The 59,167-nt window shown below is 26.8% G+C and overlaps 4 protein-coding genes and 1 pseudogene across 4 annotated transcripts; 2 read left to right on the plus strand and 3 right to left on the minus strand.

Moving 5' to 3' along the window:
- The first annotated feature begins 9,956 nt into the window (after positions 1-9,956).
- On the plus strand, positions 9,957-25,229 carry LOC145837111 (GDP-mannose 4,6 dehydratase-like). The gene is made up of 7 exons (XM_082944878.1): positions 9,957-10,045; positions 11,065-11,273; positions 12,895-13,080; positions 13,443-13,665; positions 13,848-13,941; positions 19,752-19,866; positions 24,519-25,229. The coding sequence occupies exons 1-7, from the start codon at positions 9,994-9,996 to the stop codon at positions 24,720-24,722; spliced, it is 1,083 nt and encodes a 360-aa protein (XP_082801004.1). The 5' UTR covers positions 9,957-9,993; the 3' UTR covers positions 24,723-25,229.
- A 9,218-nt stretch (positions 25,230-34,447) lies between these two features.
- LOC145835453 (decapping and exoribonuclease protein-like) lies at positions 34,448-36,083 on the minus strand. Its single transcript, XM_082943048.1, has one exon. The coding sequence runs from the start codon at positions 36,050-36,052 to the stop codon at positions 34,925-34,927; it is 1,128 nt and encodes a 375-aa protein (XP_082799174.1). The 5' UTR covers positions 36,053-36,083; the 3' UTR covers positions 34,448-34,924.
- Positions 36,084-36,264: 181 nt separating this feature from the next.
- On the minus strand, positions 36,265-36,969 carry LOC145835454 (26S proteasome non-ATPase regulatory subunit 9-like). Its single transcript, XM_082943049.1, has one exon. It carries the CDS (start codon positions 36,898-36,900, stop codon positions 36,319-36,321), a length of 582 nt encoding a protein of 193 aa, XP_082799175.1. The 5' UTR covers positions 36,901-36,969; the 3' UTR covers positions 36,265-36,318.
- Positions 36,970-37,984: 1,015 nt separating this feature from the next.
- On the minus strand, positions 37,985-41,129 carry LOC145835567 (GATOR2 complex protein WDR59-like). Its single transcript, XM_082943223.1, has one exon. The coding sequence runs from the start codon at positions 41,127-41,129 to the stop codon at positions 38,208-38,210; it is 2,922 nt and encodes a 973-aa protein (XP_082799349.1). The 3' UTR covers positions 37,985-38,207.
- Positions 41,130-44,520: 3,391 nt separating this feature from the next.
- LOC145836980 (uncharacterized) lies at positions 44,521-44,988 on the plus strand (annotated as a pseudogene).
- Positions 44,989-59,167: the final 14,179 nt, after the last annotated feature.

Here is a 59,167-nt window from a genome sequence, read left to right on the forward strand (position 1 = left end):
ACTCGAGAATAAAAAAATTTAATAAAATTTCTGGGGGGCAATTTTTTTCAAATTTCTGAAAAGGTGGCGATTTGGTAAATGAGTTTGGGAAACACTGATTTAGATATTATATGTAAAAACAACAATGTTAGAAAATTACGTATAAACTAAACTTTAACTAACTAAAATATTAAATAAAAAGTGGTTTAAAATATGAGCATCCTTTTAAGTTGGTGTGCATAGAAACTAATTTAAAGTGCAAAGAAAACTTTTAAAAAATTAAAATGTGTCAAAACAAAAATCAAATAAACCTTATTTCTTATTACTATGTTATGTTAAATGTTTTTACACTAAAATGTAACAATTACAAATAAAAAATCTATAAAGGAAACTTAGGTATAAAAAATATTGAAAATGAATATCTAAGCTACAAAGAAATGACACTTCAGTTAATTACTGTGCATTACTTTTGTACAAAATAAAAACATTTGCATTTAGTTTATTTAATAAATAGGTATTATATATCTAACTTATTAAATCCAAGCACTCTTTACACTCTTTTTTTCAAATAATTACTTGCTGTTGTAAAAAAGAAGTTATTATGAAACTGAGAAAAATATCCTACTAGAATGCTAATCTGTTCTTTCACATTTTTAAACAAAAGCAGTAATTTATTCTAATTATTTTTAAATATTATACAGAGACTTAAAACCGAACTAATAAAATTAAATCAAATTACCGAAAAAATTCAACTTGAACTATATTTTACTTAGCGGGCCACATTTACATACTTGCGGGCCACACAATTTTCTTTCGCGGGCCGCATTCCATTCAAAAAAATAACGTGCTCGCGGGCCGAAGATTTACCCTTCGCGGGCCGCAATTGGCCCGCGGGCCGCAGTTTGCCGACCCCTGCTCTAGAACCTTGTTCCATGTGCGTAGAACTACGTCATCAAATAAAAATTAACTTTCTACTATAAAAAATAAAATAGTTATGGTAAGCCGAAAAATATCGAATTTATTATTAAAAAAATAGAAGAAGCTTAGTAAACAATGTTTAAAACCGCTCATACTTACATTAGAACAATGAAACTCTAGAACCTTGTTCCATGTGCGTAGAACTACGTCATCAAATAAGTAAATTAACTTTCTACTATAAAAAATAAAATAGTTATGGTACGCCGAAAAATATCGAATTTATTATTAAAAAAATAGAAGAAGCTTAGTAAACATTCGTTAAAACCGCTCGTACTTACATTAGAACAATGAAACTCTAGAACCTTGTTCCATGTGCGTAGAACTACGTCATCAAATAAAAATTAACTTTCTACTATAAAAAATTAAATAGTTATGGTACACCGAAAAATATCGAATTTATTATTAAAAAAATAGAAGAAGCTTAGTAAACATTCTTTAAAACCGCTCGTACTTACATTAGAACAATGAAACTCTAGAACCTTGTTCCATGTGCGTAGAACTACGTAATCAAAAAAAAATTAACTTTCTACTATAAAAAATAAAATATTTATGGTACGCCGAAAAATATCGAATTTATTATTAAAAAAATAGAAGAAGCTTAATAAACATTGTTTAAAACCGCTCTTACTTACATTAGAACAATGAAACTCTAGAACCTTGTTCCATGTGCGTAGAACTACGTCATCAACTAAGTAAATTAACTTTTTACTAATAAAAATAAAATATTTATGGTACGCCGAAAAATATCGAATTTATTATTAAAAAAATAGAAGAAGCTTAGTAAACAATGTTTAAAACCGCTCATAATTACATTAGAACAATGAAACTCTAGAACCTTGTTCCATGTGCGTAGAACTACGTCATCAAATAAAAATTAACTTTCTACTATAAAAAATAAAATAGTTATGGTACGCCGAAAAATATCGAACTTATTATTAAAAAAATAGAAGAAGCTTAGTAAACATTCTTTAAAACCGCTCGTACTTACATTAGAACAATGAAACTCTAGAACCTTGTTCCATGTGCGTAGAACTACGTCATCAAATAAAAATTAACTTTCTACTATAAAAAATAAAATAGTTATGGTACGCCGAAAAATATCGAATTTATTATTAAAAAAATAGAAGAAGCTTAGTAAACAATGTTTAAAACCGTTCATACTTACATTAAAACAATGAAACTCTAGAACCTTGTTCGATGTGCGTAGAACTACGTAATCAAAAAAAAACTAACTTTTTACTATAAAAAATTAAATATTTATGGTACGCCGAAAAATATCGAATTTATTATTAAAAAAATAGAAGAAGCTTAGTAAACAATGTTTAAAACCGCTCATACTTACATTAGAACAATGAAACTCTAGAACCTTGTTCCATGTGCGTAGAACTACGTCATCAAAAAACAATTAACTTTCTACTATAAAAAATTAAATAGTTATGGTACGCCGAAAAATATCGAATTTATTATTAAAAAAATAGAAGAAGCTTAGTAAACATTCTTTAAAACCGCTCGTACTTACATTAGAACAATGAAACTCTAGAACCTTGTTCCATGTGCGTAGAACTACGTCATCAAAAAAAAATTAACTTTCTACTATAAAAAAAAAAATAGTTATGGTAAGCCGAAAAATATCGAATTTATTATTAAAAAAAAAAGAAGAAGCTTAGTAAACATTGTTTAAAACCGCTCATACTTACATTAGAACAATGAAACTCTAGAACCTTGTTCCATGTGCGTAGAACTACGTCATCAACTAAGTAAATTAACTTTCTACTATAAAAAATAAAATAGTTATGGTACGCCGAAAAATATCGAATTTATTATTAAAAAAATAGAAGAAGCTTAGTAAACATTGTTTAAAACCGCTCATACTTACATTAGAACAATGAAACTCTAGAACCTTGTTCCATGTGCGTAGAACTACGTCATCAAATAAAAATTAACTTTCTACTATAAAAAATAAAATAGTTATGGTACGCCAAAAAATATCGAATTTATTATTAAAAAAATAGAAGAAGCTTAGTAAACATTGTTTAAAACCGTTCATACTTACATTTGAACAATGAAACTCTAGAACCTTGTTCCATGTGCGTAGAACTACGTCATCAAAAAAAATTAACTTTTTACTATAAAAAACAAAATAGTTATGGTACGCCGAAAAATATCGAATTTATTATTGAAAATATAGAAGAAGCTTAGTAAACATTCTTTAAAACCGCTCGTACTTACATTAGAACAATGAAACTCTAGAACCTTGTTCCATGTGCGTAGAACTACGTCATCGCCTGGAGAGACTATCTCAGAAATGTTATTGGAGAGAAAAACCGTTATTGCGTTTTAAAATTTGGTTATATTCATGCTAAGAAGGTAGATTCGAAGAAGAAAATAGCTCTGCGTTTAAAATAAATGCGGAGTGTAAATTTCCTAGTTAGTTTGCTAGTTTAGTTTATGTTATAATAAAAAATACATTAAGTATACGCAACTAATGTCCTTTTGTTTGATGAACATCAATTACTGTTATGTTTTTTATTTATAAAAAAAAGCACTTCTTACAGTTGTATAAACTTTATGCTAATTAATCTTATTATATGAGTTGTACAAAAAAATATTTTTTAGGTTGTCAAGCGAAGTACACTATAATTGGAAATTTTCAAACCAAACCTACACATAGTTTTTTTTTGAAAATTGTTTTGATACGTAAAGACTTAATAACGCACAAAGAAGGAGAACAAGTTAAGACTCAATTAAGAGGTGCTAAACGTAGTAAACTAGTTAATCGAATGTTGAAAGAAAAGCTAACTGCGCACGAAGTACATACTGAGTCAATATACAAGTAAGTCCTATAAATAAATCTAACTATAAACTTAAGAATTGAATCGATTATTGTATGGTTTAAGGATTCCAGACGATAATCGCTATGCGGGCAATTTAGAAAATCTTTTTTCGGAAGATGTCATTATTAAGACGATGTCAGAGTACCGAAATAAAAATAGAAAAGATTGGTTTACGGAAATAAGAACAGTGAAAAAAGTTTTGAAATCCGTTGATGACCCTAGCAAAAAGTATCCCGGGTTTGTCCACTTAAAGTTCTTATTTATAATTTTCAGTCCATAAAACTAAATTAAAGTTAAGCTTTATAAATTATTCTCACAGATTTGACCACCTAACTTTATCAAATTTATAGGTACATTAGGCAGTTGAATTATGACGCTTTCAGTTGTACAATGTTCACGGATAATAGCTTCAAAATCCTACAAAACCACTTAAAAAAATATAATAATGTTTCATTGTTCCTTGATGCAACTGGAAGTGTTATACGAAAAATGGATGGCATGCGTAAACAGCCATACTATTATGCACTTAGTTTAGGAGGTAAGTTATATTTTTAAAAGCTATAACAGTTTATTAATTATTTTTTATTTCAGGTAACGGAAAGGGTAAACCTCCTTTGCCGGTTGCAGAGTTTATAACAACAGCTCATAGTACCCTACACGTTGAAACGATTTTAAAGCTAGTTTTGAGCGGTTTTAAAGATAGTTTACTAAGCTTCGTCTATTTTTTCAATAATAAATTCGATATTTTTCAAGGTACCATAAATATTTTATTTTTATTAGTAAAAAGTTAATTTACTTAGTTGATGACGTAGTTCTACGCACATGGAACAAGGTTCTAGAGTTTTATTGTTCTAATGTAAGTATGAGCGGTTTTAAAGAATGGTTACTAAGCTTCTTCTATTTTTTTAATAATAAATTCGATATTTTTCAGCTTACCATTAATATTTTATTTTTATTTGTAAAAAGTTAATTTACTTAGTTGATGACGTAGTTCTACGCACATGGAACAAGGTTCTAGAGTTTCATTGTTCTAATGTAAGTATGAGCGGTTTTAAACAATGTTTACTAAGCTTCTTCTATTTTTTCAATAATAAATTCGATATTTTTCGGCGTACCATAAATATTTTATTTTTATTAGTAAAAAGTTAATTTACTTAGTTGATGACGTAGTTCTACGCACATGGAACAAGGTTCTAGAGTTTCATTGTTCTAATGTAAGTATGAACGGTTTTAAACATTGTTTACTAAGCTTCTTCTATTTTTTTAATAATAAATTCGATATTTTTCGGCGTACCATAAATATTTTATTTTTTATAGTAGAAAGTTAATTTTTATTTGATGACGTAGTTCTACGCACATGGAACAAGGTTCTAGAGTTTCATTGTTCTAATGTAAGTATGAGCGGTTTTAAACAATGTTTACTAAGCTTCTTCTATTTTTTCAATAATAAATTCGATATTTTCGGCGTACCATAAATATTTTATTTTTATTAGTAAAAATTTAATTTACTTAGTTGATGACGTAGTTCTACGCACATGGAACAAGGTTCTAGAGTTTCATTGTTCTAATGTAAGTACGAGCGGTTTTAAAGAATGGTTACTAAGCTTCTTCTATTTTTTTAATAATAAATTCGATATTTTTCGGCGTACCATAAATATTTTATTTTTATTAGTAAAAAGTTAATTTACTTAGTTGATGACGTAGTTCTACGCACATGGAACAAGGTTCTAGAGTTTCATTGTTCTAATGTAAGTATGAACGGTTTTAAACATTGTTTACTAAGCTTATTCTATTTTTTTAATAATAAATTCGATATTTTTCGGCGTACCATAACTATTTTATTTTTTATAGTAGAAAGTTAATTTTTTTTTGATGACGTAGTTCTACGCACATGGAACAAGGTTCTAGAGTTTCATTGTTCTAATGTAAGTATGAGCGGTTTTAAACATTGTTTACTAAGCTTCTTCTATTTTTTTGTTAATAAATTCGATATTTTTCGGAGTACCATAACTATTTTATTTTTATTAGTAAAAAGTTAATTTACTTAGTTGATGACGTAGTTCTACGCACATGGAACAAGGTTCTAGAGTTTCATTGTTCTAATGTAAGTATGAGCGGTTTTAAACAATGTTTACTAAGCTTCTTCTATTTTTTCAATAATAAATTCGATATTTTCGGCGTACCATAAATATTTTATTTTTATTAGTAAAAAGTTAATTTACTTAGTTGATGACGTAGTTCTACGCACATGGAACAAGGTTCTAGAGTTTTATTGTTCTAATGTAAGTATGAGCGGTTTTAAAGAATGTTTACTAAGCTTCTTCTATTTTTTTAATAATAAATTCGATATTTTTCGGCGTACCATAACTATTTTGTTTTTTATAGTAGAAAGTTAATTTTTTTTTGATGACGTAGTTCTACGCACATGGAACAAGGTTCTAGAGTTTCATTGTTCTAATGTAAGTATGAGCGGTTTTAAACAGTGTTTACTAAGCTTCTTCTTTTTTTTTTAATAATAAATTCGATATTTTTCGGCTTACCATAACTATTTCATTTTTTATATTAGAAAGTTAATTTTTTTTTGATGACGTAGTTCTACGCACATGGAACAAGGTTCTAGAGTTTCATTGTTCTAATGTAATTATGACCGGTTTTAAACAATGTTTACTAAGCTTCTTCTATTTTTTTAATAATAAATTCGATATTTTTCGGCGTACCTTAACTATTTTATTTTTTATAGTAGAAAGTAAATTTTTTTTTGATGACGTAGTTCTACGCACATCGAACAAGGTTCTAGAGTTTCATTGTTCTAATGTAAGTACGAGCGGTTTTAAAGAATGTTTACTAAGCTTCTTCTATTTTTTCAATAATAAATTCGATATTTTTCGGCTTACCATAACTATTTTATTTTTTATAGTAGAAAGTTAATTTTTTTTTGATGACGTAGTTCTACGCACATGGAACAATGTTCTAGAGTTTCATTGTTTTAATGTAAGTATGAGCGGTTTTAAACAATGTTTACTAAGCTTCTTCTATTTTTTTAATAATAAATTCGATATTTTTCGGCGTACCATAAATATTTTATTTTTATTAGTAAAAAGTTAATTTACTTAGTTGATGACGTAGTTCTACGCACATGGAACAAGGTTCTAGAGTTTCATTGTTCTAATGTAAGTAAGAGCGGTATTAAAGTGCGGTAATTACTGTAAGTAAAAATTTTGAATGTGTTAAAAATCTTATATTTAAATGTCTATCAAACTTCAGCATCGTGTCCTGGACATGACATTTAACTGTATCCTGGTGTATGACTTGATAACCAAAATGTTTCTTCGTTAACCAGGTCCTTGGACCAATGAGCGTGTTTGTTAGTTTAACCTAAGGAGGACTGTTTGAATTTGTCATTATTATATATTCCAGTGAACTTGCCAGGATCTTTATTAGCAAACAATTAATTTTAATTTTGAATAGTTCTATCTTGTTTAAAAGAAATTTTTATTGTGATCATTGTTTTTGCATGAAACATAGTGAAAACTAATAAATTCTTAGTATTAAATTGATGTATATACTATCTACTTGAAAGTATATTAATAGCCAGTAGAGATCTGATAAAATAATAACTAGCTGTAATTAAAAAAAAAATAAATATAAAATACTTTTTTATTTTATTAATTTATTAGTATGATCTTTTCAGTTAAAAAGTACATTGCATTTCAAATGTTTTTGATTTGCTGGCAGTTTGCCAACTTCTGGTGTAGAACAATACCAACTTTTTTGTAAATAATAAATATAAATTTTGAAATGAGTGTTTAAAATTTCTAAGTGTTTATTTTCTTCTTGTTTAGAGTAGTATATTTGTTTATAGTTGTAGGAAGAAAGTTTTGAAACTGGTACTGTTTTACAATTTAAAAAGGTTTGTACTAAACCTCAAGAAAAATTGGTACATTTTTTGTACTGTTGAGCTCAAGAGAGTATTTAGAGCTTGTTACGGTTGCATGCACAAGCCAATGAGAATCCTCTGACAAAATGTTAACTCCAAACAAGCCAATGAGAATCAAGGCTCATGATGCAATGAAACATCAAAACATGACAATACAGTTTCATGTGAGTAGTTAGCCATTAAGTTTAGTGTGCAGCTGGAAGCATCAACTTATCTTGAACTTATTTGTGAATGTTTATTGTAAGTATTGTTTTGTTTTAAACTTAATATTTCAACTGGTGTTTGAATGCTTAAATATTTGAGCCAGGTTTACAAGTTTAATAGTTAATTAAACCTTTCACAGTTCATTGCAACCTAAAGTTTTGTTTAATTTTTAGTTTATTGTTTTAAGTCTTTTGATATAGATTTAAATAGCTATCAATTCTAATAGTGTTTATAATAGTAATTTATAATTTTAATTTATGCTTGTATTTCTTGTTGTTCTTTAAATAATAGATTCATCACTCCAAACTGTCATGTCTGATTATATAAAGTAGCCTAGAATAGCATTAAGTATTTTATAGATAGAATCCACTGATAATTTACAAGTTAGCAGTTATAATTAGTTTATAGTTATTATGTCCAACTTAAGTAATATAAATGAGAAGTTGCCTGCAACGGGTCCTGAACATAAGCCTGTTAGAAGGTCGCCCCGCCTGCAGGAAAAGTATGAACAAAAGGTCAGGTTGATAATCTACCCATAGAAAGTCAACCTGACCCAACTAAGGCTTTGGATGTTGGCCCACCAACATCCATAGCTCATAATTTGTCAACCTTTGGGCATAATCTTACAATTTTTAATTAGAGAGTTTTCAAAGCTGTCATCAGGATCCCTACTCCATCAGGCCACATTATTTTTTTTATATAAATCTTTGATATTTACTTTAACCCTTATTGTTTTATTAAAGTAACATTTTTTTAAGTTATTTGATAGAAGTCAGTTAATCTATTTTAATTAAGTTATTTTTGGATATATAGCTAAGTGTAAAATTTTGAAGCTTGTAAACAAGTTAGTTTATATAAAGTAAAAAACATCAGTATACACTCTTTCCTATACAAAGTCAAATAATTTAAAAGTTCAAGCAAGCAAGTTAGTTGAGTATAATTTTACTTGCAGCTTGATAATTAAGTCTTCTTATAAAAAATTGTCATTGTCTACTAAGTGTGGCCTAATGGTAGTTTTGAAAACTTTCTGAGTTGAACTTTGCAAGGTCAAAGCCCAGTAGAATATAAAAAAAATAATAACATTTAAAATACAGTCAGTTATGAAAAAAGTTTACAATACAAGGATTATAAATTATTCTTACCTTTTGTTGTCAACTTTCTGAAAACTTAATATAATCCTAGAATATATTATAGAACTAGATATCTCAAATTTTAAGAAAATATTCATTAGGTAGTTATCATATTTCTAGGTTAAACTTTTAAAGTTATTAAAATTAAAAGATAATAAAGAAATTTAAATAGTTCTTTAGTAGAATGATTTTTATATTTCTAATAAACTTACTTTAAAAGTTGAAAGGAGAGGTAAATATATAGTTATGTAGTCTTATTTTACCCTCTTTTTTTAACCTATTGAACTCACCAACCTTGATTTGATATATCATAAGTTACTTAGTTTAGCACAATAAATGTTAGTGTTAAAAAAAGTACTTCACATAATAGAAGACAAGTATGTGTTTAAAAAAATCAAGCACATAAGCTCTATGCATGGGTAAACATACTATTAATTAGAACAGTCGTTAACAAAGTTTACTTTGTACAGAGTTATTTTAGTAGTTTTTGTTATTGAAATTCTACATAGAAGATTATATAATAGAAATTAATAGACTTTTTTTTAAACTTGAAAATTTGAAGTTAAAAAAGTCTATCAGTTACTTACCACACAACTTTTCATAATATTTTCTTCATTAAATAATTTTAAGTATTAAAAAAATAATTTTTAAACTCTTAATTGTTTTTGATTAATTTAGTACTGTTCAAGCTGTTGTTATTTGTAGATATTTTCTATGTATTAAACAATGTATAATTATAAACTAAAGTTGTAAAGTTGCTTACGTTTATCTAGATTTATCCTCTCTGTTAGTCCCCTCCATGTAGAATTAAGATTATCACTATATAATTTTTAGTCTCAAATACAATATTGGGTATATTTTTTCATGTCTACAAATTTAACAAATTCTAGAAAATATAAGTATTTGTAAAAAACTAAGCTACCACAATAAAATGGATCAAAACAGAAATATGGAAGTTGATGCTAAAGTTGCTCTAATTACAGGTTTTTCATTATTTAGTTATACTTGAATACATATATTTACACAAAATCCACTTCTGGTTTAGTTTATGTACTTATTATTCAATTATTTTTAATTCTGCTTAGGCTTTGGTTTTAACTATTTTTTGCAAGATTTTTTTTAATGACTTATGCTAATACTATAACCATTTACAGATAATTTTTTATGAAGTTTTAAAGAAAGTTTTACTCAAATAAAAAATCACTAGTTATAAAACTTTTTTTTGTTTATAAAATATTAAATGTTGTTTATGAAAATTTAGCTTTTTTATTTTTTATGATTTCAATATAAAAACTTGATATATATTTTATTAAAAATGTTAAAAAAAGATATATATTAAGTTAGACTGTAAATTTGTTTTTAAAGTATACATTCTTCATTAAAAACATAAAATTGTATGTTTTAAATGTTTAAATATCAGAGAATACTTAAGGTTAAAAAAGAAATTGATATTACTAATGAAAATTCACCAAAAATAAAATTCCTTAAGGGAGGCGCAAACTAAAACTGCAAAAATAGACTGTTTCACTAAAAATCAATCTTCTACTACGTTTTTTGAGATAACTACCTCAAGTTTTCAGGAAATGTTCCTTGCTATGTTTAGAAAATTCTGTTGGAACAAAAACTGTTTTTTTGTTTATTTTTTATATTAAATTTTAATTTTTTTTTAAATCTTTCTGACAGAATTTTTTAAATATATCAATGAACACTTCCTAAATGTTTGAGGTAGTTATCTCAAAAAACGTAGGAGGAGATAGATTTTTAGTGATATCTAGTTATTTGCTGTTTTAGTTTGCGGCTCCCATAAGGATTCTGTTGTTGCCTCTGACTTTGACCGGCTATATCTCAAAAATTATTTTGAATTTCTAAAATCTGTAAAAAGCATCTTGTAGCTTAGTAAAAAATAATATCAAATTAAAAAAAAAGATGTTCAAATAAGTTTCAATTCTAAATTTATAAAATAATTTTCAACTTTTTTTTAAATTTTTGCTACAATTTAAAGGAATAACTGGGCAAGATGGATCTTACTTGGCTGAGATGCTTATAGAAAAGGGTTACTTGGTTCATGGAATAGTTAGAAGAGCTTCAACCATGAACACCGGAAGAATTGAACATTTGTATGCTGACCAGAAAACTCACAAGCATGGAAAGATGATCCTGCACTATGGTGATCTTAGTGATAGCACATGTCTAGTGAAAATAATTCAAAAGGTTTGAGATGGTTTGGTTTACCAAACTAACATAATGTAGCTTGTTTTAGTTTTTGTAGCTTTATAAATTTATTGGACTGATAGTAATATTAGTATAAATGAGTTTAAATTATCAGTTTTGTTGTGTTTATCTTTTTGTTGTTATACAAAAAACGTTTAATTTTTCTACTATGATTATACTTCAAAATGATTTTTTTGTTAATAGTTGTTATCAAATATTTATTTGAAAATGCTAAATATATTTTTATTATATTTATTTTTTTAGATTTGTTTGACTTTAAGTAATTAAAAGACTAGATTTTAATATACTAAGTTAGTAGATTTAATATTACTGTTTAGCATCATTAAAACATACTGTAAAAATATCTATTACTTAAGTTAAGTAGTTTTTATAGCTTGGAAACACTTAGTTATTTGTTTTTGGAGTCTAAATACATTTTTCAAAAGTTGATACCAATTTTTCTATGAATGCTTAAAGTACTATTTTATAAGTTGATTCGGTAGAATATAAAAAGTTCAACTTTTGAAATAAAGTGAATTTTGAAAAAAGTCACTAAACAAATGTATTGTGGGTAAGTTTTCTAACTTCAATTTCGATTGAGAATCTACATATTTTAATGTTTTTTACCAAAGGACATACCTTGAACTTAAAAATATAAGTTTTTTTGCATGATTAACAAAAATTTATAGTTATTTTCCAATAAAAACTATAACATTAAAAAAAGGTCTTATAATAATAGTTTTTTAAGCAAAAAATATTTAAACTACGATTTGGTTTTTATTAAAAAAGATTAGATCAAGAAAGTGTAAGTATAATGGCTAAAACTTGAAAAAACAAAATTTAATGAAATAGTTTTTGCTTTTAGTTTGCTTCTTTCATAAAAGCCTACTAAACTCAACTTTATATCGATAAGTTTCACCTCACAATTATTTAAAATTTTTAAAAACACTTTGATACAACTGATAGGTTTCATTAAAATCTGCCAAAGAATACCGAATTGTAAAACAGTTACCTATTAGTTTTTTACTAAAAATAATATAGATAAAACTTATTGTTTTCTTTATATAATTGTACATTAAGGTTTTAAATATTTTGTGAGTAAGTGCGTAAATGTATTCTTGCACACTTTTAAACATATGATGTACTAAGCATGAATAGAAATATATTAGTGGCTTCATATCATATACAAAACTCAATAAAGTATTCTTATCGACATTTAATTATGACCTTACATGTATAATGCAAAACGTGAAAACTATACATTATTCAACTAAGCAAATTAAATTCATTAAGTTTGTTTTCAGTTTTTCCTTACTGCTGCATTTGTAATTCTTATTTTTTTGCAATTCGAATTTTGTGGATTCGAATATGACACTAAGTTTAAAACAATAATCATTTGAAAATCATTGTCAACTATTAATATATTTCTTGGCAGATGTAATATAATAAGGGTTATCTCAAGTGTTCAGTATATAAAACTTAAACTTTTTTGTTTTATCCAACCAACTCTATGATAAGCAAAGATCTTTTAACTTTTTTAACTTAATCAAAATATATTAACAACTAACTTTAGTATCAAACTGAATTGTTAACAAAAAAAGCAAACAAAAGCACATGACAGGTTCAACCGAACGAAGTGTACAACCTGGGCGCGATGTCCCACGTGAAAGTGTCGTTCGACCAGGCGGAATACACTGCTGACGTTGACGGTGTGGGAGTGCTGAGGCTGCTTGACGCCATCATCACCTGCAACCTGCACAAAAAAGTCAGGTTCTACCAGGCTTCCACCAGCGAAATGTATGGCAAAGTTGGTTTAGAACTTTATTTATTTATGCTTGTTTTGTAAGTACATAGAAGTTTTTGTATGATAAGAGGTGTTAAAGGACTAACCATTATGACTCATTGGCTTTGTTTGTATCATTCAATAACTTACTATTATATTGTTATATACTTAATTTATTAGTAATAAAATAACTTACTGAATATATATATATTTTTTAATTTAAAATTATAAAACAATTTTCAAACCATGTTCATGCAACTGGTGATTAGTTATACTTTTAAGTAAGCTAAAAGTTAGTCTAAAATAAGTTAAAATTACTTGTTGTGACAGCTTACATAAATAAAGAACACACACTAATTTCAATTAAATTCATTAAAACAACGCAGGTTCAAGAAGTGCCTCAGAGCGAACTGACCCCGTTCTACCCCCGATCGCCGTACGCTTGCGCCAAAGTGTACGCCTACTGGATAGTTGTAAACTACAGGGAGGCGTACGGCATGCACGCATCCAACGGGATCCTCTTCAACCACGAGTCTCCGAGGAGGGGAAACACCTTTGTCACCCGCAAGATCACCAGGAGCGTTGCCAAGATACACCTCGGCCTTCAAGGTATTTCGATTTTTTTTATAAATTGAGGTTTTTTATGGGTTAGTTGTAAATATGCTTTTTATTTTCTTGATGATTAACTTGTTTAATGTTCTTTTTAATTTTGATGAGAAAAAAAAGTTTTTGTTTTCTAACTTTTAAACAATGCTTTAAAATAACTTATTTAGCGTTGAATGTGTTTACAGAGTACGTCACACTGGGAAACTTGGATTCAAAGCGTGATTGGGGACACGCGAAAGATTACGTGGAAGGAATGTGGATGATGATGCAACAGGATGAGTTTGTTACTAAATTTTTTTTAAATTTAATCCTAAAAAATTGAAATCATCCTATTGTTATACTGATTGCTTTTTAAAGCAAGTTTACTTTAAGTTTATGGTAATTGAGACTTCTATTCGGTTTTTAACGCTTAGTTATGACATACTATTTAGCTAAACTAATGTGAATATTATTTATTTAAAGATGTATTTTAAATTTTAATAGTGTAATAAAGTTAGTCAAAATATCTATATCCTATTTAGAAGAGATGCAGAAAGCATTGAAACTAAGTAAACGAATTGAAAATTAGTTGTTTTTTATATTATAAATATATCCTATTTATTTATTTTTTGAGACTCCGTAGATCTGTTCTTAAATTATTTGAGAGCATTGGAACGCCTTTAGTCGGAATAAAGTTTTGACACAAAAACATCTGTGGTATATCGTATTTGTGTATTTTAAGAAGTCTAAACTTGTATTGAAAAAATATAAGGCTTGGTAAAAAATTTGTAGTAAACTAGATTTTAAAATATAGCCATGAATTTTATCTTATTTTGATTTCAATGTTGTTGTTTAAATTATTTTTTACACAGATTAAATTATAAAAAGCAATGCAAAACATAAAGTATTAAAAATTTTGTATAACGTAATAAAATACTTTTACATGATACAGCTAGTGAGCAAAAACAATTTATTAGTTTGTAGAGATTTGGGAGGAGCTTTTTATTTCAAAAGTTCTACGGTAGTAAAAAATACTTCTGAGTGAACTAAACATTTTATTAAGATAATAATCTTACTATAGTTATTTTTTTGATGGCCATGCTTTGAGTTTTTTTTGGTCTTTTGTTTTTATAATTTAGCTAATGCTAAACCAGAACTAAAGTAAACCTGTTGTAAACATTTTGATAATAGTATTTTTAATTTTTTTTTATTGAAGAACCAAGACATTTCAATAACAACTTACAATTAGTTTTTTACAACAATCTAAGTAAAACTGTTCAGTTTTTGTACTCAACTCAAAATTTTCTACGTTTTGTTTATGTTTTAATGTAACCTACGCATTACTCAATTCAAAAACGTTGACTAATTTCACTGATTTCAACGTTGACTAAAACGTTTGTTGTTAGGTAACTGAAATAACCTTAAGTCTTCTAGGCTCCGCTTATGCTTATAGAATTTATTAGACACGCTAGTTCAGGGTTGCCAAAAAATCTGGAACCCTGGAATTTAACAATTTAGGTTAAAAAAAACTTGAAACACCCGGAATTCTAAACAACTTTTACACGTTAAGTAGTAAAATTTAGATTTGACACAAAAAATCTATTATGTAAATAAAAAAAATTGTAGTCATCAAAAGTTTTTTTATTAAAAAACATATTTAAATGAGCTTAAAGATATCTTTTCAATGTTATTATACTATTTAATACATTTTTTTTACCTTAAACTTAATTTTAAACTGAAAATAGACCCTAAAGTGTGTAATTTTAAAAACCTTGTAGAAATTTTAAAACCTGGAAAAACTTGCCAAAAACAATTGACAACCCTCCTAGTTGCAGGCAACTATCTAAACCAGGAGTGCTCGCACCCCTTGGGGGTGCGAGGCAACATTCCAGGGGGTGCGAGATGGTTTTTATTTTTTGTATGACTAATAAGGAGATTTTCACTCTCTGATCAAGTTTATAAAGTTAAAAAGAGCATTTTGTTATAAAAATAGTTGGCGCTAATTTTCTGAATAAATTAATTTTATTAATACGTCATAGAGCAAGAGCGAATTTCTAGAAGTAAATTATTTTAACTAATTTCATTTATTAGCTGTTAGTTAGAATTAACATTTCAGTAAAGCTTTCTTAGAGTTTTACACCTGTGAATTTTAATCATCTATTCTTTAAATATTTTATTTTCTTAACTGGCCATTAATTCTTTAAAACAGTTAATGAGCTAGCATCTATTTTAATTGAAATACTTACATAACAATTAAGATCTTTAGCAGGTTTTTTATTAGCTGTTAAGAACAGGTTCTTTTAAGTCTATTACATTTATAATGTCATCTTTTATAAAGCTTAGTTGTGCAGAAAGTGGTGCTCAAAGATTTAACATCAATAAATTGTAAAGTTCACAGCAACTACTGTATGTTATACCATTTTAGAAAACTTGTCTTTAGCTTTACTGAAACCAATTTTTATAGATCAGCAAAAGTATTCAATGCATCAACTTTATTTCTATTCATACCTTTTTTGAACTTAAACCGTTTACCTTTTTCAATCTACTTTTTTCTAATTATATTGTAAGCATACAAACTTTTTTTTGTATTTGCTTTTATACCTATCTTTTGACAATTTAAGACTAAAATCTTTTAACTTTAAAAAATCAAAACACAAAGCTTTTTTTTATTTTGAAACCCCCTAGCTGCAAATAGTTTTGAAAATAAAACATTACATAAGCTTAACTTAGAACAGCTGATTTTTACATTTTAAGAAGTACATATATTCATAACAAAATGTATAAAAAGTTTAGTTTTAAGTTTAAGCCTAATATTTATTACTTTTCTAGACGAAGTCATAGGCTTAAGTATTGTTTCAGTATAAATTTTATGACAAAAAATGTCATAGTAATTGACTTTTTTATTTTTTACAATACAGTTTATTTAATTAGTACTCAATCATGTCAAAGATAAGGAAGTTGAATGAAAGTTGTGTTCAGTTTGGTTTTACTTGCACTGAAACAGTTGAAGGCCTGCAAAACCGCAATGCATGTTATGTAACATTGTATTTTCGTACTCAAATTTGAAGCCATCTAAATTGCAAGAACATTTTAACTAACGACATGGTGGAGCAGATATTTCAGGTAATGATTTTGAGTCATTGAAATCTAAAAGGATCCGCTATGAATTACGAGGAACACTTCCAAAGTTCGGTTTTGTATCTGCTGGCAAACCTCTTTTATTGGCTTCTTACCATGTGGCGTATAACGTAGCTAAATTCAAAAAGCCTCATACAATTGCTGAAGAGTTGATAAAGCCATGTGTGTTACAAATGACAGAAGATGTTCTTGGAAAAGAAGTTTCAAAAAAGCTTAAGTAAGTGCCGCTATCTAATAATATTATTCAAAGTCGAATTAAAGATTTAAGTTCGGATGTTTTGGATCAAGTCATTGCTGAAATCAAAGCTAGTTCTTTAAAAATCTCTCTCCAGTTGGACGAATCAACCGATGTTGAAAATTGCAGTCAATTGATTGTACTACTGAGATATGTGCATGATGGTTCGATAAAAGAAGATTTCTTATTTTGTGAAGATCTGAAAAGAACTACAAAAGCAAAAGACATCTTTCGATGTGTCAAGAATTTTTTGCAAAACATGACTTAGACATGCAAGTTATTTGTTCTGTATGTACTGACGTGCCCCTGCTATGTTGGGAAATAAATCTGGTTTTTTGCTTTGTTAAAACAGGATATTCCGCACTTGCAGAGTATTCACTGTTTTCTTCATCGACATGCCTTGGCATCAAAAACATTGCCCTCGAAATCTAAAAATGTCCTTGATATTTGTGTGAGGACAATCAACTGGATTAGAGGTCGTGCTCTTAATCACCGTCTTTTTAAGTCCTTGTGTCAAGATTATGGTAGTAAACATTCAGTTTTACTTTTCCATACGGAGGTCCGCTAGCTATCACGTGGAAGAGCTTTAACGCGCTTTTTTGAATTGAGGAAAGAAGTGAAAGCTTTTCTTAAGGAACGTGACTATGACCATTTCAAAGAAATGGAGTCAAAAGAGTTTATTCAAATACTAGCTTACTTAAGTGACATTTTCAGCCGCTTGAATGACATGAGTGTTTCCATGCAAGGGAGAAATGTAAATATTTTAAAATGTCGTGAAATAATAAATGTTTTTAAAAAAAGTTAAATCTCTGGTGTCGACGAGTTGAAAGAGGAAATTTATCAAACTTTCCATTACTCGACGAAGTGACTGATGAAGATGAGTGTTTCGTTCCAAGTGTGCGTCAAGAAATTATGAACCATTTGGAAATACTATCCAAGTCTTTTGACGGATATTTTAAAATAGGAGAACTGGAAATTTCTGAAGAATGGATAATAAATCCATATTCTTTTAATTTGAATCTCATGTCCGATGATGAATCGTTTAAAGATGAACTTATTGAATTATGCATGAACCGTTTTATCAAAATGCAGTTTGAAAGCAAAACTCTTGAGCAATATTGGTGTTGTTCAATGAATATGTTTCCAAAACTTAGTGAAAAAGCACTAAGTACTCTCATTCCATTCGCGACGATTACTTGTGTGAGTCTGGATTTAGTCCTCTTTTGTCTACAAAAACTAAATCAAGAAACCGCTTGAATGCACAGGCAGACATGCGAATTGCCATCAGCAACAAAATGCCACATTTTCAGAAAGTTTTGTACAATAAACAGGAACAAAAAAGTCATTAACTTTAGAGTAGATTTAAAATTAAGTTCTTAATCTTTTCAAAATAATATTGCATGAATAGTATTTTAATAATTTGTTAAATACCTTGTGAGGATAACGAGGTGTCATTTAGGATTTTTTATTAAATATATAAGATTAGTTTAGTTTTTTGTTAATGTTAGTTGAAAAAAAAAAGTTTTTTTATAAAGATAGATTAGTTTTTTTTCGTTTAACTAAAAAGTAATTAATTTTTTTAGTTTGTTTCAAAATGAGCAGGTAGAATTACAAGTGATGAGCTCCAAACTCACTTGCTTGACCTTCATAAAACGTTTATCGTTGCGAAGGGAAGAGTGAGTTCTGATGTTTTCTACCTTATAAAAGATAGGTAAAACTTGTTCGAATATAGTTTGTTATGTTTTTAAATTTCCAAGTGTTTTATTTTTGTTAATATAGTACACTATCATAAAAATTAAAGTACAAATTATTAATTCATGAAATCAATGAAGTTATAATAAAATTATAAATAAATAATTAAGCATATAGTGTTAGGGGTGCGAGATCAAATTAAGAGATTTTAGGGGTGCGAGGCATCAAAAAGGTTGGGAACCACTGATCTAAACCCAAATCGAACCATTATTGACATTACTTAAGCTGTGTATTATAGTCATATCGATACTTACATGTTGTTTTTAGCCATGTATCTCAACTTGGTATACTGAAAGTTTTATTTGTTTTAAGTAGCTTGACTAAGGTTTTTACAAAGAAAATAATTCAGGCCTAGTGCACTGGGGAAGTATTTAATTCAGACTTATTTTAAAACATTATATAATAACTAAGTAATAAAATACTGAAAGATAGTTAAATTAGTTTTAATGTTAACTGAAAAGAGTAGAAGTTTAGATTCAAACAAAATTAAGAACTGAAACAATATTATTCAAGTTTTAGAATACTACCACTAACTACTTGTTAGAGTTTTTGAAAAGTAGGTAGTGCTTCAATATTTTTTTAAATTTTAACTGAACTTTAGTAAGCCTGTCTTTTGTTAATGCTGATGTTTTAAAGAGGGTAAATAAATTAAAGCATAATTTAGTGTAATTTTACGATTATAAAAATTGAACAAAGCTCAAAATATTCTACCAATAAACTTTAAAGTAAAACAGTTTACATATGAAAATGTATAAAATGGTATTATATTAAAAACTAAAAAGTTGTACTTATACAATAAAAAAACTATTTGCCCATTTTTTAGTTTATTTAAAAATATATGTGATACAGCTTAATTTAACATCAAAGAGTTAAATGAAGTCATTTTATAATAGTTTTTCACATACGCTTTATTACTTTCTCTCAAAAAGAATACAATACAAATTATTTCTTATTCTTTTAAAGTTAAAACTATTGTGTTGAACAGGCCATCTGATTACGTGCTGGCGACAAATGAAACGCACAGTGTTAGAGAATTTGTCGAAAAAGCTTTCGCTCACATCAACGTCACAATTAGGTGGGAAGGCAAAGGCGTCGACGAAGTTTGTTGTGTTAAAATATATTTATATTTTATAACACATATGTATATACTTGAGAAAGTTTAGAAAGTATCCGTTGTGTTCTAAAAAGATATACAGCACTTTAAATGCACATAAACATAACAGTATTTTTTATATTCTAGCTTCATTAGAAAGCTATTTGTTCATTTTAAAAAGTTATTTTTTTACGAATCATAATAAACTAATTTTTATTCAACAAATACTGTATATAAACTGAAAAATATATTTAATTTTTTTTCAATTTGCTATGTCTTATATATTCTCTATGTATATAAAGGGTTGATAAAAAATCTTTAAACCTGGAAAAACCTGGAATTTGACATTTTAGGCTAAAAACCTGGAATTTTAAACAATTTTAACATGTTAATTAGTAAAATTTTGATTTGATTCAAAAAATCTATCATATAAATAAAAAAATTTTGTCATCATCAAAAATTGTTTTAATTAAAAACAAATTTCAAGTAGCTTTAGAGTATCTTTTGTATGTTTTTATACTATTTAACACAGTTTCTTACCTTAAACTTCACTTCAAACTAAAAATAGATCCAAAAATGTGTACTTTTAAAAACGTGGAACAATTTTTGAAAACCTGGAGAAAATTTTGACAACAATTTTTGGTCAATCCTGTATAAAGTTATTGTAGTCATTTAAACAATTAAGACTTTTTTAAACTCAATTAAGTTGGTCTAATAAAAACAGATATTAGTTTATTCTTATACTTAAAGTTGAATTATTTATATTCAAAATATCTATATAGTTTTTGAAATTTTATTCTATACACCGAATATATATATGTGTTTTTTACTTCTAAATTTTGATGTAGGCACTAGTTAATATTGCCGTGAAATATAAAACTAAATTAACTTAATTCTCAAATATTTATGAGCAAATTACAATGTCAGCTTTTTTTGCAAAAGTTTTTGAAATTTATTATCAACCAAAAAACTTTCAGTTTATGTCATTAAAAAGTAAATATTTTTCAATAAGCAAAATTAAAATAAATTGTGTACACAAAAAATTCTTTTTAAGTTAATTTGTATAGATATAAAAATCACATTTTGTTAAACTAATTTTAGTCAAAACTTCTAGTTTTATTTAATTCAAAGCATGCATTGTTAATTGCTGGTAATTAAAAGTAAGTAATTAGATAAATGGAAGATTTTGAGAAATTAAACCGAAAGTTAAGAAAGCAGTGAAAACAAAATTATCTATAATGAAATACCTTGAACCATATTAATATATTACGATGTGATTTTTTTAATCTACAAAATTTAATTTAGTAATTGCTTTTTATTTATATTGTTTGATTTTTTTAATTTGCTCAAATTTAATTTTAACTTATTTGAAGTACTTGGCTGTTTTATTAATCAGCAGTAAAATTTTATAGATTTAACTTTACTTTGTTAAACCAAATTAACTTCAATTTAAATAAGTCTAGAGTAAACACATATGATAATTAGTTAGCTAAGTATAAGTAATTTAAATTGATGTAAAGACAGCTACCCTGTATGTTGTATGAATTTAAATGTTGTTAAATGAAATAAACATAGCGATAAATAGATTTTAAATAGTAACAAACAACTATTTTTTTAGTTTGCAAAGCAACTAAAGCCTCTTTACTTGGTCTAATATTTAAACTTGGAATTTTTGGTTATTTTCAACACTTCATTGGTCCTCTAATCTCATTAGTTCTGTTATAGATTTCTAAACTTTGTTGTATAAATACTTGTCCTGCATTTATGTTTTTGATTTTTCAGTATTAATGATCTGTAAAATTTACTGTTTAGCGTATTTTTCAGACTATTTTCATAAAATAGTTCAGCATCATTAGATATTTTCAACTTTTGTTGCTTTTATCAATATGGGTAATCTGTATGCTATGTTTAACTATGTAAGTAAATGTGATTAGTAAATTTTTAGAAAAAATTATGCATTCATGACGAAAAAACTTTCATAGTTAGTTTTTCACGCGCAATATTTAGCTTACGTGTCCGTATTAAGAAAATGAATTTTCTTTTTAAACAATACTTTTTTATTTCTATTCATACATTTAAAACCTTTATAAAAAGGCTTGAAAAATAAAAATAAATATCTCTAAGAAAAGCTCAAGTCGATAGCTATTCATTTTCATATAATTTTATTTCTGTAGCAAGTATTTTAATCCAGAGTTCGTCAACCGTTAAAAAAAATTGCCTACGTATTTTATTTTATTTAAGTTTCTTTTGTTACGACAAAGAATAAGATTTTAGGCGTGGCTTTATACGCGTGAACACTTATTCTATATGTGTATCTAAAGGAACAATATCTATTCAAAATGTATCTTTTTTTCTATGCAAAAACAAAAGAGTACGTTACACAGGGCTACCAAAAAACTTGGAAACCTGGAAAAACCTGGAATTTTAAACAATTTTTACATGTTAAGTAGAAAAGCTTTGATTTGACTCAAAAAATCTACCGTATAAATAATTTTTTTTAACACCATGAAAACTTGTTTTTATTAAACAACACATTTAAAGTAGCTTTTCAGTTTCTTTTCAATTTTTTTTTATTCTATTTAACACCGTTTTTTTAGTTGTTTGTTCAAAATTGGATTATGACGTTTAATTAAAATCGCTTCGCTAATCATGGTCTCAAATTTGTTTCTGCATTCTTTTAAAATATCAAACTTTTTATCAGTTATTCTTTCATCTTTACAAATGTTATTACTACTATTGTGGTCAGATACAGCTGTTTTACCTTTTAGATGTTCTTTGACTCTTTCTATCAGTGGTCTTGAATACTCTTTAAACTTAACTTAAAACTAAAGTAGACCCAAAATTGTGTACTTTTAAAATCTGAAGATTAAAATTTAAAACATTCGGCAACCCTGGTTACCTAAAAATGAGAATTATCGTTTTGAAAATACAGAAGGGGATGTTGAAACTTTTAAATACCAATTTAGAGAGATACACATTGTAGATTTATAGTTTATTAAATAATTTTGACACTGTTTCGACTTTTCATTAGTCATTTTCAAATAAAAAGCTGTGCAAAGTAACTAAAAATTAGTGTTAAAACAACTAAATGTACAATAAAACTTAAATAATTAGATATATATCTATCAGTTATATAAAATAGTTAAAAATTACAATACAATTACCGTTTACATAAGTTTTTATAAACTATTAAAAGGAAAATATACATGACTAGTCAAAAATTCTTAGTGTGTGGGTTATACCCGGTTTAGTTATAATTATCGTTTTTGTTTTGTTTTACTTTATTTCCGATTTGATTCATGCTTGTTTCCTTTTAGTTAGAACTAGAAAATGACCAAAAAATTTTAAACGTGTATAGAGCAATTTTTTTTTACAAATTTTCTTTTAACTTTAAAATGGTTCTTTTAGACTTCTTTAAAACAAACAAGCAGTAACTGATTATATTGTATTTTGTATCTTTCATCAATAGCTTATTATTTTTTTAATTTTTGATTTAAACTTTTTCTTAAGGTTGGTTTAAAATATAATGAAGTTTTAACTTTTTAAAGTATTTTATTCGAAGTATTTTTCTTTTTGAAATATAATAATTAAATACTTCTATAAGACAATGTTTTCACAAACTTTATTCAGACTTCTCCAAACCTGAATCATTTTAATTTGATAATTTTATCATATAGGTTTTTCAAGTCTTGTTGTACATGTATTTAACAAATAATTATTTTTTTTTTAAACACGTATTATTTTAAAACTTTGTACATAAAATATGAAGGTTATATTCAAATTCTCAACTAGTTCAAAAACTAAAAATATTAAGATAAACAAAAAATATAAGCATTCAAATAAAGTTATTCAATCAACAAGCACTCCAAACTAATAAACACTAAACAAGCAACATTTTTTGAAAATTTTAATAACCGAATAAAAAACATGAACACTTGTTTACGTTTATGAATAATTATTTAAAATAAAACTAACTGTTTTTGAATGTTGCTGACAGTTGCTTAAATTTTTTTTCATATCAAATAATGTTTATTACCAAAAAAAATGTATAAGTTTTTTTTAGAATAACTAACTGTATGTGAGTCTTTATATACTGTTTATAAATACAGGATTGCCACTTTTCCTGGAAAAACCTGGAATTCGACAATTTAGGCAAAAATAACCTGGAAAAACCTGGAATTTGAGAAATTTTGAAAAAACCTGGAAATTTTAATATTTTTAACATTATCAGTACTAAAATTTCAATTTGACACAAAAAATCTATCATATAAATAAGATTTTTTTGTCATCATCATAAATTTTTTTATTAAAAAGCACATTTAAAGTAACTTTACAGCATCTTTTAAATGTTTTTGTACTGTTTAACACAGTTTCTTTTATAGAAATTAACTTGAAACTAAAAATAGACCCAAAAATGTTTACTTTTAAAAACTTGGAAGAAATTTGGAAAACCTGGAAAAAATTTAGAAAAAAACGAGTGGCAACCCTGTAAATATGAACAGTTTAACAAAAAAGTGTGTAATATTTTTATTTATGTAAAAATTTTGCACCTAAAGTTTTAACTGAGAAATTGTAAAAGTTTTTTAGCACATAACTTTGTTTAAACTTATTTTATGTTTATTAATTTGTAATTTACTTTCATATAAATTTTATTCTCAGGTCGGTTACGACGCTGAAAGCGGATTGCGCCGAATCGTAATCAGCGAGAAGTTCTACCGACCCACCGAAGTGGATCTGTTGCTAGGCGATAGCTCGAAAGCGCACAAGTCACTCGGGTGGAAAGCCAAGGTGAAGTTTGACCAGCTGGTCAGGGAAATGGTGGATTCCGACATCAAACTGATGCGAAGCAACCCCAACGCTTGAATTCTTCAATTTTATTCAACATATAACGTTTTTTTTTGTACGTAGCAATACCAGTACGTTCCATAATACAGTGTAAATTTTCTTCAACTTTTTTTTATCTTCAAAAGTTATAATTTCCATGCTTCTTCAACAGAGAATATTCAATAGCTGTGTTTTTTGTTGAAATATTGCAGAAAGTTAAATTCTATGTCATTTTATTTATACACGTTGTACAGCGAATTTTTATAGAGAGATTTGTCTTTGAAGCTGCGTTTTTTTCGGAAAGCCTTTTGTTTGTATATTGTTGTTTTTGTTCTATGCATGCAAATTTTAAGCAACGGAGAAGCTACTCGGTTTTCAAACTTTATAGTACATTACGAGCACTATTTTTTATATTACATATTTGCACTAATAGTTTAACAAAACCACTTTTTAACTTATTAATTTATCAAACTAATATTTTTATTTAAATAGACTTTTAACTTCTTTATATATCAGTATCGTTTTATTAATAAACCAATCAAGTTTTTGAAAATTGATGTTTTTTTTTGTTCATTATTCGATTCAAATTATCATTACTACTTGTATTAATTATACTATATATTATTTTGTAATATCTATACTTTTTCATAATAATTATAAAATAGTTTAATTATTACAGTAAAAGTTATATGTGTTACTATAATGTGAATCACTTAGCTAAATATTCTAAAAAACTCAGGCTAGTTTAAATTGTTTTTACCAAAGTCCGGTTATTTTGACTTATTTTTTGTAAATATCAGACTTGTGTTGCTTTTCAAAATAAGGTTGTTATTCTTTAGATAAATCAAAGCTCATCACTCAATATTACAAAAATATAATGTTTTGTGGGTTTGAAGCCAAATTTTACGTCAAAGTTTCTACCTTGTTTCTACTTAATTATTTTTTTTTAAATTCTCAAAACCGTTCAACTCAAATAACAGGAGTTGCTAAAAGCTGCTGGACAAATATTGACAAGCATGTTTACTCACTATTCATGAAAGAAAAGCTTATCTTATTGAGTGATTTAAATTTGATACACTTTTTCAAAGTTAAGTATTTTGTTATCTTTGAAGCATATTCTTATACTGTCAGTTGTGCATTAAGTAACTAATTTTTACGAAAGATTTAATAGCAGGGGAGGCATAAATATTCATTTTAGACTATAATTTTTGTTTTGTGAAAATTGATTGTTTGCAATATACAAAACGCTCATAAAACTAAATTTTTTAAATGAATATTTATAAACTCAATAAAAGAATAAACATTGAAAATCGCTACAAAACATAGTCTACTTTAAAATTTAAACATAAACTTAGTGAGTGAGCCGTTCAAAAAACTATTTATTTAATTAAATTAATAAATGTTTGGCTTAAGCAGTTACTCTTTTAGATTGCACTGAAATATGCTTAGAAATTACTTAGTTAAACAGACTTTGGTAAGTAATTAAATTATATATCAATTGCACGAAATTTTTTTAGTTTATTATAGCAAGCCATAACAATACTGCTGAATTTTATACTTAATAATTTGTTCAGTTCAATTTTTAGTGAATATTTGTATAAACTTTTTGGTCTAATATTTTTTTGTTTGAATTTATATAAGCAAGATTTAAACGAAAGTATTAGTATACGAATAACTATTTAAACTTAATTTCCATAAAAGTTCCAATTTTTAAATTTAGTATCAATTATCAACACTATATAAATTTCAATTTAATACTTTTTATAACAAATTTTGTTCAACTGTTTTTTTTTTTGTCTTGGCTAATTTAAACAAAAAATTGGCATTCAAAAGCAATACATCAGGGGTTGGCAACAACATGCTCGCGGGCCACCTGCGGCCGGCGAGCATGTTAATCTGACAAACTGAAAACTAAATTTTAAGTTGATTGAAGTTAAAGTTCTGTCTTTTGACTTATTCCATTTCAACTCCTTAATAATAAGTGTTCTACTAAGTCAGATTGTTTATTTATGAGTATTTATTCACCGCAGAAACATCAGGGTTTTTTTTTATATCTGTAAGTGTTAACTAGTAACTACTATGGGATACTGTTCTATCTTGGTACTTCTTGGATTTTAAAAGTTATTAATTTGATACTTATCGAATAGTTTTTGTCAGTGCATATTTTAGTAGTTTCCAATGTTAACTAGAGCTTTGCAAAGTAAATAACTAAAAAGTTAATTAAAATCTTAATAAGTATTTAGTTAAATAACAAACTTAAATATGACTTTCCAACAATTATACTTTTTTTACTGCATTTTATAGTTTGTTTATGAAAAATCATAAGAATATTGTTAAGGTAAAATGTTGTACTGATGTGAATTCATTTTTACCTCTTTCAAAGTATTTGAGCACAGTAAGTTGTTTTGTTTTCATCCTTTATTTAGGACACTGTTTTAATGTATATTATATACTGATTATTTGTATTTTGTCTTAAAATGGATTTAAACACTGTATGTAAATAAAAAATTGATTTTTTCAATTAAATCATGTTATGTTTACCTTATTGTTGTAATTAAGCAATTTTGTTAGTTTTTTTCAAGCATAACTTATCAAAAAGGTATTATTAATTGCCAAGTATACTAATGGTTTTATTGAAAAAAATTCCTTGGTCAATTGCATTTTGTATAAACTTGTCAAATTTTTAAAAATGTTAGTATCCTGTAAGAATGCCACACATTTATGCTTGCAAAACACTTTGAAACGTCCAGTCTGTTTAAAGTAATTTTGTTTAGTTTTTGTGTCTTAAGCAGTTAAAAAAATTTTAAACTTGTTTTATAACATAATTTTCAAGCTAATCCTGCTATGCAATTAAAAGTTTACTACACACTTCAGTTGCCACACACTCAGGATAAGGACAGAGCAAAATAAAAATTTCTTGACAACTCTGGATAGATCGATATTATAAAAACTAGGTTAACCTAGACAATTATGATGTTTTTATATAAAGTTAAAAGGGCAGTTTTTTAAAAGTCTCAGGCCTATTTTTTTACAGATGTTTTTAAGTGAGATGTGGTTCAATTAGATTTAATATTTTAATTTATTTAAAAAATTATTCAAGAACTCTAGTTTTGTTAATATTGAAGGACAAAAAATTAGTGCTCAAAATATTTAGTCCTAGGACCTGGTGCACAAAAAACCTTTCGGTTATCGAGTTGCACACCATTGATACCTTTTAATGTCTTGTCCAGGACAAAAATAATAAAACTACAAAATATATTTAAAATAAACAAAAAATACTCAGGATAACTAAGGACAGTTTCAAGTCATTCAGAATAGTTTTTGGTTACACAAGACAGTTTTTTAATTCAAAGACTTGCAACCCAGTAGTTTTGTAAACTTTTGTTTATAGAAAAGTAAAGCATTCTTAATTATTAAATTTTAAAACTAAGGGTAGAGGGGTTTAACTTATTTTTTACATATAAGCCTTATTTTATAGAGTTTTATATCTAGGTATTTATAATGCACTCCCTTTATTATTTTTTGGTTTAAGCTATAAATACAATAATCTTTCAGACTATTTTTAAGTTGAAACATTAATATTCAAAAATTTACTGTGTATGTTTTTATTCAAAATTCAAAACTTTAACGAGTATAATTCAAACTGATACAATAAATACTACTTTTAATGGGTTACTAAATATTTTATAACTTAAGTTGAAAATTATAAACATTTTTAAGGCACTATAAAGTCATATCATAAGAAAATATTCATAGCAAAACTGAAAAGGTAATGGAAGAACATGAAAAAGATGATAACAAACCGTTTGAGCTTCATAAAGTTTGTTAAAAAATAAAATTTCTGAAAAGAACTATTATGAAAGCATAAATGATGAGAATTTAGAATTTATTGATGAATTTACAGGTAAAATATTCAAGTAATAAATTCTTTTTTAAAGAAATAGAATAATTGTTTAACACTGTATTATTATTGTTTATTGAACGAAAAAAAAGTGTTCAAATATTTGGTCCTAGGACCTAGTGTACGAAAAAACATTTCGGTTATCGAGTCATATACCAGGATACAGTTTAAAGTCATGTCCAGGATAAAGTAATAAAAATTGAATTTAACTAATTTTTTTAAAGCTAGCTAAAGTTTTAGTTTGCTTAGTTTTACGCACTATTTTAACGTACGAAATATTTTGAGCTAACTTTACTGTATTTAGTTTTTTTTCATCTAGAAAGGGATGTTTTTATACTAATATAAGAAGATACTTACCAAAAGTAGTAATATATGATTTTTTTTTGAAAAAACAAATTATTCCAAAAGAGCTAAATTTTCGTTTTTTTTTATTTAGCTAACTTAGCACAAGAAGACAACAATATTTAAGTAAGTCTTAGAACAAGCAAGGTTTTTATAAATGAAAGATTAAAATTAAGCATTTGCAATTACATGCAAAACAACATGAGTATTGAGAACAATTTACTGTATCACAATATAGCCGATATCTTTAATTTATCCAACATTGATCAACTAAGTATGAAGTATATAAAACTTTGTTTTACTATACTTCTTATACTAACTTAAAATTATTTAGAACTAGATGCTGCTTTAGTTTAGAAAACTTTTCAATCTTAAAATCTGCGTACTACTTCAAAATTGGAGTATTTACTGCAGCAGGTGACTGGATTGGCTATAACTCTGAAAAAAGAAGCAAACTTGCAAAAGATCTCTTACTAACAGTTTGTCTTCCTTTGTTGTCAGATCCTGCTTTTAAGTCTCTTTTGTGTTGAACTTCTTATATTTGTAAACATGATGAGTGTACATCCATAATAAAAAAGGTTTTGCTTAAAAACGAACACCAACTAAGTAAACTACCAACGAATACCTTTGAAATAAGTTTGAAAATATAATGAAAATAAATAGTAAGGACTTTGAAAAAGTTGAGTCTATAATAAAGATGATTAGATTGATTTCGCAAAATAGTTTTGTTATCAAAGAAGTTTTTCAAAAGGTAATATTTACATATCCGAAAGCAGTAAATGGTACAATGTAACAAAAGTCAAAAAATACTCGAACATCTAAAGGTTTGGGAAAATGAGGATGATTTAGATTCTTTTTATCACTTTTGTGTTTGTGCTCTTATTGACAAAATATATATCATCAATAGTTAATTTTGTTAAACTTTATTCTGTATACAAGTTTGAATCATTTTAATTAATCCAACAGTATTGTATCAAAACTTTTTTTACATGTTTAAGATGCATTTAAAGAATAAATACTTTGTACAACGATACTACTTTGAGTTTTAATGATGTTTTTAAATAAAAATACATACTTTTTAGCATTTCTAGCTCCAAATTTAAGTCCTGGACAAGACGTTAAAAGGTATCCTTGGTGTGAGAATTTAAAAACCGAATCGTTCTTCGTGCACCAGGTCATAGGACCAAATACTTTGAGCGTCTTTTTTGTCGTTCAATAAAATATATGTAGTAACTACATGTTAAGAAAAATAATGATCTGAAGAAAACTATTAGTAAAGTAGTTTGGTGTGTTGTAAAAAACTTTTAAATTATGCTATAAAAAGAACTAAAAATTGTTTAACTCAATAGTGTTTATGTTTCTATAGATTTTATCAGTTTATTTAACACGATAAAAAACAACCCTCAAATATTTCGGTCAAAGGACCTGGGTGTATAGAAAGACCTTTTGGTCATCGAGCTACACACCAACTACAGTAACCTCTCGCTTATTTACGCACATCGTGTCCACAGAAAAACTGTGTAAAGATACGAGAGATCGTAAAGATACGAGAGGTACCAAATATACTTAGTATAATGGCTGTTTTTTGATATTGCTTCTTGTTAAAAGCAGATTTGGGACTTTCTCACTTTTTAAAAATTTGTTTAACTTATTTACAAATATGAAAACAAAAGAAAAAATTATACATATATTAAAAAAAGGATTTAAATTTATATAAATTAATAATACTTCTAGAAAATTTATACTAATTTTAATAATAAATTTTTAATAAAAAATTTAATAGTAAATTTTATCTTTATTTATATGTGATTTATTTGATACTAAACATTTATATTCTATTCTACTTATCAAATTCAATTTATAATTAAGCATTTGTGTTAAATGTAAACTCTATATTTATTAAGTATCACTGCTACTTTTTGCTAGGAAGTTTCATAAAATTTCTTTTTTAGATGTTTGTTTATATATAGGGCAAGAGTGCTGTATTATTGGTTTGTGCTTTATACTTTCATTATTTCATTATACTTTCATTATTTAACACAGTCATATTTCTTTCAGAATTTTAACTTAAACTCTTATTGTTAACAAAATTTTTGATATACTGAGGTATAACTAAATGTTTATTATTTAGTTAAGGAACATAAGTTTACAAAGTCTAAAAATATAGTGAAGTGAGTTAGCATTGAAAAACATATTTTACATTAAAAATATAAAATAAACCTAATTTGTGCAATATTAAAAAATATTAAAACTTTTTTTCGAATGTTTTAAAATTCTAAAATGCGTAACTAAACGAGAAGGCGTAACGTCACGAGTGCGTAAAGATGCGAGATGTTACTGTATTTAATTTATCATTTTCGATTATAAAACAAACAAAAATAACAGTTTTTAGCATTAAAATTTTAAAGTTTTATATAAATATAATACATAAGAAGAACAAAAAACATATTAAATGAACATAAACGCATTATGACATTTTACTTGGAACAACTTATCATGAAAATAAATTAACTAAATAAATAAATTAATTAGTATTTTAGTTGTAGAATAAATGTTTCTTAGAACAATAACTATGGCATACTGACTTATTTTAAACTGTTTATAACTAAAATGTTATACCTATACATATATTACAGTATATCATGATAAATTATGCAAGAAAACAACTAAATTACACATTAAAGTTGTTTGCTACAATAAAATCTTGTAGGAAGAGTATAAATACAAAACTGGCTGACGTTTCTTCTTTTTTTAATATTAATTTTGTTGGTAAATCATTAATTAAAAGTTTTTAAAGCAACTTTTTCGAAGACTTTGTAAGTGTACCTATATAAAAGAAATACGAAACTATTTAACCAGGTATAGCTTAAGTATGACAGTACTTGCTACAGTATAAACTAGATAAATGTCATCATAATCAAATTAATTTACTTATTAAGGACTATTTCTAGGTGGAGTAATTATCGATGTTATAAAAACTTAGTATTTAATTTAAAAAAACAGTTGCTTTAGAATGTTGTTTAAGGTAAAAATGTATAAAAAAGTTACACACTTTAAAAAAAAAAAACTGAAATGAAATTATAAGATAAACAATTAAAAATGATATGTTAGTCATACAAAGTTTATAAACTAAAATTTATTGTAGACTCGTATTATAAGAAACAAAACTTGCTTAGAAAATATTCCAGTAATAGAATTTATGTATTTTAAGCAACAAACTTTAAAATTATTAAGTTAAAATCTTTTCAACTGTACTCAACTTGTGAAAAAAATAAGATAAATTATGCTACGAGTTAAATTAAAGCATTAATAGTTGAGATTAATAGGTTGGTATCAGTTGTCATCTTTTTGCTTATATTCTTTTAGATCCCATTCAAGCAGTTCCTTAATTAAAAAACAGTCAGGATCAACTTAAATACAAAGAAAAATTGGATGTTTTTCATACAAGTCGTCTATAAATATAAAAAATAGTGCTACAATATGGTTACCACAAAAATTAGCGAAACGATATAAGGTCTAAGCCAGGGATCGGCAAACTGCCACCCGCAGGACAAATGCAGCCCTAAAAGTCAAAACCTGCGGCCGCGACTTAGTTTTTAGCTTAAAGCATACCTTGTTAAAAAACAATTATAAGAAACGTTTTTGTAGAAAAGCCTTTGGTTTAATAACCACTAATAAATAATGAGCTACTGTTACTTATTTTGATATATGTTTTTTTAAACAGTGTTTTTTTACTGATTATTACCTATACTTAGAAATAACAACATCCTGCCAGCACCTATTCTTAGGAAAATTATCCCGCGATTTATAAAAAGCTGCCGACCATTGCAATACATGTATATTAACGTTTAATGAACTAGTTACAACAATTACTATAGCTTTATCTAACTATCAACAACAAGGTATCTTTTTTAAGTCTAATCAATAAACTTAATTATAGGCAAGAAACGTTTAATTATGTTATTAAAGTATTAATACTCAACTAAGTTTGATGATGCATTGTATTAAGTGATCTACAGGATATACAAAATAGGGTCCTGGATCACATTTTCAAAACAAGTAAGGTCAAACTGATTTTAATGTTGAAAAAAAATTTAATTTTTTCTCGTTCTTTATTACAAACTCAAAATAAACTAATGTAAGTTTAAAGCGCCGCGTATTTACCTTTCGAGGACCGCAGTTTGCCAGCTTATAGCAATTTTTGTAAACATCAATTAAAACTTGCAAAAGTCCCAAGAATGTCTATTAGTATCTTTTTTAAGAATTTTTTGATCTTAATCAAATATTAATAAATTTTCAAGTATAAACGTTATTAAAAAAAAATCTGAAATCTTAATTTAATCCAGCTTTAAACCAAATATTTTTGAAATCAAGATCCGAACAGATCTAGACCATTTCAAAAATGTATGGAAATTATCTTATCTAGAACCTGTAGATCCCTAACTGCTCTAGTATTGTTTATTTCAAAACTTGAATTAAAAGTACACTTTTTTATATGAATTGTAATGAAATCAACATTTCATTTTATAATTTAAAAGCGTGTGAATATATACGGAATTTTCAGTGACAATAAAAAATTCAACAAGCTTTTACAAAACAATTTTCCCAAAACAACATTGTTTAATTATATTAAACATTCGAAGGAGTTAATTTCATTCCGCTGCGTGTATGTAGGCGTTTGTCTTTAAAAAACGTGTTAGTTGTTATAGATATGTACTGCAAGACATTTTAACAAGTTGAGCTCAACATCTAGTTTCGAGAATCAAGAATATCAAATAGTAAGCATTGAAACGTCTACATCGTTAATATTTTATAAAACTTTACGACTGTTAATACTTTTTGTTCGTGTTGTGATTTAAAAGTTTCTTTCGTGAGAATTAATAACTATTTCTTTAAATAAAGTAACTTGCATTAATTTGAAGTGTTTTTTAATCATAACTTAGGAATAAGTTAATTTAAGTTGTGTAACTAAAGTACTGTAAGCTATTCGTAAGTAGAGCAGCTAGTTTACTCGTAAGTACTTGGAGACCACATATTCAAAACCGTGAACATAACCAATACAGTAAATATATCTTTGGGGGTAAAAAATAAGTTTCTAATACTATATTTTAATTAGTAAAATTTTTACATAACATTTATAAAAAACTTTTTAGTTAACAAAAAAATATTTTCAGCTACATTCTAGTTCTAAAATTCTTAAAAATTTATTATGACATATAAAATTAATAAAACATTTAGTACTAATAGATATAATAAAAAAAAAAAGTTGTTATAATGAACTTTCTAAAAAGTCATCACTTAAAATACTCTTAAATTAATAGTGGATTTTAAATAAAAAACTCGTTTTAAACTATTTTTTTAACCTTATGTTATTTTATTACATTCTGTTTTTGAAAGTTACGTAATTAACGATAAAAATTGCACTAACTTTAGTTTTAAAATAGAAACAAATTCACATTTAAAAAACTTATTTAAGATTAGAACACTTTGTATGTATAATTTCTAAAATTATAATGGAATCGTTTTTGAGACTTTGTAAATTGTTCAAGTTTATTGTATTGTATATATTATAACATTGAACAACAAAAAAAAATCGCTTAAAATATTTGGTCTTAGGACCTGGTGTACGAAGAAAGTTTCGGTTATTGAGTCGCACACCATTTAGATACCTTTTAAGGTCTTGTCAAGGACAGACCAAAATTTTGATCAAATTTTAAAACTCCTGTTAGAGTTATTCAGGTATAAGTTTGCGATTTTAATTCTTATTTAAATAAAACTAAAAAGCGAACTGAATTCTATACCTAATTTTTGATCAGCAATGATAAAACTTTGAAAGCGAAAGAATTTTAAAATAACATGAAGCAATTGTTAAAAAATATGTTAGTTGTGCATTTTCTTAAATAAAAAGGTTTTTATTTCGAACGCATATATCGTAAATATTCCAGCTTTTTTTATTAATATTTATATCCAAGTAACCACCACCATCAAATCTTTCAAATTATTTGCCCATTTCTTCAGTGAACCAATCCGGTAAAAACGCGTGCTCACAGTCGCTTACCAGCTTCATTTCAACAAATTCGCTTTTCAGCCGCCAGGTCACTACGCAGCAGGTGTTCAGCTCCTCAACTTGTTCCATCCTCCTCACCACCTCAGCCAAAACGTTTCCCGCCAAGTTGACGCACTTGACGGGCGACCAAGCGTTTCGAATCTCTTTTCGCGCCAATTCCGGAATTGCCCGCACCTCGTAACGCTCCAGCGATTTCACGAAGCCGTTCTGGTCTCGGAAGCCGCACACGAGCGTCGGGGTGCCGCACAGGAAAGACTGCGCCCACCACTTGAGCGCCTTCACGCGGAGAAAATTATGCTTGTGGTGTTTGCAAGTTATTTCGCGGCTGGTCTTCAGCTCGACGTGGCGATGCGGTGCGTCAGAACGATCCATCGCCACGCAGTCGGTTTCCGCCCCGATGACGACGGACAGGTGGTCGCCGAAGCGGGACGCGACCACAGAAAAGTAAGCTTCGTTCGTGTTCACCGTCCTCTCCCGCCTCTCCTTCGCGCTCGCGCCGGTTTGCGGCTCGGTGACGTATTTTTCGAACTTGTGGCCCCAGTACTGCATCCTCAGCAGCCGCTTGTCCGAGTCCAGCCTCTTCTTCAGCTTCAGCTCCGTCTCGACGTCGTTCACGTAAATGACGCCGTTGAACTTTTGCGCCACCAGCATCCAGTCGTCGTGGTTCTCGTAGTTCGTCAGCATTATTTTCGTCACGTACCCGCGGTTGGTGACGATCTTGGGCGGCCTTATGTAGTTGAAATCGCCTTTTTGACTATTTGAAGGGTAAAATTTGTTTTTGTTCGCCAGCATCCAGTTCAGCATGGTCTTCAAGTTGCTCTTCTTGTCCGGGTCTTTTTGAACGTAGTTGGTTCGGTAGCCGTGGTTCAGGTCGAAGGGCTTTTCGAGGTCCATGTGCTTCCAATTTTTGCGTTTTGTCTTCGGCGGGGCAAAGTAGGACATCTGACGGTTGTCATGGTGAAAACTTCGGTTGCCGTCAAGGGAAAATCTACCTATTTCTAATGGCTGCTGGTAATATTGGTTTCCTTTTTTCTTGTTAAGTTCTTTTAAACTAATCATGATTTAAATCTATGTTAATATAAATTTATTAAGGTGTGGTTTATTAATTTGTAGAAAAAAACAAGTTACGTCAAAGCTTAAAAAACATAAAATCTGAATTATAAAAAACTTAGACAATGTTTCGTTGAATAAAAAACTTTTGTCCTATAAAAACAACTATCAATTTTCTAACATAAACACTACAGTGTAATACTAAAAATAATTTATAAATTTTCAAATAAACCAAAATTGAATAAAAACAAAATCAAAATAAAGCAGCGTCAGAGTCACAAAGGCACGATGTTGCAGCCGAGGAGTCCCCTTCCGCTCCACCGCTTTGGAGTCAAAGTGACCACCTCAGTGTCGCTCCCCCTCATCAGCTCCACCCGTATCCCCGCCTGGGAATGCTGCACCACCTCACTCACGCACCCCAACCCCGTGAAGTTGCTCTTCGAAACCGACCCGAACTTCACGATGACGTCGCCAACCTTAAGACCCGCCTCTTCCGCGGGCGATCCCCTCGAAACGATGTCGACCGCGGCAAAACCCGCGACGTCACGCGACGGCGTCGTGACGTCATCCACCTGCATCCTCTCTTCGGACGCGGAGCTCTTTGCGGACTGGTGGAGAGCTTTCAGCGCCTCCTCAATTTCGCCCATGACGGACTTGTGGTCGTTCTGGAGGTGGGCGAGCTTGTTGCGGGCGATGGTCACTTGGTGGACGTCGATGTCGTTTCTAGGGTAACCCTCCTTGTCGACCAGGGGTTCGTTGGTGCCCACTTGCTTGTTGCTGTGGAGGATTTCGTGCCACGCTTTTATTTCGGCTTCGATGTCGTCTTTCTTTTTGATCAGCAGCTTCACTGCGTCCATGCTCGTTTGTTTATCGCTGAAAACTATATAGAAAATTGACTATAGTGTTTTTAGTTTTGTGTGTGTATCTTTTAAATGAAATGCAGGATTGTTTGAATTTTGTAATAGATTAAAAAAACTTTTTATAAATAAAAGAGTATGTTTAGTTTCTATTACACTAAAGTTATAATAACATGATAGTTTGAAAATACTAGACTATATTGAATAAGAAGTTTTTGATTAAGTTTTAAACCAATTAAATACTTATTAGGTATGAGTAATAATAAAATTAGTTATGATAACTAAAAAATCAAACGTTTTTAAAACTACAAAAACGTTTTGTAACAGTAATACGACTTTTTTATAAGGTTTCATATCTAATATTTACACTAAAACAGGTAGACATTGAATATAAAAAATTATAAAATATCTAAAACACTATTTACAAGATTTAAAACTTCCGTAAATATGATTTTAAAAAATGATATTATAAATTTTAATATCTTTATGTACTAAAATACTCAATTATGATTAAAAATATCAACGATTAATATTTTATAACATGAAAGTAGTTAACTAAAAATAATACAGTGCACTGCAAATTCATTACAAATTTGCCAAGTTTTGTGATAATAATTCTTTAAAAAGTTTATTTTCTGATGATGCCCAACTTTTAGCTCAATTGAAACAGTACACGAAAAACATCTAATTTGTCTTAAACAGATTAAGGTAACATACAGATATAAGTTATTACAGTGTAACAATTAATATTTTTTACCCATAAAGTTTATTTTATTGGTAGAAACTTTAATCAAAAAATTTGTGCACAAATAATTTATTTTGACAAGTTTAATAATACTTTTATTTTCTTTACGTCAACATTCATAAAAAACTAACTTCGTATTGTATTAAATATTAAAATTCTGCTCAATAGCTTCTTATAAGATACAAATGTAAAACAAGTCTGTGTAAACAGTGTTAATTTTGATTTTAAATGTTACTAAGAATTATAGGTACAATATTTATTTTTATTGTACTAATATCAACTTAACTTTAAACAAGAAAATAATAAATCTTAGTTTTTATTAGTTAAAATTTATACTCCTACCACAGACTTGTTTTACATTTTTCTCTTGTGACATTTTTATTTTAAGATAAACTTAAAACTTTACTTACCAACGTGTAATTTAGACTAAACAAAAATATAAACAAACTTATTAAAATCAATGCTTGTTTTAATAAATTGCAAACATCTTAGAACTCTAATTAAATATAAAAATCTTGTTTTAACTCAACTATATTTTATACAGAATTGATCTTTGCAGTGGTTACTGACTCTGCAAGCTTTTACAGCAGCAGAGACAGTCAGGAGTGGGGCACTGGTTTTGCGAGATTTTCAGCCATTCCTGCATGCACTTGAAGTGGCCGCCATGACCACACGAGATACAAAACAAGTACAAGCAGTTTCTTATTACAAAGTTGCATATAACACATCTGAGCACTTGTTTGTAATTGTTAGCACCACTGTGATTGTTATCTCCTGAACTGTTTAACTCGTCCTTCAAGTTTAAAGTGTCGCAAACTGACAAGTGCGGACTTGAAAAGTTGTCTTTTATTTCAAGAGCTTTAAAGTTCTTATCTAAGTTTTCTAAATATTGAGAGTACAAGTTTATAGCCGTATCGTACATAGTGACTTTTGGTCTTGCATCGCTACAAAATGAGCCAGACATACTTAAAGTGGACAGTGAGCTCATATTTTGCAGTTCAAAATCATTCTCAGTATATGAGTTATTGAAAGCCCGATTTCCAAACTTGCTGTGTATATTTTTAACACACTCATACGAGTTTTTAAGCATTTGGACAGGTCCACTTACTGTACGCGTGTGACTGATTGTTCGTTGGTGAGGTGTAAAGTTTAGAGATTTAAAACTTACAGGCTTTTCAAAAGTGAAAACTGAGGATTCGTCGGGATAACTGAAAGAATCAATTTCCAAGGACAAACCAGATGCTTTTGCTTGATCATTTACAGCATTTTGACCTAGCGGGGCAAGCAGAGCTTGGGTTTGCACATCTTTCTTCTGACCGTAATGTTTGAAAATTTTTTCAACGAATTGAGCTCCGGCTGGAGAATGCATGAAGTGTGGAACAAGTTCGTTTTCCAGCGGCTTTTTTAAAGACATAGGATCAGGTAAAACACTCATAAAAGACCACAACTTTGACAACTGTGTTGCTCCGGCACATTCTGCATGGTGCTTATTAACTTTGTACATGTCAGAAGAAGTTTGGGTTTGATACTTTTGTGCCAGTTCTTTATTTATTGACAAGCTAGATGACATGTCAAATATATGAACCTTTCTTGGTTTTTTAGTGTTTTTTGTGGACCTTTCATTTACATGAACTTTCTTTACAGAACTAAACACTTTATGCTTTCTTTTGTTAACTGGTGTCATTAAAGCCTTTGGGTTTGTATCTACACAGGAGTATTTATATTTTGAATGACTACCTAAAGGCAAGTAATCTGTTTTTTGACGTTCGACGTATTTATCAAAAGTTTTTGGGTATAACTTTCTACCCTTATCAACAGTTGTTATATACTTATTCATTGAAATCGAATGAAACACAGTGAGTAAACCTGAAGGAGAGAAACTGGCACTGCATGGTCTTGGAAATGGAATTCTTTCTAAAGATTTCATCAACTCTTCATTCTTTTCCTTTGTGTAGTCTTGAGGATGTTCAATCTTGTCTTGAGCAGTAGTTTCCCATAAGGCTTTAAGAACGTATTTAATAAACCCATTTGTTTGCTTTGGGCTTGAATTGTACTCATTTTCAAGACACTTAGTAGCTTCCATTGCAACTCTCAAAAGTATACTGGTCATTTTTTTTGTATTTGCATTTTCTATTGTTTTATCTACACTAAACTTAAAATCCAGTGAGTGTTCCATGTAAGGGTAAAACCTTTTGATGTTTATTTGCAGCCTAATAGTAACTTCCATCCAAAACAAATCAAAAACTATAAACCTTGATTTTGTCTTTTTTGAAAGCTCAATTATTTTTGTCCTCTGAAAACTGCTATTTTCAAGAGCATGAAACTCTGATTCTAAAGAAAATGAGTTTTGCCGAAGGTCAGTTTTGTATTCATTTGTTGGTGTGCTTTTAGGCTGCAATTTTTCAGCATGAACATCTGTTTCGCCTGGTTTGTACTCAAACTTAGATTTGAATCTTCCATGTTCATTTGAATACTGAACTTTGTCTTGAGAAAAATCACAGAGTGGTTGAAGAAATCTAAGACTTTGATCTTTACTCCAAGTTACAAGCTGCCATTTATTTTCTTGCTCGTGTTTTCTCCAGTTCATATTGTGTACAACATCTTTGTGATCTTCGAAATCTACTGTGTTTACAGGTTCTGGTTTATCATTTGATTTCATATCTACATCAAAAAGACCAATTGGGCTTTTCCTAAAACTTTGAAAAGTTTGATATATGAAACTGTTATGATTTGGGTTGAACTGAACTTTCCAAACAGGCAGAGACATTTTGATGGATGTCAGAAGCGAATTATCTTCATTGCAGTCAAAATCCCAGAAAGCAATTGTTTTGTCATGGCTCGAAGAAGCAATGATTTTTTCATTTAAAGGGTGCCAATCTATACTGTAAATTGTAGAGCTATGTCCATGTAAAAAACTAACTGGAAAGTTAGGGTTCCTTAAATCCCAAAGACGTATTGAACCCTCATGAGAGCTAGCTAAATTGAAGTCGTTAATTTTGTTCCACTTTACTTGGCTTGCTCCTGTTTTAGAATTTAAAGTGTGTTTTGGCTTCCTAGTAGTATCACGAACATCCCAAATCAAAATAAATGAATCTAGTGAGCATGTGGCAAAATAATCAGGCTGAATGTGAGACCAATCTGCATCGCTTATTGCTCTAGAATGTTCACTCATTGATGCTACTTTTGTACCTTTAGTATCTTTCCCATATTCAAAAATAGTGCAATCCTGGCTGTATGTAGTCAAAATAAACTTTTGATGTGACTGAGCAGGATTCCACAAAACTTGATTCAGTTCAAACTTACTACCAGTTTTTAAGCGTGACAGCTCTTGAGTGGGATTGTTCAGGTCAATAAAAACTAATTGTCTTTTTGAACCCAACACAGCAACCGATCCAGTTGCATCAACTGACATGGCAGTTGCTTTAACGTTTCTGTGATTCCAGATGACAACATCTTGTTCCCATCTGTCACTACTTTCTTGCATATTACTAATTAATTTCCTGCAAAAATACTATTTAAAAAATATCAATTAAGAAAGACATATTAAAAACATAAATAAAAACACAAACCACAACAATACTTGCTATATCATTTATAAAACTATGTTAATATCGATTTTAAAACTAGTAGGGAAAAACTGTTAAAATACAACTATTTAACTACTTTCACTTCATATTCACTTAAATACTTTTTTTTAAACTTAACTTAACCAGTATTTCCAAAATTTTTTGTTTCCTCAACTTTATTTGATTTTATATGCTTAGTAAATGCTCCGCAAACAGCTCATATATAATTTTGTATTACATGCTTAAAAACAGTAAAGCAATACAAGCCAAAAAACTGATATCAAGTACTAAAAATAAATGTTAATAAAACTCTACAAAAAAACTAAAAAGAAAATTGTAAGTATTAAACAACAATACAAATAAATTACAAAGAAAAAGAAATAGTAAAAAGAACTAAATTAGACAACAGAGAAAATATACAATTCATAAAACTTAATCACATAACATTTATAGATCATAAAAAAGACATTAATATCTACAAACCAATTTCATTAACCCAACAGGGTCAGTAATAGCAAAAACATGCTTGAAAACATGATCAAAAGATTAGAAAAACCAAGTTATTTTATCAATGAACAAACACATATGATTTAATTAACTGTTTCAAATTGAAAAAAAAAATTTTAATAAAATTTGAAGTTTTTAAGTTTTGTCCATCAATTAATGAAAACTTACTTCTAAAAATTTTAGAGTTTTGCATGGGTTGTAAAAAACTTTAAATAAATTTAAAGTTATAACAAATACAGCCAAGTCAATATTACACAATCAAAAACTAAATTGAGAAAAAGTTGGAACAAAAGTTATCTTTGCAGTTAGGAAGGTACAGAACTAAAACATGTGAACTGATTGGTCTATAAACATAAAAACATAGGCATAATTAAGAACAATAGCAATAAAAATCGCAAGTTGACAAGAAATTTAAGAAAAATTAAAAACAACACTGCAACAATCGTCAAAATTAAAGTAAAATTACAAAAAACAAGTATTTGAAGTTAACCTTATAAATCTATGAAATAACTAAAATGTTAAGATACTTATCTTAAAAGAAACCAAACATTATAATGAATTATATACAGAGTTAAAAATTTTGCAATTTTAGACTTAGATTTCCCCTACCTTTGTTGATTAATAACCAGTTTAGCTTTTAAGTAGATGAAACGACATAACCTTTTAGATTAGTTGTAACTGCATGAACAAATAGTAATAAAAATTATAGTACATCTTTGTTCTTTAATTTTCAATTAATTAACTAGAAAAGATTCCTGGAAAATGTCATAAAAGCTATTGTTTTTGAAGTTTTTAATCAATATGTTACTGCTACATTCATATTTAGCATTTTATATTCAGAATGCTATGTCATTTGTTCTTAATTCTAAAAGAAACTTTAACTTGTCAACACTAAAACTTTATAGTACTTCCCTCTTTCCAACCATTCTTTAAAATCTTTAACTGAAAAGTGAAAGGTAAGAAATTCAAAAGTTACTAGTAAGAAAGTAAATTTTATATACAAAAACAGTAAGTAGTTTAAGAAATAAAGAAATTTGGAAGCGTTTATATTTGACATACCTATAAAAAATAGTTTTATATAGAAATAAATTTAAAATTTATTCATATACAATAAAAATACTGATTCAAATTTTTTTTCTTATTTAAAATTTTACAAGAGTTTTAACTAACAAAAACTGATACTTGCCAATTTACTAACAAAACTGATTCACTCCCTGTATATAAAAGTTATCTAACCTCTAATCATAAGCATACAGTTACAGAATCAAATGTACGTATGATTTAAACACAAATAAATACAAACCTAAGCTATAAAATGAGACTTATGCATATTTACATTAAGACTTAATTTTACATTAAGCTCAGCCAATAAAACAATACAGAACTATTAGTCACCACAATTATCAAGTCTTATTTTAGACAACTTTTTTGATCATAACAACTTTTAAATATAACATATCTAGAAACAACATGGTTGCCATACACCCAGGATACTCCATTTAAATATGGACAGATTGAAGTTTTGAAAAAACTCAGAATGATTCAGTACAACTCAGGACTGTTTAAAATTTTTGTAAAACTCAGGATACTTTTAAATATTTTTTTCTAATTGCACTTAAGTTTTTTATAGATATTGAGTGAGATTTAATTGAATTAGTTGAATGTTTTTTTTGTCATTTTATAATAAATTTTGTTCAAGAACTTGACTTGTGTTGGTTAAAGAAATTTAATTTAATTAAAAACTAAGGTCATTCAGGGTAGTTTTTGTTCACTCAGGAAAGTTTTTTAACTCAAAGAGTGGCAATCCTATCTTTAGAAACATTGATCATCTTAAGTTTATACTTTATTAATAAGTATTTGCTTTATATAGTTTTATGCATGATATTTAAACAGGGTTGCCAATTGTTTTTACAGAAATTTTTCCAGGTTATTTTTGCCTAAATTGTCAAATTCAAGGTTTTCCCAGGTTTCCAGGTAAAGTGGCAAACGTGATTTAAACTGCTTGAATATAAGAAACTGATTGTACTATTAAAAAAATAACAAAAAAAAGCAATTTTTAATGAAGACATCGTTATTAACACTCAAACAAAGACAACTTTTTAAGCCCTGCTATAGAACAACAGTATAAAACTCAAAAACTCCTGTGAAATGTTCGAAGTATTGATGGTTTACTGCTGCTTCTCAAACCAACATAAACTAAAAATATGAGTTTAGGAGTACATTACAATGAGTTTAGTTAACAGCAGTATAATTTTCAATTTATATGCTTTATTACAAAAAAAAAACTGTTTTGATGCTCAAACACTCAACCTGTTTCAAAAAAAAGAACAACAGTCAAAAAAAACACAAAGTATTGTTTTAGTGTAAAGTATAAAGAGTATATTTTTATCCAAAGTTTTAGTTTTTACTTCTAGCATTTTGATATTTTTCTAAAGTAGTTTAAAAATTTTTAATGAATACTTTTTTGAAATTTACGTTTTAAGTTTTATGTATGTATTTTTGAGTTAACTTTAACACTTTGTAGTTTTGGTAAAACTCAGACTGACACAGGGTTCTTTGAAGATTTGTGAAAATTCAGGAAAGTTTAATTTTTTTCTAAAATTTTAGCCTAATTAATTTGAGTTTCCTCACAATTAAAAAATATATAAACAATATAAATTACACTCTAGTTTTAATCAGTTTTTATTAAACTCTTTTTTTAGATATAATATCCACTAAGCTTAAATATGATTTTTTGTACTTGCTTAATAAAATTCTATTTAGAAGTCAGTTATTTAAATTTGTAAAACCACAAAACACAAAATGAAGATCTACAAGTGCATCATTACTGGAGATGAGATGACCTCTGACACTTACACCATCACTGATGTTCCTGATCAATCCTGCCACATGAAAGTCACTGGTGCTCTTGCTACCAAAAGTGTTGATGTCATCCAGTTGGAAGGATCAAACGCTTCAGCTGAAGAAGCCACAGAAGATTTAGAAGAAGGTGGGTCATCACAGGTAATTGACATTATTGATGGTTGCCGTCTTCAATCAACCGTAGCTATTCAAGCTAGTAGCTTAAAAGACTTCAGAGCTCAAATGAAGGGTTTCATGAAGGAGGTCTTGAAGAAACTTGAAGCTGATGGTCAAAGAGAAAAAGTAGCTGAATTCAAAGAAAACGCTGCAACTGCACTGAAATATTTTTATAAAAATTTGAAAGATTTTGAACTTTACTCTGGTGAATCTATGAACCCAGATGGAGCTGTTGGATACCTCAACTATTAAAAAGATGGTGTGACTCCATATATGATTTTCTGGAAACACTCAATAGTTGTAGAAAAATTTTTATTCATTGTTGGAATATATTAGGTGGTAGTGTTACATCTGATTTTTTTTTTTGCTGTTATATAATCGCCTAAGATTTTTTATTGCAATAAACTGTAGACTAATTTAAAGCTATTTGATTATAATCCATACCCTTTAATAAACAAGTTAAAAACAGTAGAGAAACTGTTTAAGGTAGAGATATAAAAAATAAATCCACATTTATAGCTTAATGTACAATTTTAAATAGTTAGATTTCTGGTCATTGTAGATTTAAATATTTATATAAAGATTTTTGCTGTGAGTAGGGTTAGTTGCATGTGTGTATTTAACACACTTAAACCTTCAAAATTGTAATAAAAATATGGTAATATCAGGCTTGTTTGCAGTTTTTAGCTTAACTCAGTCTAATAAAGTCTAATTTTTTTCCCAAGTCTCAGGCTAGTATTTATGACTTAAGTTTTTTGTTTATTAAACATATGTATAGCATTATAAAAGTATCTGATAATACTTATTATTTCAAAACAAAATACTATACATAAGTATTAGCAACTTAGTTCCAGACATTAGTTTATTTGGTATAGTAAAATATATATTCGTACATATTGGTGTTCAAGCTTCATTAACAATATTTTTTGTGAAGGATATTTAATAATACATAAAACTATAAATTATATAAACAAAATATTTTTTTACTACTTTTTAATAAAAACTAACTAAGAACTTTAGGTTTTCTGGAAATAAAACTGTATTTTACAAAAATGTTTTAATAAAATTAGTTTTACCTAATAAAGCTAGAAGTAAAAGTTTAGGATGTATAACATTTAAAATAAAAAAAGTTAGTTTTCAACAAATTGTTCTGATGAATTAAAGCATGAGTATAAAAACGTGGGTAGCTGTAAACTTCCACAAGCGTACAAAATTGCACGACGATACTTATGCAAGAAGGAATAAAATTGCACAAAGACATTTTTGCACAGAGATATTTTTGCATGTGTTGAATTTTTATTTTTTTATAAATCACTGTTACCTCTAACCCTTACCCTTGGTTGGTAACTTTTTTTTACTATCACTGTTAGCCCTAACTCTTACCCTCAGTCAGTAGCTTTTTTTTCTTTTTAATTAACTTTTCTTTATTTAGTTTTATTTTTCATGATAATTGTTATTAATTATTACTGTCACTGTTACTCCTAACCCTTTCCCTCGGTCAGTAACTTCTTTTTTTTTTTTTTATTAAATATATTTTTTGTTTTTTTTTACTCTGGTGCAAAATTGTAACTTGTGCAAAATTTTCCCTTGGTGCAAAATTGTCTTTGTGTAATTTTGTTCCCTTGTGCAATTTAGTCCCTTCGCGCAAATTTGTCTCTGTACAAAATTATCTTCTTGCAACTTTGTGTCCTTGTGCAATTTTGTCTTTGTGCAATTTTGACTCTTTCCTTAAAAATGTACATAATTTAAGTTTTGTATACAATACTACTAATTTCAATAACTCAATATCTTTTTTGACCTTATCTTACTCAAGGTTTAAAATTAAATTGCTGTTTCTAAATAAATAGTTAAGCCAAATATTTTAAATTTTAAGTTAATTGACATTACTAATCATACCTCTCATTCCATTATGTTTTTTTTTTTCCATGTTGGATTTATGCCTTTTAGTTTTGAAAGTTTGAAAGAATATTTTGTTGGCAACTAATGTATGGGAATTTAGTTGTATGTTTGTGCTTATAACTTACTTCTTAATTTAAAATTTTATTAAAAACCCTTATTTTTTTACATTGCAAAACTCTGGTAAGCTTAATTTTTTCCTCAATATACTGAACTAATTTTTTTAACTTAAAAAAATTTCTTTCCATTCAAACTTCAGGTTTTTTTTTAATATTATTTTATTTTGTTATTACAAAGATTCAACTAAGTGTTATAATCTTAACAAAAAAACTGCTTTTTGCTAGTTGATTTTCAGTTTTATCATAAATTCAGGTCAGTTTAGTGTAACTCAAACTTAGTTCTTTGTCTACTTTACTGGATTTTTGTTAAATTTTATTATTAGAAAAGAGTAGCAGAAAAGTTATTTAAAATTTAAAAAAAAAGCTAAATTTGAAAAAAATACATTCAATTTATTTTAATCCTTAAGAACGGTTAGAAATAACTTAATGAATATTTATAATAACACTTATAAATGTTTTTTTTTTACTAGACATACAGAAGCACAATAGATTTACAGTAAATAAATCTAGCTCTGTTCACTCACACAACACAAAGTTTTCAAAGAAAATAAATTTTATAACCAAAAGACTAGACTTGGCCTAAACTGTTTTAGGGTATTTGGGTCCTAAGTTTTGGTCTAGTGCCCCTGAAACGTTTAAAAACCTTAAAAAAAGATTGTTTTAAATTAAGTTATTAAATTTTTTTGTTAAACTACAAGTTGTATGTTATGATTATATTTATAGTAATCTAGAGATCTTCTGTATGTATGTTATGCTTGTATTGAAATTTGTTTCATGTTATATAGGCATCAGACTGTGATGTGTGGGTCTTTTATTTTATGAATGTCCTGGTAATGAAAGATAAATTGTTATATATTATTAAGATAAATTATATCTGTTGTTAGTTTATTTTATTTTTTTTTCCTTTTTGTTACTGTGCTATATTTAAGATAGTTCATATTAGTTATTTAGTTTTTTGTTTTTATTCTTATTAGAAATTAGAGGTAAAAGTAAAAAGTTAATACAAATTTATCATTTATTATTTTTTGATTTTTATGTCAAGTTAATACTACAAATTTATATAATACTTATTTTTTATTGATTTCATTACTGGTATAAATATATTTTTATCCAAACAGTATTTATTTTTCCTACTTACAGTATTTTTTTATTCTAGTTTTTTTTTTATAGAACTTAATACTTTCAATTAGATATTGGTTTATTTGAGTTTGCAACAGCTGATCACATGATTGGATTGTTGATGTGTTTTTTGTTGTAGCATTGGCAGATACATACTTAGGGATTTGAGCTTCATGATTTTCCCACATTTTGTGGTTTTTCGTGTTGAGATTTTAATTTTGTGAGTTTTTGCTAAATTACATGTCACTATAAGAATTTTTTTCACTTAAATAGATAGTTTTTTATTTTAAATTTTTGGTTAGTTTAGTGAAAATTTTAAAGGGGAGGAAGAATTACAGGTGATGACAAATTGCTTGCTTGATCTTCAAAAAACGTTTATTGTTGTAGAGGGAAGAGTAAGTCTGATGTTTTTCTTACATAAAAAATAAAAATAAATAATCTAAATATTTATAATGCAATAAATTTTAATGAAGAAAATTATTTTAAAGCTATAAATAAAACCCAGTAAAATTTAAAATTCAGCCTGCTGTTTTCAAATAAACTGATTTAAGTTTCTAGCTAGCCTGAAAAACCTAAGTTAGCATGAATTATTCTAAAATTATAAACTAGCTTAAATTGTCTCAAAAAAAAGAGTTTTGAGTTAGTAGTAACCCTATTTTAGATATTTGGAAAATCTATTAACAGTCTGATAAAACTTTATAAGAAATAAACTTGTAACAGAAGAAATTTTTCAGGTACAATTTTTTTTTATAACCAAACAATTTTTTAAATGTTTTCTTGAAGTTACTATTATAAATCGAATTTGAAATCTACTTGGGTAGTTTCCCACTGTATATACAAATTATTTTTTTAGTGACTAGACTGTATATACAAATTACGAGCAGTTTTAGTTTTAAAAAGTAAATCATGAAGTATGAATGAGTAACATAAAAATAACATAAACATGTTTATATATAAAGCACTTAGTTTAGAAAAGTAAAAAAAAAAAACAAATATTTTTAAAATGGTGATTTATTAAGTTCTCAAAATAATACTTTACATGCTAGTAGTGAAAATGTTTTAAGAAGTGATTTATAAACTAATATTGAATTGTTTTAGTTTTTTTTTCAAAAAGTAATAATTTTTATACATATTTTATTGCTCATGTTGAATTTTAGATAATTTTTTTATGATTAATTTACTAAATTAAATAATAGTTCATTAAGAAAAGTAAAATAATAGGTTAATCGCGTTAACTGAACCCACTGGTTAAGTGACAAAAACTATAACTTAAAATAAACTTTATTTGAAGATGACAATCACTTATTTTTTTATTTAGTTAGTTTTATATGTGCAAAAATATTAAGTTATAAATACTTTTAGTTTTAGAAATGATCAATAATTAATAGAAAACTCCTGAACAAGATATTGAAAGGTATCCGTGCCCCGTGGAGTGCGACTTCGATAACCGAAAGGTTCTTTGTGCACCAGGTCCTAGGACAATTTGAGCGTCTTTTTTGTCGTTCAATAAGCTATACATACTTAATTAACTCTAGAACGTCATAAAAACTTTTTATCCAAGTATTTTTGGCACATCATCTGAATTTATATTTGATTTAATTCATTGTTACTTAAATATTTATTTTAGATATGTTGCAATTGTAGAAAAATCATTATTTTCTTTAATTCTGAATTTCGAAAAGAAAAATAAAACAACATATTCCTCTTTGTTATCATGCTTTTAGTCTAAGTTAAAGTTAATTTTATAGGCAAATTTATAAATTTTTCAAAAAACATAAAACTTTAATGTCAATTATTTTCCTTATCTTAAAAGCTATCTAAAAAAACTTTTTTTTATCTTAGAGAACGCACCTTTGTCTTTAATTTAAGAAAAAAAAATTGGTTTGGGGTTTGAATTATTTCATGGGGTCCCTCCAAAAATAAAGGGTTTTTTTTTCTTTTTTTCATTCAAATTGCCTTATAACCAAAAATATTTTTTTTTTTTTATATTTTTTTTTTGATTTCCCTTCGTTTGCATATTATTTAAACTCTTAAATAGTTATTTTATAAATAATGTTAATATCTTTTACGATTTGGCCCCAAAACAAAATGATGTATATTACACTATCACTTGCCTTGGCCGTTTCCTAGATAAAAAATTGATAAAAGGAAAAAAACAATTAATAAGAATGTGAATTACAACAAATTTAATTAAATTATTTTAGTTTATTTAAATTTGTTGTAATTTACATTCTTATTAATCGTTTTAATAAACTTTATGCTCGTCTAAAACTTCCTGTAAAATAAGTTAAGTAAAACAAAAAACATTTTGTAGGTTTGTAAGGCATAAGATAGTTTAAAATTTAAATAACAATGTGTTTCAACTTTTTAAAATAAATTTTTAAGTGTAAGTTATTTATTTGCTTAAAAAATTTACTTACTTTCATCGAAACTAAAGCTTGTTGCTTTGCTGTATTTAAGTTAAAAAATTCTTAAAAATTAGTTTTAAAAAAATATATATACAACAAATTTTTAGTTCTCTTGACGTGCACGTGTGACACTTTGTTTTTAAATAAAAAATGTCTTTCTAAAAAAGTGGATAAATTTAAAGCTTAAAATCTTACTTAAATCAAAAAAAAAGTAATAATAAAATTCATTTAAACTTCTGAAAAAACGGTTTGTTTTGTTTAAAATAAATTTTATATCTTTTAGCTAGCTTAAATACAGTATTTTATATTTTTGTAAAGTTTGTCCTTATAACTTATAATATTAGCTAAACTTAACGAAGAACTTTGTCAACAATGTACGTTAGACATTACTGTTAACATCATTTTTGAGTTAGTTTTAATATTAAAGACTTTTTTTTTTTGATTAAAAAAAAATCATTACTTTAGAAATATTTAATAACTTTTAATATTTTTTTTTACAAAACCAAGCATTTTTAAGAAGAAGTAAAAGAATTAACAATCGTACGTTGTTTTAATATTAAGTCTATATAAAAACAAATTCTCTGACTTTTAAAGTTAATTCACTTAAGACTGCTAAAAAAAATTGCAAAAAAAAAATTTTTTTAGAGATATGCAGCGAGGACTAAAAAAGCTAAAATGTCTTACTTTTTTATGGGCTCTATGCCGAAGCTACCAACAGAGTAAACCCGAACTCATAAATAATATAATTAATTTTAACTGAGTTATTAAGCTATTATTCAACGAAAAAAAAACTCTTTAAGAACAAAAAATTTGTTGTATTTTTAAGTCAAAAATTACATAAATTTCCTATTGTTTTGTCATGATTGTCGTTTTTATCATTATAATATACGTTTTAAAACTGTGTTTAAAATAGTTTTTAAATTGTTTTTTTGTAATTTTTGTATTTTAAGTTAAAAAAATTAGCAAGTGAATTTTGTTTCAAACTTAATTTACAAAAAAATAAAACTTAAAATTGTCAATAACACAAAAATTTTTTTAATAAGTTAAGTTAAGATTTTAGTTAAATAATATTATTTTGTAATTCAATAAATAATTAATATAATCTGTTGCGTTAAGTTTTCTGTACTATTTTTAGCTAAAAAGCTATAATTAGATTGTTTAAACAAGAAAAGGTGTACAATTTATACAGTTTCAAATGAAAATAAATTTTATTATATAAGAAAAAAACTGAAATTAGTTTTTTTATCGGCATATTTAAAAAGATTATGGTACTACATTCTAAAATGAATTTGTTTAAAAGTAACCTAAAACTAATAAACATTTTATTCAGTCAAAACTGAAACAGCAGAAAAACTGTTAACACATACAGGACGATCTAGTAAATTTTTAGTCGACTAAAAGAAAAAACTTAACTTGATATACGTGAAAAATTACAATTAATTCACTATGAGAATAAACTATAGATTACATTTTTGCTAAAAAGTTTAATATACCAGTTTGGTTGCATATTGCATGTTGTATTTAGTACATATTTAAATTTTCTGGTTACATTCCTTAATAAAATAAATGAGTTTGTCATATCACAAACCAAGTTTTATATTATTTTTAATACAAATAAAGTAAATACAATAAATATAAAGTAAGTTTTATATTTGTACTTAAATTTTCATCACAATATACTTGGTATTCTTTCATAAGCTTTCTTAAGTATCGTCTGATTGCATGTGGTCCTTAAACTCTCTGAGTAGAAGTTACAAGATCAAAACCCATGTGTTCAGCACAAAAAAGGTTTAAAAAATGGTGTAGGTAGGGGTCCTTATTATGTCAAACATTGCAAGATCAAAACCTTTGGCCAACACCTAAGCAACTAAAAATAATATCCTATTTTTTAGTACAATCTAGTGTTTGAGGTATACTATTTAAGGTGACATTGTACAGTTTGTTTTTAAATATGTTTTAGAAAGCTAACAGTTATATATTTAAATATTAAAAGGATTGGATAAATTAACAAAGTGTTAAGAAAAATATCAACTAAATGCAGTGAACGGTAATTACTCTACTAAAGAAATCAAGTTTAAACTGTCAATTAAGACCATCTGGGTCCAACAATTTATAAAAAAAATTACACTTACCATAATTTAAAATTTCAACGTGTATACCATAAAGTAATTTTCATAGAATACAACTTTTGAGATGTAGTCAATATATCAAAAAAACCTCTAATATAAGTAACTAGAGGAGATTTTTTTTGTTTAATTTTTCAGAACTACACATTCTTAAATTCTATCTTCTTCTAATTTTTTATAAGTTTTTACCTCAAATCTTTCAAAAGTTTTCCTTGCATAATTTACAGGGTTGCCAAAAAACCTGGATAAACTTGGAATTTGACAATTTAGGATAAAATACCTGGAATTTTTAACAAAAATCACTAAAAAGACTAGAAAAACCTGGAATTTTAAAAATCTTTTGCATCTTAAATAGTAAAATTTATATTTGACACCAAAATTCAATCGTATAAATAAAATATTTTTGTCATCAATGAAATACTTGGTAATTACCTAGGATGATGTTGCACCAATATCAAGCTGAATTTATATAATATTTGATGTCTTTTTTAATAATAGTTTTAGGCTAAAAAACATTGCTTTTAATATAATACTTTTAATCTTAAAATATACCTTGTTTTAAACAAGCTATATAAATACATGGTAAAAATTAAATTTAATTATTATAAATTAAAAAATTCGATTGTATTTTACAATATTATAGTCGGTATAAATTATAGTATTGATATAATTGCTTTATATTGTAAAATAAAAGCTATTAAATATATAAATTGTATTAGTTTATGATAACTAAGTTTAAGGCCATAGGGGGGGGGGGTAAGCCATGTTTTTTATGAATTGATCTTGTTTAAAAGAGTTTTTTCTAAGCTTGAAGATGCTTTTTATTGTTTTAAAAAATTCAAAGTATTTTTTGAGATATGACTAGTCAAAGTCAGGCCACATTATAGGTTCCATACATAAAGGGAAAACTAAAACAGCAAAAAAAGACTATTTTATTTAAAATCTATCTCCTCCTACATTTTTCAAGCAATCTTCTTTAAAATTTCACAGTCTAATCTTTATACAATAACAAAAACGTAACTTTGGAATTTGAAAAAAAAAATTTAAAAATATTTTTTTTTGAAACAAAAAACACTTTTTTTTTTAATTTTTGTGATAAAATTTTTATTTTTTACATTATTAGAATTCTAAAATGTCGTTTTTTTTAACATAAGGAACATTTCTTGAAAATTTGAAGAGTATTGCTTGAAAAATGAAGGAGGAGATAGATTTTTAGTGAATTTTTAAATTTCCGAGAAAATTGACCCAAAAAAATTGTGGTCCATCCATACGTTTGTATTGGAAACTTTTTCCAAAAAATAAAGTATCTCAAAAGTTAAATGATATTTTTGAATTCTATAAAAACAGGCTTGTAGTTTATATTTAAAGCTTTCATATAAAAACCAAAGTTAAATTTTGTAAAAAAAATGTAGGACCCCCATATGGCCTTAATTTAATTTATAGAATATAAAATTTTAGCCAAAAGTTATGCATAAAAAAGGCATTGAATATAATATAATTTCAGCTTGATTTTGTTGCAACATCATTCTAGGTAATTACCAAATATATTTTTATTAAAAAACACATTTAAGGAAGCTTTACAATATTTTTAAATGTTGTTATTCTACTTTTCACAGTTTTTTACCTTAAATTTAATTCTAAACTAAAGATAGGCCCAAAAACGTGTAATTTTAAAAGCTTAAAAGAATTTTGAAAACCTGGAGAAAACTTGCCTAAAACATTTGCCAACCCTATTTTAGAAATTTTTTTAAATAGGAAATAAGAAAAATACGAACAAAAAATAATATTAATATCAATCTAAAATTACCATTAAAAAATAATTTAATTTTATAAAAACTAAATTGTACACACTTAAAAATGATATTTTTAGAAATGTTAGGATGAGGTAGAGTTTTAGTGAAGTGATAATTTCATCTTATTTAACTTTTGTCTTCTTTAAAAAACATATTAAAACCTCAAACTTTGATACCTTTTTTCTGTTCAAAATATAGATTTAAGTGTTTGCTAACAAAAGATCCTAGTGAAACAAGTTCACTGGAATATAAATAAAAACAAATTATACAGTAGTCTTCTTTTATTGTACCAACATATGTTTCTGTGTGTTAACGACTCAACACACTTCAACTGGGTTATGAAAAAAAAATACTGTAATGAAAAATTAGAAGCTAAAGTAGGTGTATACATGTGTTCATTAAATTTAAAATAAAATAATTTCTACATATTTTTAGAGGTTAATACAGGGTTGCCACTTTACCTGAAAACCTGGATTTTGACAATTTAGGCAAAAATAACCTGGAAAAAACTTGAATTTGAGAAATTTTGAAAAAAATCTGAAAAAACCTGGAATTTTTAAAAATTTTAACATTTTCAGTAGTAAAATTTAGATTTGACACAAAAAATCTATCATGTAATTAAGATTTTTTGTCATCATCAAAAATTTTTGATTAAAAGACACATTTAAAGTAACTTAACAGTATCTTTTCAATGTTTTTATACTATCTAACACAGTTTCTTAAATATAACTTAACTCTAAACTATAACTAGACCCAAAAATGTGTACTTTTAAAAATCTGAGAGAAATTTGGAAAACCTGGAAAAAAATTTGAAAAAACAAGTGGCAACCCTATTAATAGTAGGTAAAATACTTAGTGTTAAATCCAATATTGTAAAACTATATAATATTTGTAATTATTAAGTCTAAATTAAGTAAAGTAAACTAAAATACTCAATAACACAACAAATCATAATATAAACAAACAACTTACTTTAATGGAAAGAATAACTAATTCAAATTTAATTTACTGTTGCCAATGATTGAACAAAATACAGCCAATATTTACGTCACAATATATATGAACATTAAGACAGCTATTTAATTTGTATTGTAAAGTTAGTTTATTTAGTATTTCTTGTATGTTATTGTGATTTTATGTATGTTGCTGTAACTTAATTATAGGTCAGTGCTTTGTAAGCTTAATAACAAGTTTTTTTTTTGTTCTTTGTTTTCTTAAATTTTTACATTTTTCAATTTTTAAATTTAAACTAAACCTGCTTCCTAATTGTATCTAACTTTGATTTTATTATATTTTACATTTAATCATTACAAACATTTAATTTATAAAACATACGTTATATCAAGTTCCTAAGACTTTTATTATCTTTACCGTTGTTAAAATTTATTGATTCATTAATTGGTCGTTGTTGTTTCATTTTTTTCAAAATAGATTACATGCTCCTTTTTTTATATTAAAGTGCTTTACTTTTTTCCCAAACATAAAGACTAAATTAAATAACTTTACAATACAAGTTAAATAGCTGTCTTAATGTTCATATATATTGTGACGTAATTAATGGATGTACTTTGTTCTTGAATTAGTTATTCTTTTCATTAAAGTAAGTGGTTTGTTTATATTATGCTTTGTTGTGTTGTTGAGTATTTTAGTTTACTTTACTTAATTAGGACTTATTTAATTACATATATTATACAGTTTTATAACAGTCAGATTTAACACTAAATATTTTACCTATTATTAACTATTAACCTCTAAAAATATGTAAGATTATTTTATTTAATTCTAATGAACACATGTATACACCTACTTTAGCTTCTCTTCTTAAATTACAGTATTTATTTTTTTGCAGAACCCAGTTGAAGTGTGTTGATTCGTTAACACACAGAAACATATGTTGGTACAATAAAGGAAGAATATTGTATAATTTGTGATACCTTTTATCAAAATTTTTACTTAAAACAATAGGAAAATTAAAAGACTAGGTATTACTTACAGTTTGCAGGGTTGCCACTTTACCTGGAAACCTGGAAATACCTAAAATTTGACAATTAGGCAAAAATAACCTGGAAAAACCTGGAATTTGAGAAATTTTGAAAAAAACCTGGAAAAACCTGGAATTCTTAATAATTTTAATATTTTCAGTATTAAAATTTTAATTTGATACAAAAATCTATCATATAATTAAGATTTTTTGTCATCATTAAATTTTTTTTTATTAAAAAACACATTTAAAGTAACTTTACATTATCATTTCAATATTTTTATACTAATTAACACAGTTTCTTAAATTAACTTAAAACTAAAAATAGACCCAAAAATGTGTACTTTAAAAAACCTGGAAGAAATTTGGAAAACCTGGAAAAAATTTGGAAAAAACAAGTGGCAACCCTGAGTTTGTTAAAAGTTATTTAAGTTTGTAGGTTTACAAATTAACAAATTAATATAGCTAGTTTATTACTGTGGTTTAAAGCTTACTTATTTAAATTTAGAGACTTAAATAATTTGTTTGTTTGTTTGTTTGTAATAAATTATTATAACAAAAAAAAATCAGAAAAAAGTTAAATAAGTTAGTTAATATTTTACAGTTTTTAAATATTAGTCCTTAAAAATTCTGACAATAAAATTTTTGAAGTTTTAGACGTCATGAGATGCTTTTTTTTTTGTATACGTGTCAACTACTGGTTTTCAATCTCTAAATGTTCAACTCAGAGAGTTTTTAAAGCTTTCTTTGGGACCCCTACGCCATCAGACCTCTTTTCAAATTCTTTGAAAAATATTTGAGTAACACCTGAATTATTGTTTGTTAATTATAATAATTGATATTTTTAGCAAATATATTCAATATTTTAAACATAATAATCATTTTTATCTAGTGATTTTTTATTTTTGAATCTTAATATATTTTAAATTTGAATTGCTGTAAATTGAATTATCATGTAAGGGCATAGGGAGGAGGTAACTTATTTTTTACAACTTTATTTTATAGTGCTTTAACTATGCTACAAGTTGCTCTAAACAGATATTAATTTACAAACAAATTTTTGAAACATAGCTAAAGTTCAATAGTACTATAGTTTTTTTATGGGAGGAGAAAATTAAAACAACAAAAAATTATAAAAATTACTAAAAGTTTTATTTCGTTCCATGTTTTTAATGATAAATACCTTAAATTTTCAAGAAATGTATTTTGTGTTGTTTGAAAAATCTTATGTCAGCTTTTAAAAAATTATTTTTGAAGTATTTTTATCACAAAATTAATGCTTTTATTAATTTGTCATGACTGTTTTTGCTAATTTTTTTTTTCTTTTTTTAACTTTACTTTTCAATTACTTATTTTCTTCAGTTATTCTTTACAAGCTAATTATTGGTTATATAACTAATTTATTTTATGTTATACTTGTATAATATTCTCAAAATATAGTACATACAGTTTAAGTAAAATTTGATTACTGGTAAAATTACTGGTTACCACACACTCAAGGTCAAGGTATGTCAAGCTAGTTTTATTTTTTGAAAATTTTGGGTTGACTCAGCTTGTTAAATTTTTTTGAAAAACTCAGGCTTGATAAGATATATTACCTAAATTTTAGGGTTGGTTTTTACTGCTTGAAATATTTATTTTCTTGAAAATTATTTTTTACCATCAGGGTTGCCACACGCTCAGGAAAAGTAAATAATTGAGTACTTTATAATTAAGCAGTTAGTTTATATTTTATTTAACAAGTTGATGTGTATACTTTAGCTCTTTATAACTTTTCCAAAGTTGTAAAATTTGTAAAACAAGTTATAAAAGAGGTATATACATTTACATATAATAATTTAAATTTTATTATTATTTAATTACATATAATAATAATATAAATTAGTATATACATATAATACTTTATTAGATGAAGACATTGAAGTGCTAATAAAAAAACAGAGAAAATTAATTTCAGTACATATGATTAAAAAAACAGTGTTTGATTAAGTTCTTTATTGTTTTAAGCATTTATTTGTAAAGGTTTGTTATTTTTTTAAGGTTTTAGTTGTGAAAGATCGTTATTAATTTAAGGTTTTAATTGTAAAAATTCCTTATATGTTGTTTCATGTATTAGATACATTTATGTTAGGAAATTTTAAAAAATTGTGTCTTTTTTCAGACAAGCTGTGTTTATAAGGTAATAATACAAGTAGTTTGCTGATAAAGCTGTTTATTAAAAATACATCAATCATACACAGATGGTTCAAGTAATGTAATGGAAGTTTGATGATTGAATTCAGCAAAAAAAACTGTTTAACCTGTATTAAAATTAGATTGAAAGCTTTATATAGTTTTAAGTGTCAGATTATGTATTTTAGAATAAGTTAAAATTAGAGTTTGATTTAGAAGAGTCAGGAAATTTTTATTAAAAAGTTAGGAAAATGTCAGGAAATTTTTCTCAGCTTGATCTGTGGCAACCCTGTACTATGCACTTTGGTTGTTACAACAACATATTTTATTGCAACTTAATTGTTTAAAATTTCAAAGCAGTTTTAGGCATTTTGGTTTACACTTAGTAAGTTAGCTGAGACTGTCAGTTTTTGAAAAAAGTGTTGCTTGTGTATAAGCACTGTTTGTCTGATAAATTATTGATGATTATAATGTGTTAGGTGGTATATTTTACATTATTGATATTTTTTTTGGTTTAAAAACATATTATTTTTTAGATTGAGCTTAAAATAATTTGTAAAGTAGCTACAAAGCATCAGAACAAGATGTGTAGACAAACTGAAGAGACAGTTAGTTCAATCCTTATTGCTAGATTAGATGGTATAATGATATATGTTTATTTGTTAGATTTTGTTAAAGTTTAAGTACTTTTTTTAATTGTATTTTAGTTTTTAGGTTTATTAGGTAATGCATAATTAAAAGAGCGTTGCATTTGTAAAAGTATAATTTATAAACTTGAAATCTTTAATCTTTTTCAGTTTTTTAATATACTTATCAT

Source organism: Thalia democratica, chromosome 5, assembly GCF_965202585.1.
Source record: "Thalia democratica chromosome 5, ktThaDemo2.hap1.1, whole genome shotgun sequence".
NCBI classification, from domain to species: domain Eukaryota; kingdom Metazoa; phylum Chordata; class Thaliacea; order Salpida; family Salpidae; genus Thalia; species Thalia democratica.

Bases quoted from the DNA above. Each gene is read 5' to 3' on its own strand.
- LOC145837111 (XM_082944878.1), top strand. From the start codon at position 9,994: ATGGATCAAAACAGAAATATGGAAGTTGATGCTAAAGTTGCTCTAATT. The intron at 11,274-12,894 runs GTTTGAGATGGT...AGCACATGACAG, and splicing joins TAGTGAAAATAATTCAAAAG to GTTCAACCGAACGAAGTGTA. The intron at 13,666-13,847 runs GTATTTCGATTT...ATGTGTTTACAG, and splicing joins GATACACCTCGGCCTTCAAG to AGTACGTCACACTGGGAAAC.
- LOC145835453 (XM_082943048.1), bottom strand. From the start codon at position 36,052: ATGATTAGTTTAAAAGAACTTAACAAGAAAAAAGGAAACCAATATTAC.
- LOC145835454 (XM_082943049.1), bottom strand. From the start codon at position 36,900: ATGGACGCAGTGAAGCTGCTGATCAAAAAGAAAGACGACATCGAAGCC.
- LOC145835567 (XM_082943223.1), bottom strand. From the start codon at position 41,129: ATGCAAGAAAGTAGTGACAGATGGGAACAAGATGTTGTCATCTGGAAT.